Here is a 60948-nt window from a genome sequence, read left to right on the forward strand (position 1 = left end):
AATATGCAGTGCCTAGAATTAGTCACAATATTTTAGATCAAGGATGTCAAACTCCAAGCCCGTGGACCAGAGGCGTCATGCATTGGCCATGCCCACACCAGGTTTAGTGAAGGGGAAAAAGTCCCGATAAGTCCCAACATAAATTTGACACCCCTGTTCTAGATGAAATCTCATCAAGGCAGAATAGAAACAAACAATGAATTCTCTTAATCTTGCCATTCTTAAATTTCTGTTGAAACACATGTAGATTTGCTTTTTTGTTCTTTCTTATATGCAGCTGCATCAAACTGTTGTCTCATGTTTAGCCTGTGATCTACCAAGACACCTAGAATTTCCTTCATGTACTTCTGACAACTACGTATTGTCAGAATAACATTACCCTCCCAATCCTATACTCATGCCTTTGATTTCTCCTACCATAACACAGGACTTTGCAGTTGTCCTTGTCAAAATTCATCTTGCTGGTCCCTAATCCATTTTTCCAGCTTGTGGAGATCATCCTGAATCTTGACGCTCGCCAGTAAAGCATTTGCTACTTTTGTATTATATGTAAATTCAGTGACAATATTTTCAAACCTCTTGTTTTCTAGTACCTTATCCAAGTTATTTATAAATATGCTGAAGTTCTCAAGGACCCATAGGATCCATTGCTCGACACTTCTATTCAACTTGACATGGAGTCCTTGAAGTATAGTCGTGGGTTACAATTGTTCATCAGCTTGATTAATTTTCTGAATGTATTTAATCTGTTCTGGAGACTTAAACTTGTCCACGGTCACTGATTGCTCCTCAATTATCTTTTCTGGGCTGTTCCTCCTATTTGTGTCAATTGTTATTTTAGTTCACTTTTAGGACAAAGACTGGAACAAAATAGAAAATGAGTAGGTCTGTTACCTGTTATTGTTCAACCATATTTCTCAAATGTCCCTTTTTCTTTTTTTTCCTCTTCTTTTATTCTTCCTTCTTCCTTCCTGAGATAGAACAGGTGGTCCTCCTTTAATAACCACTCATTCAGCCACCGTTCAAATTTGCATAGGCACTAAACTAATATTTAAACAATCAGGCCTCCAGATCAGGGGTGGGATACAAATTTTTAACAACCGGTTCTGTGGGCGTGGCTTAGGTGATGGGCATGGCTTGGTGGTCATGTGACTGGGTGGACATAGCTTGGTGGTCATGTTATTGGCTGGGTGTGGCCAACTCAATATCACTCACATCGAGGCACGCATCTCCTTGCCTGGCCTCTCATGACTGTGGGGATGCTGCAACAGTCGTAAGTGTAAAAAATGGTCATAAGTCACTTTTTTCAGTGCCATTATAACTTTGAATGGTCACTCCACACAAGCAAAGTACCAGCAAAGGAGTGGGAAAAAAACTCCAGAGAAGTTCCCATGAGACAGGAGTCTAGTCCTGCCAAGAATGTAATAAGGGTTAACGGACAGGCAGTTTCTGTAAGCAACACCAGAATGTTTCCTTCCTGCCTTCCTTACAGGATTAGGCCATTAATTTCTTCTAATAACTGGTTCCCTGAACTGCTTAGAATGTTAATAACCGATTCTAATGAATAGGTGCGAACTGGTAGAATCCCAACCCTGCTCCAGATTCTAGTGGTTGCAGCAACCCCATAGTTACTTGTTCGCAATCTGGATACTCAGTGGCAAGATTATAATTGCATTGTAACAGCATCCCACGGTCATATGATCACCATTTCAACCTTTACTTGACCAAAAAGTAAAGTCAAATGGCAATCATGTGATATCCTCATTTAATAACCTCCTGCGATTCACTTAATGATGGCAGCCGGGAAGTGACAGAAATGTCCCAATTACCATCATTAACCAAGGACATGCTCTTTTTCTTTACCTCTCTTGTAAGCTTAGTTCTTTATGACTTTGTTCCAGAAAATATTACCTACCTGCCAGTATGTTGAGTGTCTACCTATCTGCTATTCACATCTCTTTTAAATTTTAGCACAGTGGAAACCTCCACACAAAAGCTGCAGGTTTCTAGGCTGCTACACAGAAGGGCAAAACCTTTGTCCAACTGGGATACCTTGAAATTTCAAGGTATCCTGTTGGGGGAGGCATTAAATTGGAGGGGGCATTAAATTCTGCCAAGTTGTTGTGGGGGGCATTAAATTTAGCCAAGGCTGTTCTGAACTTGGGAACCATTATTTGTACAAAATGTAGTTAAACCAATAAGAGAGGATGCAAGTCTAAATGTGTGTTTCAGTTTTGAACACGTCAGCCTCATGGAGTAAAAACCATGTTAGGAATATGTCATGGGACTTGAAATATGTTCCATCAGAATTCGCACTGCACCCTCTCTAAAGAGATTTATAAAAACTCTGTAACAAAGTACAGTAGTACACCCGCTTCTTTTCCTGAGGGAAGGGACTGTCTTATTACAACTGTTATCCATTTTTGTAAATTGCTGTGGAAATACTTCTTGGCTGAAGAGTAGGGCAAACAACTGTCAAATAAATAGAGATTTATCAAACTGTGTAGTTTGATGAGATCTTACTTGCTTAGTCTTTAGCAGACAAAGCAGCCAGTCATGTTTATATGTTATATCTGAGGCAGTTTAAGACACTTAACCTTTCAGGATCAAAGTGCCCGAGTCCCAGCAAACAAGATTGCCAAGTTTAAAACCTTTGATTCTGCCAAGGTGGTGGGTAGGAAGCCCAAACGTTGGAAGAATGAAGCAGCAGCAGCAGGAAAGACATCAGAAGAAGCCATTCAGCAAGATCAACACCTTCAAATAGTCCCATCCTGAGCAGACATAAAGACCACAGAAAGGAATGCTGATAAAGGAGCCATTCTCCAAATGCCACGAGGACTCCTGTTGGCATCTCCGAGCCTTTTGTTCTTTCTGTGCCAGGTATGCAGGCTGTTAAAAGCCGATTGCTAGCGGGGGACTTGGTAGGGGCTGCCTTGGAAGTAATGAGAAGTTCCATTGACAGTGTCCCAGCCTTTGAACTGAGTGAATCTCGGTCTGGAGTTCCTCTTCAGCTGCAGGGGCTGTGTGTGACTGGACCATTCTCTCGGATGCCACTTCTCCACTGGGCAAGCATTTCCCTGTTGTCAATGGAGACGATACATGTAAGCTCACGCTTTTGAAGTTTTTTTTTTTCTTCTGGAAATAGGCAAGGAGGATCATTGGATGCTGAACAGTTCCCAGATAGTTAGGTACAAAATAGGAGATGCTTTCAGAAAGAAAGAAAGAAATATTTTCTGAAAAAATGTAATATATTCGCAAGAAACATCACAGGTGTAATATGATGTCTCATAAAGGATCAATGACATAAAAAAAAGTTTTGCATTATTAATAAAAAAACTCTGTGCCATTCAGATATTTACAAATTTTCTGGATGAAATAGTTCAAGTTTCATCTATGTGATTACTTGTTGTTTCAGGACATAAGAATGGTTATCTTGGAGGTCATTATGTTTAATCTATAGCTTGTCTTTGCCAACTAGAAAACAAGAGAAATGTTTTTTTAAACTAAGCATTTTCTGTTAATCAGTTTAACTTTCTCTCTATAAGACCATCAGATATTGTGAAGCAAAGTGCAATACAAGAAGCCACAGAAATCTCCCTAGAGTTTGCATTTTGTTGTTGTGTGTCAAATGACTCCTTTCTCGATCATCATATTCAATTTTGACTAGAGACCTGCAAAGAAGCACAAAATGGAAATAGAATGATAGAGTTGGAAGGGACCTTGGAGGTCTTCTAGTCTAACCCCCTGCTCAACCAGACAAATGGTTGTCCAATCTCTTCTTAGATACTTCCAGTGTTGGAGCATTCACAACTTCTGGAGGCAAGTCGTTCCACTGATTGATTTTTGAACCGTCAGGAAATTTCTCCTTAGCTCTAAGTTGTTTCCTTACTTGATTAGTTTCCGCCCATTGCTTCTTGTCCTGCCTTCAGGTGCTTTGGAGAATAGTTTGACTCCCTCTTCTTTGTGGCAGCCCCTGAGATATTGGAATACTGCTATCATATCACCCCTAGTCCTTCTGTTCATTAAACTAGACATACCCAATTCCAGCACCATTCTTTATGTATTTTAGTCTCCAGTCCCCTAATCATCTTTATTGCTCTTCTCTGCACTCTTTCAAGAGCAAACCATAGATACAAACTCAAGGTTAACCACACCAAACTTGATTGCAGAAAATACAAGTTCAGCAACAGAGTGGTCAATGTCTGGAATACTCTACCTGACTCTGTGGTTTCTTCTCCAAACCCCCAAAACTTTACCTTAGACTGTCTACTATTGACCTCACCCCTTTCCTAAGAGGTCTGTAGGGGGCGTGCATAAGCGCACCAATGCGCCTACCATCTGTCCTAATGTTTCTTTTATTTTTCTTATATGTACCCATTTCATGTATTCATAACTATGTATATACTTATACCTATTATCTTGTAAGCGATTGACAAATCAAAATAAATAAAATAAATAAAATTAAAAAATAGTGGCAACCAGTGATGATTTGGATTAAATTTCTGGAAGATGCTCCATGCACTTTGATGACAAGTAAGCATCATCAAGGTTTTTTTTGTTTTTGTTTTTTTTGATGGTGAAGTCAATAGCAGCCTTAGGGAACCACTTTTCTTCCTGAGCCAGGACTATCTCTGTTCATTAAACAGTGGAAACATTTTTCTGGATGGATTGGGAGCAAATGTGGAGTAGCACCCCTGGGCCCCTTTTCTTTTTGCCACCCCAGGCCTTTCCAAGCCTCTCATCCAACAAGGGCCAGGATTGACCCCTACCTGGAGTTTAGGATGTTACGCTGCTTGCCTGGACTTTTAGATGCCTCACCCTCTGGAGTGACAGGCATGCCTTTGTGGAAGGCAAGATTAGAGCGAGCCCACGGCTGACCGACAGGCCAAGGCAGCCTTAGCCCAGGTGACAGGAGCAGTGAGGCCGGTGCTCTGCTGAAAAACAAGGCAGAGGAGAGAGAAAAGTGACAGGCTTGGAAGCGGGCCAGGGGAAGGAGGGAGAGGAAAAGGCTGCTGCACAAAGGGCCAGCCTGTCTTCACACCTGCTTGGACATACAGGGAGCATGGAGACCGAGAGGCGTATGGTGGGGGACGGACACTGACAGATAGAAGCAGGGGGAAAATAATTCTCACTGAAAGAAGCATGTCATTTGGGAGATAGCTCCGCGAGACACTTCAAATAAAGGGAAGCAGCCGTGGTGACAGGGTACATTCTTTGCCTCAAATGTGCCGCAGGGCTGGGAGTGCCAGAAACATTAGAAGAGGGAGAGAGAGAAAAGGCTATTTGAGTCGCATCAAAGGCAACCACCACTGACACAAAGTTCTTTGCAGTGATCGCCAACCTGAAAGCCAGCACAGAAGGGGAGGCTTTGTTCTTTGATTGTGCAGCCACTTGACTTGCTCCTTTCCAGCGCTGGGCTGTTGTAAGTAGGTTGGGAGCCTGCCATTTATCTTTTCATTAGGGGGACCAGAACTTCAGCAGAGGTGAGCCAGGCTCTGAATGGAACGCCGCCAAAGCCAAGCCAGAATCTGGGCCTTGTGCAGAGATCCAAAAAGGAAGAACTTCAACTCTTCCCTACCATTGTTTCTCGGGCAGAAAATCTGGACTAGGTGTGAATCCTATGGAGTTAGGGGTGACTTGCTGTTGTCCTCTGGATTTGTTAGAACCACAGTTCCCTGAATTGCCAGATAGCTCAGCTGTTGATGAGACTGCAAATTTGGGGCATTGTAATCCTAACAGTTCTAGAGAACTCCAAGTTGGAAAACTTATCCCACAGTGAGCCCAAAGAAGTTGCATCCCGATCCACCAAAGAAGGATGTTGAAGACCAGCACTAACCACAGCAACGGCAAGACAAACACTACCCCAAATGTTTCCATGTTCTGTCCCCGACGTCTAACAACAATCTGTGTCAGAGGCAATTGCAACCTTCTTGATGCCTCTGAGATACCTGTTTCTGCAAGGGAGGCTTTACAGTGAGGGAGGGTCATTATACTGAGCCTTCAGTAATATCACAGTTGCCTGTCTGAAAAAGTTTTTTTGTTCTTCCTCCAGTCATCGGACCATTTTCGTCCAATTTTATTCTAAATTCCCCTGGATATATTTCTGTCAGGCGCAAGGAGCCAAGACATGATGAATTGCTCAAAGAAGCTACTTTATTGCTATTTACCTATAGATAGAAATCTTGCCAGACTAAAGTACACTCTGCATAACTATCAGATAAGTACTGTAATGATTTGGGGAGGGTTATTCCTTCTGGGCCTCCTTCTGCATACTAATGACTCAAGACTGATTTGCCTCTTCACTCCTGCCTGCAACTCAGTGCCAGATTAAGTGGTGGTATTTTACCGGTTTGGCCCGGTGCTGGCGAGCCAGTAGCAGCAATGAGCAATGGAGATTGAACCGATTCTCTCCGCCACTCTGCTGTTGGGCCTGCCCGCCTGCCCGCTGCACTCCCATACTCACCTTTATCCGCTGAATTTGAAGTGCAGCTGCTTTGCGAGGCACAGAACACTGCCCCGCAGCAGCAGCTGAAGCAACCGGGATCATGCAGGCTTTCAGGAGTTGAATTAGAACACCTCTGAGCCTGCATAAAAGCCTCTGCACCTGCGCAAAGTGCACGTTTGGTGTGCGCGTGCACACAAAGTGTGAACACACATGCAAAGTGTGCTCACCAAGCCACACACCCCGAACCAGTGGCAAAAATATTTGAATCCCACCACTGGCCAGATCCCACTACAATTTCCAATGATTGTCCAAGTTATGAAATTTGCCTACATACCACTGTAAAATAGTCCTCAATTTACAATAATTTGTTTAGCAAACATGCAAAGTTATAACAGTATTGAAAAAAGTGACTTACAAGTTACTGGTCCTGACATTTTGAACCATTGCATCATTTCCACGCTCATGTGATCAAAATTTGGGCCCATGTATTTACAATGGCTGCAATGTCCCAGGGTCGTGTGACTGCCATTTGTGATCATCCCAGCCATCTTCCAACAAGCAAAGTCAAAGTGGGAAGCTGGATTCACTTAAACAACCACAATGATTCATTCAACAACTGCAGTATCCACTTCACCGAAGCCATGTAATGTTTGTCTAGCATAGGCTGGATGGCCTCTTGTTAAGATTCTCTCCACAAATCTTGAGGCCTTACTTAGCATATTATAAATAAGAACAGTAACAACAATAATGCAAAGCAACACATGCTGAGAATCTTTTAAAGTAAAATGAAGTGGTGTTGGAGCTCAGCACTACTCTCCTGCTCTACCACCTCACTCAAGAAATGATCTTTCTAAGTCTTCCCTACCTGTCAACACAATTGTGCCTCAGGTTGGACAAGATAGTAAGGTTCAGATGTTTTCTTAAGTTTTCGTGGGTACTTACATGTATACTATTCAGCTTTGTTCGGGTATTTTCCCATGTCATTATAGTTGTGCTTTTAAAGTTGTAGCAATGTTTCGGCAGAATCTCATCTGCCATCGTCAGGCTTCTGTATTGTGTTCGCTTGTGAGTCAGACTTTCACAGCCGTTTCTGTTTTATATTTGGGGCTAGCCTACTGCTGTGCCAGAATGGTTTTTTCTTCATCCTGATTGTTGGGGGTCTTGGTCTGTGTTTATTGGTCTTGGAGTTTGCTGTGTTCTGCTTGATTGGTGTTTCTTATATCTTCTGTCTATTTTGTGCCTTTTTTTGTCTTGATTGGCTGGCAACATTGTGTTCCTGTATTGGAGGCTTTTAGTGCAGCTTGGCTCCAAGTAAATGGACAGCTATCATTTATTAGGAAGCTAGGTTTCATCTGGGTGCCTGGTTGGGGTGTGTTTGAGCTGGAGGTATCAGGGGGGATCTGTTTGTGCCCAGGTGTTTGTCTGGCTTGTGGTGTGGAGAATTTTTTGTTTGTGAGTGCAGGCTTCCAAATGATTGACAGTCTGGTGGAATCATATCTTCTATTCATGCTTTCAGGTCTTTTTTCAATCTCTATGGCTTCCCTGATAATTCTGTGGCTGGGGTTTTTTATAGTGGCTAGGGTTTTGGTGCCACTGAAGTCGATGCTATGACCTGTTGCTTCCATGTGTTGGACTAGTGAGGAAGTGTGTTCCAGCTTTTTTACTGCATTTTTGTGTTCATCTAGGCGGGTACTTATTCTTCTATTGGTCTGTCCAATGTATGTGGCAGGGCATGATGCACAGGGGACTTCATATATGCCTTGGTTTTCCAGGTCAATTTTATCTTTGGGGTTTCTTAGGATAGCTGATATTTTTCTGTCTGTTTTGAAGGCAGTCTTGATGTGATGCCTGTGTAGCATCTTGCTGATTTTGTCTGTAGTACCTCTTATGTAGGGCAGGACAGCTGTTCCATAGGTCTGTTCATCTTCTGGGTCTCCATTATGTCTCAGCGTGTTTTTGTGGATCAAGCCAGTGATTTTGCTTTTGTGGAAGCCGTTAGCTGTCAGTACTTTAGCCAGGGTGCATAGTTCAGTCTTTACGTGTGTCTTGTCTGCCAGGTGTTTGGTTCTGGTGATTAGTGTTTTGGCCACGGAGTTTATTTGTGCTGGGTGGTGGTGGGATTGGGTGTTGAGGTAGCGGTTGGTGTGTGTTTTCTTCTGGTATATGGTGTGTCCTAGTGTTCCATCTGTTTTTTTGTAGATTAGTACATCTAGGAATGGTAGTTGTTTGTTTCCGTTTCCATGGTGAACTTGATTTTGGGGTGTGTGCTGTTAAGGTGTGTTAGGAAATTGTTTAGGTTTTCTTTTCCATGGGCCAAATCACAAATGTGTCATTGAAGTATCTTAACCATAGTTTGGGTTTGTGGGTGGCATTAGCTAGGGCTAGCCCCAAATTTAAAACTGAAACGGCTGTGAAAGTCTGACTCACAGACGAACACAATACAGAAGCCTGATAATGGCAGATGAGATTCTGCCGAAACATTGCTACAACTTTAAAAGCACAACTATAATGACGTGGGAAAATACCCGAACAAAGCTGAATAGTATACATGTAAGTACCCACAAAAACTTAAGAAAATATATATATATATATATATATATATATATATATATATATATATATATATATATAGTTTTCTTAAGTTTTCATGGGTACAATACACACACACACACACACACACACACACATATTATTAAGTTAAGGACTCAAGTGAATGTTGGAATATATATTTTACTTGGTGGAAAAATAGAGCCACAGGGCAGCTTCAAAATGTATAAAATCTATTAGGCTTTATTATCTAATCAACTTGGAGAGACATCAGCTGACCAGCAATGACTGGGAAAAGAGGCAATACAGGTAGGATAGTGATCACTATTAGTGACAACAAATTTCATTCCAATATAGTTTCCTCCTAGCTAAAGGATGGGAAATTAGCACTTGAACTCTGAAGCGACAAGGCTTACTACTCACAAGTTTTCAACCTGAGAAAAATCAAGATAATTTAGTCACATGCGCCCTCAAGTGGTACATCAGAGGCTCTATGTGAAGTAAATTCTGCAAAGGACATTCTGAAAGCATCCATTTTAGCAGCATTACTGCATTTCCAATTCTACTTGGTAGATTTTTCTCAATTCATTTTTTTAATCAACTCCCATTTGTTTTCCTTCTTGTCACTGATGTGTTCCTTTTTCCCCACTGAAGCGGTGGACCTACTTATTAAGATACTGACAAGCTCTTCCTAGGTTTCTCGAAAACATTCCCACCTCAACTGCAACCATAAATATGAATTAAAGGTGTAACAAATAAAGCCTCCAATCTTGAACAATTATTTTCATACACTTTTACAACAGGTCTTTACCTTGCTGTTTATGAAAAGAGTCTATGCTGGGTCAGATCTGTAGGTAGCTTAGGGAGGGGAGGTTTTTTGCCTGCAGTATTAAAATAGTCTCTCTAACCACCAATACCTACATGCTTCTATAATCAAAGCTATGTGTAAAAAAAAAAAAGCTTCCAGGGCCTATACAACTTCCAGTAACCTGACACGAATGGTTTAGTTTTCTTAACATAGCAGGTTATCTCTTCCATCTCAGTAGTGCTAGTACTAGGAGTAATAATCGTATTTTGCTCCAGTTCTCCACTCCAGAGGATATCTATTTTCATAGGCATTTACTTGGTGAAATGATGGTTAATTATTAACAAGGACCAAGGAGGCAGAAGACTCAATACTGTTAGCTTTGTTTTGATCCTCCAAAACAAGAGTTGATTGGGCCACACTGAGGCAAAAGGGAGCTTGAGCACATTAATTTCATTCAGCCTCCCTCTCTACCTACACACACTCTTCTTTGCCTATAGTCCAATCCAGAGGTGGTATTCAGCCAGTTCTGACCAGTTCTGGAGAACCGGTAGTGGAAATTTTGAGTAGTTTGGAGAACCGGTAAATACCACCTCTGGTTGGTCCTGTCCGCATCTATTCGCTGCGTCCCGAGTCCCAGCTGATCGGCTGGGTCTTCTTTTGTTGCCCTGCACAGGAGAATGGAGCTGGAAATCAGGTTAGTGGGGTGGGCAGAGAATGGGATTTTGCAGTAACCTTCTCCCAGGAGTGGAGAAGGAATAGGGATTTTACCTTTCCTCTGCCACACCCACTAAGCCACGCCCCATCCACCAAGCCACACCATGCCCACCAAGCCACGCCCACAGAATCAATAGTAAAAAAATATTGAATACTATCACAGGTCCAATCCCCCCTTTTCAAAACATTAATGTGATATAATGGTGAAGGTGCTGGGGCAGAAAGACTTGACTTCTGTCTTCAGCTATGAAGCTCTCTGTGGGCCCTTTAGATCAGTCCTTCTCTCGTAGCCCAACCAACCTCACAGGTCTCATACTTGTTAAAGTACATGTTACACATAGTTAAAAGTGCATGACAAATAAAAATAACTAAATCTGGATTTGCTGTTTTTCCTGCCTACTTGGGCATTTTCTTTAGCACAGTTTGGAGAAGGAATCCAGAGCTTAAAGTGAAAAGAATACAGTGTATCAGGAGCTTTTATAAGTGTCTCAAGGATTCAGGGCCTTACTGTTGTTCTCTGCAGACCTTCTTTCCTCATTGGCTTGTCTTCTATGAGTGAGTTGCATGAGGTATGTACTGCAAGCCAACTGAAGACTGGCTTACTCAGTTAATCTGATTTCCTGAGATCCCAAAACACAGTGAACAATACATGAACTATACAGGCTGTATTGAACCTGCTACGTTGCAGTGTGGTTGGACAGTTTGTGATTCCATATATTAGGTTACCACAGTTTGAGGGTTAAAGAACATGCTGGGAATTGAATACTTCTCACTTTCCTTTCCTTTCTCTTCTGGAAGAGAAGCTCCAATGTCTATGTGGCCAAAAAACATTTCAAATCAATGGTGTCCTTATTGTTCTCTCCAAGGACTCGAATAGTCCTTGGAGAGAACAACAACAACAGTAATATAATAATAATAATAATAATAATAATAATAATAATAATAATAATAATAATACATAGTCCCGGGCGAGACAACGCTGAAGAAAAAGAAGAAGAAGAAGAAGAAGAGAAGAAGAGAAGAAGAAGAAGAAGAAGAAGAAGAAGAAGAAGAAGAAGAAGAAGAAGAAGAAGAAGAATAGAAAAAATAGACATAGTCAATCCTTAAGGAATTAACATGGAGGCAGTTCAGCAAAATCATGCAGTGGTGACATTCTCTCCCTCCCTCTCCCTTACTAATGCGTTGCTTAGTGCAAACATAAACAATCTTTCAGTTTCATTACTTTGAAATCTGCTGACTTAGAATCTCAGAAGATGCCTAAATCAAGATGGTTCCAAAGGAAGCTTTTATAGAGCAGCTACCCTGCTTTGTAATAAGGAAGGGGTGTTGTCCAAGCATCACATCTCATTTTTAAACTCTCCTTCCCATATCAACCACTTCCAAAAAAGAGTGGGAGGAGAATGAAGACAACAAAAAATATTATCTATTTAGGATGAAGAAAGTGGAGTCCCTGCTTTCTGCCTTCTAATTGATAAAAACTGATCAATCCTTATTGCAGCATTACAGTAATAGAGAGTTCAGAATTTATATATGCTACAACAGTGATGGCAAAATATTTGGGGTTGGCATGTCAAAAATTGATGACCTATAAGGTCCCTTACAACTCTGATTATCTGTTATCTGTTATCTGTTATCTACTCTCTCCCTCAGAGATGGAATTCCATTTTTTTTACTACGGGTTCTGTGGGCATGACCTTGATGGGCGTGCAGGGGAAAGATACTGTAAAATCTCCAGTCAGAGGTGGTATTTGGCGGTTCTCCGAACTACTCAAAATTTCTGCTATCGGTTCTCCAGGACTGGTCAGAACCTTCTGAATACCCACCTCTGCTCTCCCCCGCATCTCTCCCTCTCTCTCTCTCACACACATACCAATACACATACAGCACAGACAATAGAAGCCGCTCCAGACCTCCTCTCCTCTGGGTCGTCCTCTTCAGACTTTCTGGAAGTGGAGCAAGAGGGCCTTGTTCTTGTGCGGCCTTTGAAGCCTCAGAAAATTGCTTAACAATGCTGAAGTGATTTTTGGATGCCTCTGAGACTGTGGGAGAACAAGGCCTTCTTATGCAACTTCCAGAGGATCCAGAGGCCTGGCATGTCATCAAAAATGGCACCGTGTGATAGGTTTGCCATCACTGTCCGATAAAATAGCATGTGATGGCAAGTTTTTCTAGTTTGTTTCTTTATATCAAGGTAATGTTTATAAAAGTTATAAAATTTATATAGTTGCTCATCTTATGCATTATGTAATTTATCTCATTATCATTTTAATGTTTAAACACCAAGCTTTTGCTTCTTTTGAAATGAGTGACCATATGTGTGCGTGTGTGTGTGTGTGTGTGTGTGTGATTAATAAAATAATAATGATTAATAAATAAAATAAATACCTAACTTTGGGCAGGGTATAAAAACCTCAATCCATTAAACTAACAGAAAGAAAAAAAATCAAATAAATAACCAAGGCATCCCAGATTAATTCCATAAGGAACACAAAAGATTGGAGGGGTGCCAGGTTTTAGCAGCCTTGCATATTGTCAGGAAGATCAAGTCCACCCAAATGCTGAAGAGGAATGAGGCTGATCCCTTAGAGCAGGTGCTGGGACAGACAGTCTAGTCTTCTGGGATCTGGAAAAATATGAACCTGGAGACATACATAAATCCATTCAAGCCATTGACTGGCAAGAACTTTTTAGGAGTTTAGACAGATGTCTTATCCAGCCAAACTTGGAGATGGTGGGAACTGAGTCCAAGATCTCATCCCATTCCTAAGAGGTCTGTAAGGGGCATGCATAAGTGCACTATCGTGCCTACCGTCCCTGTCCTATTGTCCCCATTTATTCGTACCCATTTCCTGTATTCTTACTCATGTTTATACTTATACCTATTATCTTGTAAGCAATTGGCAAATCAAATCAAATCAAATCAATCAATCAATAAATAAGATCTTCTTTGTGCTCCACCATGGATTCATGTTCCTTTCCAGATCTGAGCAAAAAAGAAAGACAAAGGTGGGAGGAAAATCCCTTTTTTGAATGGAGATACTCCTAATATTGAATACTAAATGCAATATCTGGAACAGTCCCAGCTTACAGATGTCTGAAGAATCATTCTTAAAGGACCAAATATCTGGATCAAACGTTACAGCTCAGATGTAACATTGATCCCAAGCCCACTTTTGGTTGGAAGGCTATGCTCCTCTGCTGGTATGCAACCACCCAGTTCTAGGCAGGCTTAGAGGCTTCCCCTTGGCAGTGAACATTATTAATATTTTCAGCAAAACATAATGTTTAAACATTTTCAACAGCATAAATATTTCCCTTTTCAACAAATACAGAGGCAAAGAACACTTGTGAGCAGAAACGGGCACAATCTGGTTCTCCCCACAAAGCCTTTTATTTATTTTTCTCCAGCCAAATTCTGAGACCAGAAATAAACTTGGAATTGGAACTAGACTATGTAAGCCAAATAGCTTGAGGGTAAGAATTGCAAGGGAAATTGGGTGAAGAAAACACCCTGATAAAGTTGGACAGTTTTTGTGCACTTCTAAAAATCTAACCAAGTAATTTATCTCCAGTTGGTCAAATAGCAATAGCAATAGCAATAGCACTTAGACTTATATATACTGCTTTACGACCCTCTCTAAGCAGTTTTACAGAGTCAGCCTATTGCCCCCAACAATCTGGGTCCTCATTTTACCCACCTTGGAAGGGAGGCTAAGTCAACCTTGAGCCTGGTGGGGTTTGAACTGGTGGGAAGTTCAGCTGCATTGACTACTCATCATGCTGGCAGAGACTCATGGGAACTGTAATCAAAAATACCTGGATAAGACAAATTTGCTTATTCTTGCACTAGAATCATCAAAGACTCATTTTCCTGTTACAGTTGAAAATACACCTCCCTGGTCATCTTTCCTTTTATACAAATAACACCTGGTGTAGGATTTTTTCCTGGGCAAAACCACACAGATATCAAAAAAAGGAGGAAAGGTGGCATTTGACCAACCAAACACACTACCATAGTGGACTTCAATCCGCCCATTCACCCCCATGTAAGGTCTCCAGAGTGAAAATAGAGATGCCCAGGAGGCTTGAGAACATGACAAGGAGAAGACAAAGCCTTTCATCTCATCCCCAGAGATGCTCTGATGAGCTCAGGAAGATATCAAAGGAAAGGTCTTTCCTCTCGAGCTCTGAGGATTAGTTGGTTACTGCCTTTTATGGTAAGTTTCCAGATCCTAAAAAGAGGAATATTTGGTAGGATTAAGTAACTCCCCACCTCCTTGGTTTCCTGTTCAGGTTTATCTGATGAAGACAAACCTCAAAGAAGAGGACCTGCAATGATGATAGACAAGTAAGAGTTGTCCTTGGCAACCTATGTTTTCCCCAGCCACATTCTTAGGTGTCCTCAGGTAGAACTTTACACCAACTCGCCCAATGCATCCTCCATCTATGAACAGAGTGATGGCCCATGATCAGTTCTGAGCATGCTAGCTACCAAGGAGCCTGCCTGCTATTAAAAGGAGAGCAATTATGCAAACATGGTTACTTCTTACTCAACCTACTAGATCTGCATTTCACTGAAGAAGAGGAAGAATATAGTCCTGCGGTTATGCAGGGAATTGGGGCCCTAAAAATCTGAGTTTAGTTCCTGCTTGCCACTGGGATCCTTAGGAATAGTGTAATTCCATACATGGTAACTTACTAGTCCCATAATGGTCAAAGACGATTATTCCCTGCTGAGCATTTTTGGCATTGCAATCTAGGTTTCAAATTCTGTCTACAATTTAGCCAAATAGGTAGGACGAATATGTAATCTCATTTATTGTATGTCTTAATAAACCAGTGGTTCCTTTGTATTCAGATTAGAGAGTCCCCAAAAGTGATAGCATGTTTTTTTGGGGGGAAAGCCCATTATTATTCCTTGAGAATACCTATTTTAAGTCACAAAATACAATATGAACTGTATAAAGTTTTGTTGAAAAGATAAACCAAGCATGTCAAGGACTTTTTCACCTACCCTTTGGCCAACCACAGCCTACCTTGTACAATCATATCTGAAATTATCAAGCAAATATCCAGATTAGGAAAGGAATCAAAATGGAACAACCAAGTTGTTCCAAATCTCAGATGGGAGTGTGTCAGGGAACAGCAGGGTAAACATCAAAAAAGAATCCTGTTTCATTGTCAGACATTCCAATCTAAAAGGGAAGTCAGTGCACTAAGCCACATGTTGAAATAATGTGAGGAGGGTGCAGAAAATGGCTGCAGACCAAACATCCCCTTCCCTTTGAGCCATCTTTGGATAGAAAAGGTTTAGAAAGTCACTATGCTGCTTCTGACAATCTTACCTTGTTCTCCATCTTCACTGAGGAAGAATAGATGGCTTGAATGAATACAGGCTGAATTCCCCATGTATTTAAGACAGCTCTACTATAATGGATGCATAGCAGGTCTTGTAGATTCAATCTTAAGTATACATATCCTAAAAAAAAAACAACCTCAAGTGTCTAACATAGTAGCTTTCACTTGGTTGTTGTAACCAATATGTGATAATTTTTCCTAATATCACATCACAAGGTTTAGTTCAGTGAGCACAATGAAGACCTGTAGTTCCTTTTGGAAAAAGAGGACTGTGCAGATTACTTTAATATGTATTAAATACATAATATGTAAGGCATTCCTTATTGTCTTCCAGTTAAGCTGAAATATATTGAGAATTCCTTGGCACAGAAGTAATATATGTAAAATAAGGGTGCAATAATGATTTATAACCAAACAATAAAATAAAACAGTATGTTAGTCAAAAGGAATGGCTGAAATTCATATCAGTTCCTTCATAAACTGTCCTATCTCTCTAGATTTATTTACACATTTTTTAAAAAGCAGAGCAAACATTACAATAAAGTGTATGATTTTCAGTGGATTTCTAAACGTATCCAGTATTTCAGAACATATTTTCTGTTAAAGTATGCCTAAAGTAAAGTATATAAAGTAAATGTGTATTTTAAAATACACATTTTATGTATCTTTGGGTAGATTTTCTGAGCAGGGAACTGCATCACGTAATTCAGAGAAACATGCTTTCAGAAATCTGTCCCAAGAGTGCTTTTTCAGGAGGCAACTAGACTTTCTTATTTTTTTTCTTTTGAAGGTGTTTTGCTTCTCATCCAAGAAGCTTCTTCAGCTCTGACAAGATAGTGAAGAGCTGAAGAAACTTCTTGGATGACAAGCAAAATGTCTTAAAAAGAAACAAAAAACCAAGAAAGTCCAGTTGCCTCCTGAAAGAGCACCCTTGGGACAGGGTGACTGAGAATCTCTAAAGACTCTCATGCTTTCAGAAAGCTTCATGTGTTTCAATCCACTCATCAGCCTGGAAGGGAAAGTGCAGGTGTGTTGACTCTATTCACATAGGTGAATAAAGCCCATGAACAGTTCTCATGGCCAGTGGCCCTATCTCAATTAGATCTCAGTCAAGGTAAACGTGTTGCAATTCATATCACCATGGAAGGTCTCCTTTGCTGCGTTGTTAGTGAATTCCACTGCACTGTGAGAATGGTTGGTGTCTGCTACTTAACAAGCCAGATATTGGTACCTGTACGCTGACATTATGAGCTAGATTTTGGACCGGTGGAAAAACAGGAAGCCCCCAGGAAGAGGGATATGTGGTTTAGAGACAGTGTTGATGTCCTTTATCCACACTTACACAGCACATCTGCAATTGGAACTGGGGGTGGGGGGGAATCACATCTTTTAAAAAACCTGGACAGGACCTCTTTCCAAGTAACTGTTAGCCCCAGAAGGGGCAGAAGAAGAAAAGAGTATCCATAGACTGTAACCAGGTGATTTGGTAAGGGTGATCAGAGTGTGTAGTGTTTTCATTTCTGAAATCCACTTGGCAGGCAGTGAATGCCTTTGAGAATTCGTTATATGCCAGTGATCAGGGCCCAGCCCTCCCCCCACTCTTAGGAGGCACAGTTTGTGAAATACACTGAGCTTGCGGTTGACCAGAGTCTGAGGCCGGAATTCATGCTCTGTTCTGTATCCTGATGTGGTAAGAAGCTCAGGCCCATATGGGAGAGGGTGGGGTAGGGGAATAACCAAGGTTGTGAGAGTCAGCAGAGGCTGAAAGGCCTCCACTAAACAACCTGGAAGTCTTCTGCCCAGAGACTGTGCTGAAGGGCCCCAAAGAACCGGAAAGCTCAACCTGACCCTAACGGAATTGTGATAAAAAGGAACGTGACTTGAACCCAGGAGATGAATGTCCAAATTGACAAGAAGAGAGAGGAAGGGAAAATGTCGTCAAGTGATGGAAACAAGGAAGTGATGAGAATCCAAAACATATTTAGAAGTTACTGCTGCTGACCCTTCAATGGGCATCACAAGGTCTCTCTTCTTGAGTTCTGAAAAAAGAAACCCAGGAAAAGATATATGAAGTGTTTCAGCAGAATTTTGCTCTTCTTGGCCTTCATCATTGCATTCATGCATGTTTTTATCAACTTCACATGCCACATCACATTTCATCTATAATCCCATCATCAATGGTAGAACCTAGGCTTCATTTCAGTTATGTCTTGCGTTCATTCTTGGAGAAGTTGCTTTTCAAAATAATTTACGACAGGTGTTCTAAGTTTTATAACCTGCTAAAAAGATGAATGAATTTGGGTAACCTGGCGCATCCATAGCAATGGACCTGGCTTAAAAATGGCAGATGCAACCAGGTGATCAAAGCTCCGCCTCTTTCCAACATGGGTCTCATGCGTGGCATGCACTCAAAAAGAGGTGGATGTTCAATTGTCTGGTTGTGCCTGATATTATGAAGCAAGTGACCATTACTGCAGGAGCTGTAGGGTGATTTTTTCATGAATAAAATCAATGATTTAATTAGATACAGGATTGGGAAATAATTAAATATAGCAGATTTTTCATAATTAAATTTTACTCTGTATTTCAGTGAGTTCTCATATATTTCACGATTGCAACAATTGTACAGGGATTACACAGGCAAAACAGGAAAGAATTGCTAATGCTTGATCAGTCTGATCCTGGTTGGTCATGAGTCATGACCCACAGTTTGAGAACTCCTGATCGATAAAGTACATGGTAAAGCAGCACCTCTGGATGCAAGATTTGTTTAAGGATGGTGTTACTTTGATTGTATGGAATAATCACTGTTAAAGCTCTTCATGGTTTCTAGTTTATTAGTCTCTTTAGGATTGCTGGTTTACTAATTTAAGAGTGAATCCATGCTGATTGATTCTGCAGAAAATCAATCCAAAATAACTAGATACACGTGGAAATTGGGATGATGAGCACTACAAGAAGGTATATTTGTGCATTTTGAGCCAAACAAACTCAGATATTCTGTTAAAATGAATACCATGCCACGACCTTTAAAAAAGTAGAGGTTTGAATATGTCTGATAACACATGTATCTACCATAAGTTGATGCACAGAACAGCAGAATAACTTAGCTTTCCTCTTGAAATAAAGCCATAGAGCAGCATCCCATACACAGGAACTGAAACCTAAAAGCCCCAAATTGGTAGTTTCTCAAACTTTCATGAAAATACTATAGATTGTTTCCAATTCTAGATCTCAAGCAGGGTTTTATGCCAATTGCCAACTTTCTCTTCTGCTGGATGAAATTCTTTCTGGTTTTCCTGGTGTTTTGGCACATGACCATTAATGAATAGCAACTTAATTGAGGATCCAAAAAGCATAAAAAGTAAAACACAACTCAGTAGTAGCAGCAGTGGTCAAAGAAAAAAAAATATTATGCAGTATAAAGCAGGTTCAACTTTTTTAGGTGCCTCTTCTGAAATTTTGCTAGATGATACACTGAGCCCTGCAAGATTAGGCAGTTTCATGAGTTGAACTCGGCTGGAGTACCTTTATGGACATGTCCGTATTGTTTTTAAGGCAAAAGCATGGAACCATTTTGCCACTGTTAGGTTCTAGTATATATACTTGACTGTCTAACCCACAGCTGAGATTCTCATCTGACTTTGCTTAGTTTCCAGCCCAGAAAAGATCAGCCAGGTAGGCTCACTTGATAAAATATATTTACTTAGCAGAGAAACTATGGGCTCATCTTCACATCTCTCTAAAGGCAGTACTAACATGCCCTCATAACCCTTTTTTTCTACCATGTTTTTGCGATGTTTCCATCTCATCTCCAGCCTATAGCCGTTCATAGCTGTTATAGATCTAAATGGTGTTATTTTTCTTCCTCTTCCTGTTGGAGCTGGGATCTCAGCTGTAGTTGGGATCCACTGGGTTTTTACACTGCTACAGGCATCCTTTCAGTTCCTGGGAACTGCCAACACAGCCATTTTGGCTTAGGGAACAAGAACCTCTGGGCTTCTACAGAGACACCTGCCTGTGAAATGCCTCTCTGACACGTTCCAAAGTGCTTGCCAAGATTTATAATCATGAATTTAACAGTCTTTTGAAAGAGCTCTAATTCTGCTTTTTAAACCCTGGTTTAATGCTTTCTTCAGCACTACCCTTGCATTCAGCAGAAGCCAGAAAACAGACCTGCCATGCATGTTGTTGGCTTTCTGTTTTTGTTGCCAATAAGAGAATTCACATGGCCATCCTTTTAATTGTTGTTGTTATTGGGAAAGCACACATTTTTCCCTATTCCATTCTGGCTAAGGAGGCATGAGGTAGGTGGTGGTTACTATTGTCATTCAGGCCTGAGAATTACATGTTCTTGTTCCCTAGTGGCCATTTATTACATACTTGCAAGTGTTGCCAGCTGTGAGGTCAGTCATGGACTCCTTGGTCAGTCACCATTGGCATGGCTATATCTGGTCAAGGATGATCAAATATTCCATACTCCTGCACCATCCTTCCATGCCCTTTATGGGTAGTTTCCGACTTACAACCGTTCATTTAGTGGCCATTGGAACTGGAAAAAAAGGTGACTTATGACTGTTTTTCACACTTTTGACAGTTGCAACATTCCCATGATCACATTATTAAAATTGGCAACTGATTCATATTTATGATGGCATCCTTGTCAGGCTCGCGATGGAATCTATGAGCCCAACACTGAGGCGGGGTGTCCTGACGCTCGCTAGCCGCCTCTCTCTTCATTTCTGTGATGGTGCTCATATACCACCAAGGAGCAATTTGGGCAATTTGAAAAGTGACTAATTGTGCTATCCCAAGCACCATCTATGGAGATTCTCAGTCATCCAGGTCATGGTTGTCCCAAAGGTGCTTTTTCAAGTGGCGAGTGGACTTTTTGGTTTTTCTTTGAAGACATTTCGCTTCTCATTCAAGAAGCTTCTGCTGAAGAAGCTTCTTGGATGAGAAGCAAAGCATCTTCAAAGAAAAACCAGAAAGTCCACTTGCCACTTGAAAAAGCACCTTTGGGGTATCCCAAGCACCCAAAATTCCTTTGTAGCCTTGCTTCTCCCTGCTCAGGAAGAGTGATTGGTGGTTATTCTCCTGCCAATAGGCAACTTTGATGGGGAAAGACAAAACAAAACCAAGGAAATCACCAATCCTATAAAGCCTTAGTAAGACCACACCTAGAGTACTGCATCCAGTTTTGGTCGCCACGCTATAAAAAAGATGTTGAGGCTCTAGAAAAAGTGCAGAGAAGAGCAACTAGGATGATTAGGTCACTGGAGACTAAAACATACGAAGAACAGTTACAGGAACTGGGCTTGGCTAGTCTGGTGAAGAGAAGGACCAGGAGAGACATGATAGCAGTCTTCCAATATTTGAGGGGCTGCCAGAGAGAGGAAGGGGTCAAGCTATTTTCCAAAGCACCTGAAGGCCAGATGAGGAATAATGGAAGGAAACTGAACAAGGAGAGATTCAACCTGGAAATAAGAAAAAAAAAATGCTGACAGTGAGAGCAATCAACCAATGGAACAGCTTGCCTTCAGAAGTTGTGAGAGCTTCATCACTGGAAGCTATCAAGAAGGGACTAGACTGCCACCTGTCAGAAATGGTGGGTGGATTAGATGATCTGCTTGGGTGGATTAGATGACCTACAAGGTCCCTTCCAACTCTGTTAATCTGTTAAAATATCTTTCTTTAATATCAGCAAAGATAGTGTTAATCTCCAGTTCTGGTCCTATGGCAGCTGCTGATCAGCTACCAGGGCAGCAGAATTTATACCTGTATGTTTTTCTGCCATCTCAGGGCCTAGAGGGTAGCCTTTTAATGCAGCTCTCTGATTTTGTCCTATGTCTACTTAGACTGTAAAAAAAAAAAAGGGGGGGGAGAGATTTTCAACTCTTCCAAAACTAAATGAGAAATAAAGAAGACTAATCTCAGATCCCAGACAATACAAAACTCATTTTAAAAGTTCCAATATCCAGATCTAATTGAGTCAGTAGAGTCATTCATTTACTGATGAACATCAGTCCCTTATCTCAGTTGTTTCAATTTTTGAATGATCAGTGTATTTGCATTAATATTTGTTTCTTTTGATGTTCCAGAGGAGCATCCAATGTCCATGTGAGTAGTCCTCATTTAGCAACCAAAACTGGGATGGGCAACTCAGTCATTAAACAAAGCAAAGTGAAACCACAACTGTAATTATGATCTTACTTCAGCTTTCTGCAAAGTTGTAAGTGCAAGGATTAGTTGCAAAGATACTTCTTCATCGCTGTTGTAATGGTAAATGGTGGCTAAACAATGCAGTTGCTAAATAAGGACTGGTTTATAATATTATTCAGCATCAACAGGCAATCTTTAGCATATGGTGTTTTTTTTTAAAGAAAAAAGAAAGAAAGCATGCACGAGTTCCTTTTCATCCCTTCACATTTTTTTCTGACAGGTTCTTGCTTGTGTTGTTCAGACCCAAAGCAGACAACAGACAGGAGTTCTTGTGCCTGCCTGGTCTAAGACATTCATTAGTCTCCACTGGGAAAAGTGCCTGACTTCTTATTTCCTGTCTCAGCATTCATATGGAAACAGATTTTTTTCAGAGCTCGTGATAATATGACACAGCCATTGTTGTCCGGTGTTACCCATACTTGTTTATTTTCTGCTACCTTTTCTGACCCAATAGATTTTGCTTATTGTGATGCCTCTGTAAAAAAAAGAAAGAAAAGAAATGAAAAACAAACCTTGCAGTCTTGGGGGCCAAGACACCATTTGAAAATCTTTCTTTCTCAGATTTCAGCATCTTAAGGACTGCTGTGGACGTAAAGTCTTGTACAGAATAGGAGTAGCTAACTAGAAACAAAAAAGAATAGTGCCTTACGGAAGGATTTCTATTCTTTGCAAAGGCCATCTAAACATGCCTCTTCTTCTTTTTTAAACCTCCTTCTTCAGGAGGCCACTCGAAAAAGTTTCACAACCTGTAATTCTCCATGTCTAAAATATTCTAGCTGATAAATATCTGATACTATTGCTGTGGGCCTCATGTTGGCTCTTTGTTACTGTTAGAGCTGCTGATAATAGAATGAGGTTAATGCAACTAAGGCACTCCAAGGCTAGTCATGGATAGCTTGATGCCCTTGAGACGCTTATTGACAGCACACAAAAGCAACACCAGCCTTTTGTTGGATATGTTCAGCATCCACTATACGGCCTCTTAATATGGAAGTTTCACATGATGGTCTGACCTCATAACCAATGACCATCAATGGGTTTTAGTCTCCTTGGTCCTCTAGGCCTAAGCTATGGAAGGAGCCAGACAGAATTCTGCAGAAACTCCTACCATCTGATTGACACTTTCCAATCAGTTCAACCTTGAGCTACAAATTCTCTTTTTTATTGGTACCTTCCAAAGTGTTTGCCATGTCCTCTTTGTCTTACTCTTTTACATCTCCACATCCCGCAAACAGCAAGTTCTACACTTAATAGTGCGGTGCCTTCTCTATGCATAGGGAAGGCCTTCAGCCAGTATTTATTCTGTATTAAATGGCCCCAATTAATATCAATAAGGTGCATGAAAGATTTGGCTCTGAACTTACACTAATACTAATACAGTTCAATAAAACAGAGAGCTCCGCAGTTTGACTTTCTGTCTTAGAGGAGCACCTAGTGGCTGCCAGCATTCACTACAAATCCTAATGTTCAAATTACAAATGGTACAATTGAAACAGGATCTCAGTGCAACAATTCAGAAAGTAGATGGATATGAGATATGGGATATGGGATATGAGATGATCCAACTTATTGTTACAAAGCATGCAGAACAAATGGGTGTCCATTGCAGCTGATTCTAAACCAATGTAATTATGATTAGTATGGCACATGCCAGAAAGCAATGTAACAGGATTTATTTGCTTGTTTCAAAAAAAAAAATTATCCCGCTTTATTATTTTTATAAATAACTCAATGTGATAAACATGCCTAATACTCCTTTATCCTCCTATTTTCCCCAGAAGAACAATCCTTCAAGGAGAGTGGGGCTGAGAGTGACTGGCCCAAAGTCACCAGCTGGCTTTTCATGCCTGAAGCAGGACTAGAACTCACCATCTCCTGGTTTCTAGCCTGGTGCCTTAACGACTAGACCAAGGCTATCAAACTACCGGCATCTGGGCCAGATGCATCATGTGCTGGCCATGCCCACATCCAGTTTAGCAAAGGGGAAAAAATGTCCCGATATGTCATGTGATGCCATCGTGATAACGTGAGTTTGACACCCCTGCACTAGGACCTGACTGACTCTCTTCTAACATCTTCATGTCTACATTTTGTTTTTCTTCTGTCCTTCTGCCAATAGCTTTGGTACCCAACTCTGTTGATCTCCAGTTTCTCACTCTAATCTTCAGAATGGCCAAGAAAATAACTGCTGTTCACTCTGTGCCAGCGCTGGGCCTTCAGCGCTGATTCATCAATATCCTAGCCCTGAGTTTTAGCTGCAAAAGCAACTCCCTTCCTTTTTAGTATGCTTTGTCTTATCTTCATATAGCAATATAATATATTCCAGCTGATTAATTCCCCTGTTGGAATTTTGTAAATAATTCCCAGTGTTGCTTGAATATTTTTAGTTGTTGTATGCATGCATGCACACTAAATACCATACACAATTTCTCATTTTTTTGTAAAATTGGGTAAATTGGCTTTATACTCTGTTCTCAGGATGCAGGCTAACTTGAGATCCCTATCTGGAGAGTTGGTATGATTAAAGTTGTTGCAAGTTTCCGTCATTTCAGCCTTCCTTTATTGTTAACAAAGATTATTACATTCTTCATGATAAGAACAGCATATCTAAGGTGATGTGCTAAAAGCTTTTAAAGGTTCATGTTGGAGCATGAGATTTTTTTTTTTTAATGGAAACTGGGTTATGCTAAGTGTATAAGAATGAACACTATTAAACGCTATTAAAATCATGTGCCCACATTTTAAATGTGGATATTGTTTCAAAGGCTAATGGTCACCTGAGATTCTCAAGCTTAGCAGATGAAGCAGCAAATATTTCACAGAAAGAATTCTCTCTTGGAATGTGTTTTCTTGAAGAAAATTAATGGGGATACATCTGTAGTTGTGAAGTAATTTGGGTCTGTTTCTGTTTCAAATCCCACTGAAGAAAGCCCAGGCACTACCATATTATTTGCTGAAATAAAATTAGATGAGCATATTTAGTCTAGTTATACCTCACAATAAATGACTGGCATGAAGTAATTGCAGGGAAGATGATGGAGTTCATGTTTTAAAAAAAGAATGGTCTATTTTCAAATAACTTTTGTTCTTCACTGTTCATATGTCATTGCATATTCTTATAAAAAATCTGAAGAGTACCCGAGTGATGAGTTTATTAAAATAGGTTTGGCAGAATTACACATAACAACTGATAACTACTCCTGTGAGCAATTTGGTGGCCTTGAAAATATCAGAGTATATATTTATTGATAAAACATTACACAGTCTCCACATAGCTTACAACTTTGCAGCATCAAACATCATCAATTGAAGACAATTTTCTCATCAGTTTTTATTTCAGTCTTATTGTCTGTGTATACGTGAGACCACAATTCAGGTAATCCTTGACTTACAATGGCAATCAGGACCAGAATTTCCTTTGCTAAGCAATGCAGTCATAAAATGTGACTACATTACTTAGTGATGGCAGTCCCTGAAATCCCAAGTGCCATCATTAATTGAATCCCATGGTTGTTAAGTGAGGCAACTTCCTGGCAGCTTCCCATAACCAAAGTCAGTGGGAAAGTCAGCAGGAAGTTGCAAGTACCATGCCCACAGGCAAGTAAATTGCTGTAATAGGTGGGGGAGAGAGTGAATGAGTACATGGGTATGCAAGAAGACATGGGTCAAGGAGGATGCATGGAAGTTCATAAGTTTCCAGCGCATTGTGAGTGCAGAGGGGTCTAGGAAGAGTGAACAAGTGGGGGAGACTTACCCTAGCAACTTGCAATCCTCCCTGCTGGCTTCCCCATTGACTTTCTGGAGAAGCTGGCAGGAAAGGCTGCAAATGGCAATCACATGATCACAGGGTATCAGTTGTAAGTGTGAATGGATGGCCAATCCTCTATATAATGATGGCAGTGCTGAGATGGCCAGAACTCCAAGGACCAGCTGTAATCATCCTTTGTTCAGCACCACCATAAGCTGGAACAGTCATTGACTGAATGCTTGTATTTTGAGGACTACCAGCAGAGCAGAGCAAACTAGCTAGTTAAAAAGATCCAAGAAGGAAAATAATTTCACTTCTGAAACTCCGCAGTACCTGTTACTGAGCGTTCTTTCCTGTTTATAATACACATAAAACAACTGTGTTCTCTTCGCTGATGATGTAAAGCTATTCAACACCACAGACAATACTGCTATCCTTCAAAAAGACCTCGACTGTATATCAGAATGGTCAAACAAATGGCAACTTCAAATCTCAACAAATAAATGCTCTGTGTTACATATTGGCAAAAAAAATCAGAAAATAAAATACAAGCTAATTAATCAAGACCTTGTTGATGATCCAAACTTTGTCAAGGATCTTGGAGTACTCATCTCAAATGACCTAAGTGCTAGAGCAAACTGTAACTACATAGCCAAAAAGGCATTAAGAGTTGTTAATTTAATCTTACGTAGCTTTTTCTCTGGAAATATTACACTAATAACTAGAGCATACAAAACATTTGCTAGACCTATATTTGAATACAGCTCATCAGTCTGGAACCCACATTACGTATCTGATATTAACACAGTTGAGAAAGTCCAGAAATATTTCACAAGAAGAGTTCTCCACTTCTCCACTCGTTGCAGAATACCTTATGCCACCAGACTCGAAATTCTAGATCTAGAAAACCTAGAACTACGCCACCTTCAGTCCGATCTAAGTATAGTATATAAAATCATACATTGCAATGACTTACCTGTCAATGAATACTTCAGCTTCAGTCATAACAATACAAGAGCAAACAATAGATACAAACTCAAGGTTAATCGCACGAAACTTGATAGCAGGAAATACAACTTCAGCAACAGAGTGATCAATGTCTGGAATACTCTACCTGACTCTGTGGTTTCTTCCCCAACCCCCAAAAACTTTAACCTTAGACTGTCTACTATTGACCTCATCCTTTCCTAAGAGGCCTGTAGGGGGCGTGCATAAGCGCACCAACATGCCTACCGTCCCTGTCCTATTGTTTCTTTTATTTCTTTTTTTTCTTATATGTATCCATGTATTCATAACTATGTTTTACTTATACCTATTATCTTGTAAGCAATTGACAAATAAATAGAATAAACAAATAAAATAAATAAAACCAATACCAAAAACAGAGATATTTAAAATAGGGTAAACAATTTGTTTTTAACAGTTTGCAAAGGTGTTTTAAATAACGGAGATAGAGGCTAGACTACTTGACTCATCAGCATGCTGTGCTTCCCAAAGAACCAGGATGACCCCCCAAAAGGCTCAAATCTAAGCAACAATCAAATTAGTTTGCAGAAACCACAGGCAAGTTTCTTCAGATAATCTCAGATTTCAAAGAAAGTTTCTGTATTAAACATAAGGGCACTGAGCATTCCCATGTAGAATATGTTACAATAACTAATCCCATGTAGAATATATTAAATAACCAAGATGGGAAGTTAATACTACAGATTTAAATTGGGAGGCAGTTGTCATAGCAACCACATCTGATGAAAGACTGATTTTGCCATTACTTCAGTCTGGGAAACCAAAGAGAGACATTATGAATTCTGATGGATCAGATAAAAAATGGAGTTAAGACAATTAGGCAGTTTCTAGCAGAAGTCCACAAACAGGAGATTAATGTTCTTACTCCCAAACATTAAAAGACACAGTGGAAGTAATCTAGTGTCATTGTGGTGACTAATTCATATATAAACTAAAATATATACATACAATACTTTTATTATAATTCAACAAATAAAAACAAACTTGATTCTTAACTCTCAAAACTTCTAAAGTTACTTAATCTAAATTGGGTAACTAATTGCTCTTAAATGTCACAGAAGTTCTAGGATAAGAACCAAGAGAAGAATCAGAATCAAACATTTAATGTCCCTTTATAGCAACTGAGCAATGTTAATTGAAGAAAACAATCAGATGAAGACTGGATATGAGACTCAATTTCAGAAACTGGAATCAAGATGTTGTTCATTACTGAACTTTTAGCGAGGAAAGAAGGGATGCTTCTTCTATGGGTTGCCTGTAAAATGCATTTGTGGAAATTTGAGAACCATAAATTTAAAACGTAAAGGTTTATGTTCACAGAATAGTACTTATCATGTTAGATTTATTTCAAGTTATATGTGTAAAATAAAAGTCAATCAATCTTCCACTGTGATTGACTGTTTTAGAGAAGCAGATAATAAGCTTTTTTTAACATTCATCCTTGGAAGCATAGTTTCAATTTAATCTACTTTCTTGAGTCTTATTGTCTTGTTGTTAAAAGACACATTAAATTAGTCTACTTCAGGTTTAGTTCCAATTATGAACATACAATAACAATGCACTCTACTATCCACATAGGATCATTTCAAATTCTGATGGCCTCCATGTTTCTCTTTAGTACCATATACGTTGAGGACTTGTGTACATAACATTTCTAAAAACCTGACAGGTTGGTGACTTGTATTTACCAACTGTAAATATTCCCATGAAGTACTGTAAGATAGCTTTCCCAATGTGATCAATCTACATTCCAGAATTATAGATCAGGGAAAACTAAAATTGATTCTGCAGATGCTTTAAGATTCATCTATAAGATAACTATTTCTCAAACGCTTTACATGATAGTCATTTTGGAATTCCCAGACAGTCCCCCTATTGAAAAACAAACAAAGCCATCTCTAATATGAAATTGTTCCTATTGCTGAAAATTAACCTGGGAAGCTGTTTTCTCACTACGTCTATCCATAACTATAATACAACTTAGCTTCATATACTGTAGAACTTTGATCCTGCATATCAAACCCAGTCTAAAATAAAGGAGAATGTACCCTAAGAGAAGACAGTTGAAGAAATTATATCACAAATATATCCTTATAAGCCCTATGCAGAAATATAGATTTAGAAATAATTACTTTTACAAATATATATATTTTATTTATTCCCATGTCTTTTAAGGAAGGAAACTCTAGGCATAAAAAATGCAAATCATTAAAAATATCCAGATAAAGGTGCCTATAAACAGCCAGTCTCCCCATATAACCTATATACACAGGCCAAAAATCCAAAAAGATAAACATCTGGTCCCAGCATCTGAGAGAAAAACCATGTCTTCACAGCTTTCCAAAAGGCCGATAAATTGGGGGCATCCAAATCTCAGGGAAGAGACTTATAAAGGACAGTTATCACAACAGAGAAAGCAGGCTTCCTAGCTTGTCTTGGACCTTGGAAACTGCTATAACTTGAATTAGATGTTTGGTCCATGTTTGGTCATTGTTGTAGACATAGTATCTCTAGCAGAGAAGTCTTTTATAGCTCTATCGGGAGATGCTACAGATAGACTCTGGGATTTTGGTATGCAAAGCATATGATTTTAATTTTTTATCTAGAAGTCTATTTCCACAGTGAGAAGAGTTGTTGCAAGTATCAGGTAAGCCAACTCATTTATCTCTCATTTTCGTTCTAAGGACAGCCTTGTTGCATTTTTCTTAATGGTCTTTCTCTATCCATTCCCATACCAACTTATTTCATCATATTTTATGTATCATTCTGATTAGGGAATCACAAAGGCTAACACAGCAATGATTGTGAGTCATATTATGGAGACTCCCATGTGAATGATTTAATCTAAAATCACTTGCACGTCAATTTATTTTAATTTTATCTTGTTTTTTATTTTATTGTTTAGTCTCCATTTTCATAATTTTATTTCTACTTTCAGAAAGAGAAAGTGAGGAAATACATTTAATAAATACCGGTATATGTAGTTAGTTGTGTCTAGATTTTTTTCCTGTTTTCACCAATATATTGAATCAGTCTATACATCTGCATACAATTCTAAATGTGCAACATAGTTTGATTGTGAGATTCCTAATACACACAAGTCACCTAAGTTTTCATAGGTTCACTAAGATAAAATTAATATAATGCTCATGTTATTAAACCTGAATATTATTATTATATTAGGAATAATTTATCTTCTAATTGAATAAAGTGCTAGAGAGCTTTTTATCACTTAACATATTAAAAAAACTGCACTTTCTCCATAGCTAAGTTCCTCATTTATAGGACAAATTACTGGGATAGCTCATTCAATATCCAATGGTATATTTTTTGTTGTTGTCTCTATAGCAGTTTACAATCTAAAAATTATAGTTGATGTTTTGGGAAGACTGACTTTTTCAAATAACTGATATTAAGGCATAAGTATTCTACTTAAATCAATAAAAGGCACCAGATTAGAAACCAGGAGACTGTGAATTCTAGTTATACCTTGGGCAAAAAATCAATCGCGTGACCTTGGGTTAGTCATTCTCCCTCAGCCCTAGGCAATGGCAAACCACTTCCGAAATGTTGTCAAGAAAACTGAAGGGCCGTGTCCAGGGAGTTGGCAGAAGTCAACTCTGATACAAAAGCACACCCACCCACACAAAATGCCTGTCTTCAAACTCCATAGATAATAAACATTTAGCCACTGTACATGCACTGAGTCAATTACAATATATATCACTCCGTTCTTTTTCCTAATGGCCATATAGCCATAGAAATTGTTCCCATCATCCTTACAATGCCAGCTTCCATGATGATCTTTGGATTTTCTAGAATGTCCTAAAAAGGGGAAGCCATTCTTAGACCTTTCCTCCCCTTTTTCTTGTTTACATGTTTTATTCATTCTCGTAAATACACAAGCAAGAGAAGAACACATAGCAGAGTCCAAATTAGCACTCTCAAGCAAGATTCAGATGCCAACTTAATGTTAATATTACTCCTTGACATTCTCTTCCAGTGGATAAAAGGGAAAAACAAGCATGGAAAGATAAATTCCTGGTTGTATCGTTTTTTTATGATTATAACTTTGTTCTTTCAAAGTTTCCCTTGTATAAATAGCAGTATGTGAGTGAAAGCCTCCTGCAGGACTATCTGTGTATAACATATACAGAAACTGATTCTGAGTATATGGAGGAGAATTGGCAGCCTCCTCACACAGTCCCATTGCTAGAAATCTCAGATTAAGAGGGAAGGCTCTGGATAGGGAGGTGTTTGTTGTTCTAGCTGTCTGAAGGGCTTTCCTGGGACTCCAATGGTTTATTCAAAGAGAAGCTACAAGATGGCCTCAGCGTTTCCTTGGTGGTTGTCTTCTTCTGCTGTCCCTGGTAGGCAGGCCAGTGCATTTGCCTCTCTCTGCACAGACAGAGGCAGAGATCCAGAGAGCCTTCACATCAGAGCCATGATAAGGTTTCCTGTCTGACGTCCTGAGAGAAGCAGTGGGTCCCCAACCGCTTCTAACTCTTAGGCTTCCGGCTGGGGCTCCAGCCTGAACCCCCCTGTGCTATCAGCTCCACACCAGATGCTTTTCAGGATACTGTGGTAAAACTGTGCAGGGCATGAGCAGCAATTTGGGGTTTTCTCCGATGTCAGCCTGGAAGACAAATTGGATGTGGGGTGGCAGTGGTGAAAACAGAGACTGAGGAAAGATGCCCTGCCTTGTCATTGCCTATTATTCACTGTTGTTTTTCTCTTGGGCGTGCAGAAGAAGAAGCAATGAGTCCCCCAACTGGTGTTATGGTAAGGGTTGAAATTTGGGAGACTTCTGATCAACCTGGTTATAAAAAAAAGCTAGAAAGTTTCCCAACATGGCAAAGTTACAATGGAGCATTGATGTGTCCCCCTAGTGGTAGAGCATGAACCACTACACCTTATGGATCATTTCTCTGGGAAACTGGCATGAAAGAAAAACTTTTAGCACGGCAAAGCAAGCAAAAAAGATGCATCTGCATGAATGTTTCTGTATATATTGAGCCTCCAATAAAATAACTAAAGGAGATTACATTAAAGAACTGACATACTAGAAAACACGTTGCTCCTTCTGGGATGTCTATGGAGATTCTTAGTCATCCAGGTCATGGCTGTCCTAAAGGTGCTTTTTCAAGAGGCAACTGGACTTTCTCGGGTGGGGAGGGTTTGAAGACCTTTTGCTTCTCATCCAAGAAGCTTCTTCAGCTCTGACTGAATGATGGGCAATGGAAGGATTTATATGCCTTGCAGACAGCTGGTCATTTGCATTCTTTTAGTGAGTCGTTAAGATCACCTGGAGGTTTTATCTGTTTCATTAGGGTCACCTGAGTGGTGTAAATGGGTGTGGGTCCCAGAAAAAAATCCTTCTGGGATCTTTTCAATCGCCTTCTACAACAGCCTGAAATTCATCGTTTCCACATGTTGTTTTCTTATATAAAGACAACAACAATCAAATCCATTATTTCCAACACATGAGAAATCAGTACCATGGTTCTAACTGACCCCTTAACCTCAGAGTCTGTTCTTTAGTGAATGATGGACCATCCTCAGTTACTCCTATTATTTCATTGCCATTCGGATCAATGGTGGGATTCAATTTTTTTACTACCGTTTCTGTGGGCGTGGCTTGGTGGGTGTGGCAGGGGAAGGATACTGTAAACTCTCCAGTCAGAGGTGGTATTTGCCGGTTCTCTGAACTACTCAAAATGTCCACTACCAGTTCTCCAGAACTGGTCAGAACCTGCTGAATACCACCTCTGATCCAGATTTACTCTAAGGAAGGTTTCTGTTTCTAGTTGCCTCTTGCAATGCAGCACCATTGAGTTACAAAGGCAGACTCAAGGGAATCAGACAGCTTAGATATCTCAGCTCATCCCATTAATCATCTTTCCTTGTCATGTAATTATCCGGTCTTTAGTACAGTAATTTACGTGGGTCTGATGATTAACATTTCTTGGATATCTATGCTCACAAATCAAAAGAAGGGGGAAAAAACACTGAATGTTTTCAATTCTTTTTTAGATGACAAGACATGTCTGATCACATCCATACATAAGAGAGGTAGACAATTTGGGGGGGGGGGGGTAGCTAAATGTGTTTGTTTCAGGTTATAGGATTTGGGGTAGTGGTATCATAACATCATCTGAGGGATGTAAAAAGAAAAACAGCCTATTTTTTTTCTCTCAGAGCAAGTGAAGATTATGTATAAAGCCTACTGGACTCTTAATCCAAATATTTTTATTTTTTTGCAAAAGCACCCAGAAAATTGCTGGGTTAAAATTCAGAGCAGTTCTGGTGGCCACAAAAAGGGAAAGGAAAATTAGACTGTATGTTTCAAAACAAAACTGAAGCATGTGTTTTTGCCCAAGTGGGTGTGGACAAACTACAACAAATGATCTCTTAACATCAAAGATGCATGAAACATATTGTACTTTTCCTGACACTTTTCCGAAAGACAAGAGGCCACTTAGGCAAGTGATGAACTCTTTTCCCTTCCTTTTGTTTCAGCAGATAAAATCCTACAAATCACAAAACAGTAAATGAGCCCAAGAGCAGATGACTGGCAACTTGGCTGGACAAGCAAATCACATATTTGCAAAGAGACATTGCCTGCAAAATTGCACTGGGCAATACTTACCCTTAATGCCAGTCAAATAGTCATCAAAAGGATGCAGACTTTTGAATTTTTGAAAACTCTTCATTAGGCATATAATGCAAAAGAGAGAGAGAGAGAGAGAGATAACAAGAGAAAAACAAAATCAAGAAGAGTAAAAATTAGTCCATGTATTATGACTGCAAAATCTGTATTTTAGATCTTGCCACAAGATAGAAAGAATACGGTCTTAATAAACTAATAAAAATAACATTTTTTACTTATTGTGGACTTGTGACAAAGCAAAGAAATATTGGAGCAGGATCCACATCTTAATATAGAAGATTCTTAAAGTGAATATAAAGATAAAACCAAAGGTTTTTCTTTGGGGCTTAATTAGCAGAGAAGTTTAAAAATAATTTGAAACTTTGATGTTATGTATGCTGATATTATGTATACTCCAGGGGTGGGATTCTATCGGTTTCGACCAGTTCTGCCAAACCCCTTGATCTGAAAATCAGCTGGCAGTGAACGGGTTCGTTGTGACTATCATGTGGCTCCTCCCATCCCCTGCACTTTATTTGCCAATATCGTCTCAGCTGATTAGCGTGGCACAGAGGATTACCGCTTCTCAGCTGTGTTACTCTCGTGCTGTACGTGATCACCGAACTGGTTGTTAAACCTGGAGAATCCCACTCCTCTATGTACCAAAATTGAAGGATATTTTGGAATATCTACAATGGAAGAATGGAGTTAGCAGAGGTGGCTAAATTGACTGTTTTGATTAAAGAAAAGAATACAATTAATTTTGTTTCTGTTTGGAAACTGCTTCTGGACTTTGTGCTTGAGATGGAAAAAAAATGAAACTTTGATTTTGGGTTTTGCTGATTAGATAGATTTGTTGTTACAGAAATGGCTAGCATTCAGTATATTATAGTGTAAAAGAAAAAAGTTGAGGTTGTATGTTATTACCTTGTTCTGCTGTATCAGTCAGAAGTCAATGCTTTTCTTATTTTTTTCTTTAATCTTACACTTTTTCCTCTTTCCATTCTCCCTGTTTTCCCCATTATTCCCTTTTTCTTTGTATTACTGTATTTTATATTTTGATAAACTGATACAAATGTAACTAAAGTAACATCTTTAAATATACTTGTTTTGAAGCAACTACCTTTGTTTTCATGCAACTGCCTCAAATACACATGCGTGCACATTAATGCAGAGAAACGTTCCTAAATTATTGAACAGAGGATGAAACAACCCACATTCATTACTGCAAGTAATGCTCCAATCCTAGTGAATCACATCGTTTCACTCCAGCTGAAATCTGTGGTGGATTTCTTTTACGTTCTGATTGCTAGATGCTGCAAGTATTTGGCTTAGTGAATCATCAGCTGTATAGAACGAGCTCTTACTACAATGCTGAGTGACATCATTTCTCTCTCCAGAGCAGTATTATAAATTCTAAACCGGTATTTTTCAAACTTGGCAACTTTAAGGTCTGTGGATTTATTCTGGGAGTTGAATTCACACATCTTAAAATTGCTAAATTTGAAAAATATTGCTTGAAACTGATCATCATCATCAGCTTCTAAGAATTACTACAGGAATTATAGGCGAGGTATCATGTCCTACAGCTGAACTGGCTTTCCATTTGATTGGATTGGATTGGATTGGATCAGAATGGAATGGAATGGAATGGAATGGAATAGAATAGAATAGAATAGAATAGAATAGAATAGAATAGAATAGAATAGAATCAGAGGTGGTATTCAGCAGGTTCTGACCAGTTCTGGAGAACCGGTAACCGAAATTTTGAGTAGTTCGAAGAACCGCCAAATACCACCTCTGACTGGAGATTTTACAGTATCCTTCCCCTGCCACGCCCACCAACAAGCCATGCCCACAGAACTGGTAGTAAAAAAATTTGAATCCCACCACAGAATAGAATGGAATGGAATGGAATGGAATAGAACAGAACAGAACAGAACAGAACAGAACAGGAAGAGAAGAGAAGAGAAGAGAAGAGAAGAGAAGAGAAGAGAAGAGAAGAGAAGAGAAGAGAAGAGTTGGAAGGGACCTTGGAAGTCTTTTAGTCCAACCCCTGCTTAGGCAGGAAACCCTATACCATTTCAGACAAATGGTTGTCCAATGTCTTCTTAAAAGCTTCCAGTGTTGGAGCATCCACAACTTCTGAAGGCAAGTTGTTCCACTGATTAATTGTTCCGTCAGGAAATTTCTCCTTAGTTCTTGGCTTCTTCTCTCCTTGATTATATATACTACCAGTCATATTGTTTAATCCTAGACAGCTTTCAGATGGACTTTATAGACATTTTTGCCCAGCCAGGACAGTATCTAGCAGCCCTAGGCTGAACCTGGAGGTTGGATCTATTTAATACATGAATTAAACTGAAGACCACCAGCAAGTGCCAAAGCTATAAGCTAAGCTAGGAAGTCAAAGTTACCTGGAAAAAGGCAATGGCAATTTCCTTGATGCTGCCAAAAAACCTATAGAGACGCATTGATGCAATTAACAGGACTTACATTCAATTCAAAGGAATCTATCCGATTTTCCTTGGAATCAATCAGTGTCTTAATGTTTTTATTGGGCTTTGGTGCTTTTCTGTAGCATTGTATGGTTGTTTTAAAATGTTTGGTACTCTGTTGCTGAAATGGGTATTTGTCCAACGTGGTGTGGACTATTGTGGGCATCCACAGAAAGGGCGAGGTGAGGCACATGTTGGAACTTAAGTTGCAAAATGGTAAGGCAAATGTTCCTCCATTTTCATTTGTGTTTTAACGTGGCATACACATTCTCTGAAAGAGAATGCTGAGAGGAAAAACTGTGTGAAGTTTCTGTGGGAAATCCCCAAACCACTGTCCATCACAGCTTTCTCCCACTTACACAACCCAGTCAAAGTCTCTTTGTAATTATATATAATTATGTCATTTGAGGACCAATTTCAGTTTTATGGACCATTTTGTTCCAGTATTTCCTTTCTGAGTCTCCAGTGTAAAATCAAGCTAAGAGGTGCCTATAAATTAGAGTTCAAGTAACTTTAATTCCACTTTGCCTAAGTTAACTCAACAGAAAGAATGGTAAATCTGTTCAGTTTCTTGAAGAATGGTTGGATAAATACTGCCCAAGATAGACATTTAATGCTATCTTTTTCTAAAAATGGCAGTTTGGGTGCAAATTAACTATCTTGTGGATTTTATTGTTCCTTTTGCTTCAGTAACTTCAAGTAGCATAGAAAGAAAGGAAGAGCCAACCACCAGTTATAAAGGACAGCACTGGGAAGCCAGCAAGCAGTCTTATTGGAAGACTCTCTAAGGAGCATGACTTGAAAACAGAAAGAGTTTGGAAGGCTTTGGGATATTCCAGAGACAGAAGAGAGAATGCTGAGAAATGCATTGGAAAAACTCTATGGTTGTGAAGGAATCCAGTTGTCTTGGAACTGAAGGAGTTATAAGAAGTAGCAGAACTTTGGTCTTGTGCCTTGCTTAATGCATTGTGTGGGTGACCACATCCTTCACATCAGGATCACTGGCATAGGTCACACAGCTTCTTTGACTCGGTGTCCATGCTCATGTTTGAGTGATTTTCTTGTGCATTAAATACTAAAAGAAATTATAGACTGTAGTGGAAAGTAGGGTAGAAGGATCTCATACCTCTCCTCCCAAGACTTCCAGATCTTTGCATGCTGGCCCAACCCCTTGCATTGGGACAGTGGCCACAACATATCTTCAAGAGGCCACTTCATATGGACTCCACTCCCTCACTTCAAGTGGTGGGAGGGAGATAGAGCTCTCAGAACCTGTGTTGATCTTTTTTTGGCAATTAAAAGGGCAAAAAGTAAACAATAACAATATATCCCTGATATAACCCTCATATAACATAGAAGTGTATGAGGAGAGGTTTTAGCCCTTCTGCCCTTTCATAAACAAAGTGAACAAAAGACAATGTAATGCTCTAAGTAGACTTGAAAATGTTGCTGCAATGCACAAGCATACGAGGCAGGAGAGGATGTAGACTCTCAGAAGTTTATAAATAATATCTTCCTATCTAGCCAAAAGGAGGGAATGAAAGGCTAAAATGGCATGGCCAATTATTCTCTTAGTTATGGAGAAGAATTTTAGACCTGACTTAATGTCACACAAGAAAAAAAAATCCAATCTAACCCTTGTAAGAACAAATTTACATGGAGCTGAAATAGGCTGATTTTGGGGTTAATCTTCACATTTTCTATTTTTGAAATACTTTGGTTAAGAGAACATAAGAACAGCAGCTTCTCTTCCATATGTATTTCATATAAATCCCGCTTTACAATAAAATTCAGATAATTTTGAACAAGCCAAGAATATCTGCACTTCGATTGAAACTTATTTACATATCCTTGGCACATATTATTTAATACAATATCCACGAAGAATTGGGAACACAAGAATTGGGAATTCTTACATAAGGGAAGAAAACAGAAGTAGAAGAAAATAACATTAAGAGTTCAGTGCCAAAATCTAAAAATTTTCAGATATCCAAATAAGAAATTTAAAACCAGAAGTAAAACAAAATTTAAAACCAGAAGTAAAACATCCGTATGTCTTTATTTAAGTTTTGTTTTCTCAAAGAAACCAACTGTCCGAGAAAAAAGCACAGGCTTATAAGCAAATTGATCTTATCTTATTGTCCTGATGCTATAAATTCGAGAGGCTCAGAAAATTCAGATGTAAAAAAATCGCAATCTGTGCAACAAGTATTACAAAAACCCTTTTCAATTATTTATCCATAGTTACATTCCCAAATTACAAACGGAAGAGAAAAAGATTTGACATCAAACCTTTGGAAAAAATAATTGTATTTATTGTCTTCTGAGATATCCAGTGTCCGAAGAGGACCTGTGTGCATGTTTCTCTACTGGCGATTAGGGGACTTTACAACAGACTCGGAAGTCATAATAATTAACACTTGGAACTTTATGCGAGGACAAAAGTTGTGTTGAGCCAACGTAGTATCCAACCTCCTCCACATAGCAATGCAAACATGCCCCAAAATAACAAACCTCAAATTCCAAATTCAGGTTTACAAGGAAAAAAAAAAGCCTCCCCAACCCCATGTTAAACACCAGCCATACTTATTTGCTGCTCTCTTACTTTCTAAATTAGTATGGCTCAGTATACCCATACAATTGCCTTGCATTCTTCCCTCACATTACCCCAATTTTTAAATCCTAACTTATAGTGCATCGAGAATGTTGTCAATTTTGCTGATCAACTCTTGACGCCGGCTGGAATGGATTTTATCATTCTCTATGTACGTATCCTTCTTAAGTTTGCCAACAACCAGACGCTCGGCCTCCAAAGATGATTTTACAACCAGCTCCTTGACTTGACTATCCAGCTTCTGTATTTCGCTGACCTTGAAAGAGTTTGGGACAGAATATTAGGAATGCAGCAACAGTCACAACTTTAAAAGCAATACTACTTTAAAAAAATAGAAACATATTTTTTATAAAAACATGTTTTCCCAATTATTATGTGTAATGCTATTTAAGGTTTCCTTTTTTGGTCAGTAGCAAATTCAAATGACAGAAAACACACTGGCCTAAATTCTCCCAAACTTCACCTTCCCATTGTCAACTGCAGTGAGCCAACACTTTGTCCTTTTCTGTTGAAAAGTGCTTGTAGGACTGACTTTACTTACTCACACTTTGACCAAAAAGTGGATTATGGCACAAACTATCATTACAGATCTTTTCATTAAAAGTATGAAATCTTAACAAGTATTTATTTACATGCATAGTTGATGGGGAAATTATATGTTTATTCAAATAGACACTAGGGTCATTACCACTTTTTGAAGCTGTTGCATTTCACTTCATGACTTAACTATTTTAATTCCCTATAACTGTATGTGTAGCTTATAGAAAATCTTTCATTTCTAGCACTGATGCTGCTGAAGAAATTATAACCAAAAAGTATGATACAGCAAGAGGTGACTTGGATATTGCTCAGGTGGCATTATAACACTGCTAGTCATACATTTCCTTTAAGAGCCGTGGTGGCGCAGTGGTTAGAATGCAGTACTACAGGCTAATTCTGTTCACCGCCTCAAGGTTGACTCAGCCTTCCACCTTTCCAAGGTGGGTAAAATGAGGACCCAGATTGTTGAGGGCAATATACTGACTCTGTAAATTGCTTAGAGAGGGCTGCAAAGCACTATGTAGTAGTCTAAGTCGAGGGTGTCAAACTCGCGTTGTCACGTAATATATTAGAACTTTTTTCCCCTTCGCTAAACTGGGCATGGCCAGCACGTGATGCATTCAGCCCACAGGCCACAAGTTTGACAGCTCTGTTCTAAGTGCTATTGCTATTAACTGAAGGAAGACTTGCTGGAATTAAGTGATATAGTCAAGTCAAAGTGTCTTAGTCAGTTAAAGATATTAGTTAAAATACAGATGGTCTTAGATTTACAACCATTCATTTAGTGATTGTTAGAAGTTATGATGGTGCTGAAAGAAGTGACTCAACTGTTTCTCATGCTTACAAAAGTCACACTGTCCCAGTAGTCATGTGACCAAAATTTGGATACTTGGCAATTGGTATGTATACACAACGGTTGCAGTATCCCAGGGTCATGTGAGAGCCACCTGCTACCCTCCCAGCCAGCTTCTAACAAATTTCTTTTGAAACTTGGCTCGAAGCTCATGAATTAATTAGGGCATCCATCGGAATCCTAACACAATGTCAATGAGAGAAGACAGCTGTTCTTAATGACATTAATTTACTTAACTTAACCAGGGCGATATCACCTCCCAGGGGGCGATTTCATTTTTTAGGGGAGCGATGGAATGAAAAGGGGCAACACGGATGCGAAGGAACGGAAGGGGGGTGATGGAGCGAGAAGTTTTGGGGACACTTTGAGACTTTTTTTGTACAGTGAACTGCTGTTGTATAAAAACATCTTGCTATTAGTGGATTGAACTGTTTTAAAATGTTCCTCTAGCTAGCTTCAGTACAGAACACCGTACATATTTGAATACGCATTGCTCATCTTCATGCGCGTTGCGCAGCAGCCTCTATCACTCTACCCATTAAATTTGTCGCTCTGATTTTTGTTGCATTCCTTCTATAAAATTTTTCTTTGTGTCTTTTTAATCCTTTTTACAGTGTGCATGAATATATATGTTCCTCAAATCTTAATTTAGTTTCAGTTTTCATCTTGAAATTCTTAGTTCCTACATTGCAGTTTGTTCTTATGCCCTTTTTATATTTCTTTTTGTGTCTTAAAATTCACTTGTAATTAAATCATTAAATGCTACTGTTTTTTTTCGGGCATTTCATTTTCTTACAATTGAATTTTGTTTTCAGTGATCATTGCATTTAAGCGTCTTGAATAAATAAGATAATAATGAAATACATGTATCACGAAGTTTGGGAGTAAAGTAATGGGTTGCATCAGAATTTTTCACACAGTTGAGATATGGGAAAAAGACTGAAAATAAATTATTTGCATCGATATGTCCTGATGACAATTTTAAAGAAAACAAAAAACGTGTTTGCATAAATTGAAGAAATATTTCCCTGTGTTGTGATTGAGAGGTTATGTTGGGGGAGGGGGACGATGATAACTTCCTCAATGGCTCAAGGGGGCGATTCTTTCAAAAAGGTTAAGAACCACTGCATTTAACAACTGCTAAAAAAATGGTCATAAAATCAGGCTTGACTCAAGGCAACACATATGTCAAAATTAGATATTTCAGCTTTTTCTCTAGACTTCAAAAACCTAAAAGATGCATGATTGGATTTCAGTATTAACAGACTCTTACTTTGTCACATAGGTCAGAACCTTCCATCTTCAACTTGGATTGCAATGAGGCTATTTCATTTGTTAAGGCTTTATGTTCAACTTCCAGAGACTTTTTGCCACTATTCAGAGTAGAAATATCACGTGACTGCTTGTACTTATTCACAGCTTCATCAAAAAGGCGGTAAAGACATAGTCTCTTATTCACTCCAGTTAGAACTTGCTCTGTAATGCAAGCAACTTTCATCCTAGCTTCTGCTGCTGGATCCTGCAAGACAACAGTGCTTTACATGGGAAAAATTTTAAGATTCCTATATTGCATTTCACATCTTATGTATTTAAAACAGTTGTATATCTTAAAACCAAACTCTGACCCAACAATATGTACAATTAAAACAAAAAGCTATAAAATTAAAAAAGGAAGAAAATAGAAAAATCTGGTGCTGCAGCTCCATGTCACTGATACTATCTATCGCATTCTCCTCCCATTATGACTTCATATTTCAGCACTTTGTGGGGGCGGGGGGGGGAGCCAGGTTTTGCATGTTCTCTGGAAGGTTAAAGGGAGGGGAAGGAGGGACGACTGTTGAATCTCCGAGAAGGTGCTTGATAGGTGAATGTATTGTTAAAATTGATTCAAAGTTAACAAGGCTAGAGTTGAAAAACATTTTTAATTACCACAACCTGAAGATAAAGAGCTTGTATTAAACTGTCCAGTTTTGTATCTGGGCAGATTTTTGAAAAATGTAATATTAACCTTTACAGCAATATAGATAATTGCTGATTAATTTCATTTGTTTAGACAAATAATTGTCTACATTAAGAAGCATTGAATATTAGCTTTCCATGGAACAGCCTGTGTGCTCATTTTTAGTTTGCGTATAAAAAAGCAGATCAGGTACAACAAAATTAATGCAAAAAAAAAAATCTAATACCCAAATAAAAGGTTATCCTATGAAATAATGACTTCATCTTCTCTCAAAATTATATTGTGATACCTTAGTGATGGAGAAGTCCAACCTCACATACAGAATCACTGTAAAGAACAGGATGTAGAACGCTCCAACTACCAGCAGAGGTTCTTGCAACATCAGGATTTTATTAAAGGTGTAATGTATCTGGAAAAAGACAAGTAGTAAGGAACAAGGAAAATTTATTACACATTTCTCTACCTGATTTACAACCATACTATCTCAGTATTTTTTTAATTAATCATCCACTAATGTTTTTTTGTTATTGCCACGACACATTTAATACTAAATTTACAGCAATTTGGGCTCAAAGAATGAGAAACTCTTTTAATGCTTTACATGAACCAAGTAAAGAATTTGTTTTTACCACAATATCTTGGATATGTTGTTCAACTAGGTTACTCTTATGTGCCACAATGACTGGACGGCCAAATGTATCAAGATAGGTATAGTGAAGTTCATCAGGAGCCCGGCTGATATCATATGGACTGTCCACATGAATATTTCTGCAGACAACAGGATGGAAAAATGTCAGAGATACTCTGGGAAAAAAAATCTAAAGATATGTAACAGTTAGGGCTAGATGATTAACGTATGTCATAGCTTGCATGTACAGTGCATTCAGAAAGTATTCAGACCCTCTTCACTTTTGTCAATTTTTTATGCTGCAGTCTGATTTTACAGTTGTTGAAATTCATTTTTCCCCTCATTAATGTACATTCAGCACCCCCTAATGACAAAGTGAAAACAGAATTTTAGAAATGTCTGTAAATTTATTAAAAAGAAAAAATGAAATATCACATTAGTGTAAGTCTTCAGCTCCTTTGCAAGAACACCCCAATCTTCTTCTTCTTCTTCTTTTTCTTCAGCGTTTGTCTCGCGCTCGGGCGAGGTCCGCTAATGTCCTTGAGTACTGCTTCCACACCTCTCTGTCTGCCACGTGTGTCGGGTCTGCCTTCGCAATCTCTAGATCGGCCTTGATCGTGTCCATCCAGCGTTGTTTAGGTCTACCATGCGGTCTCGCTCCTCCGACAGTCACCTTCATTACAGATTTGATGATGGATTCTTCCTTGGCGCGGCTCACATGGCCGAACCATCGTAGCCGGGACTGCCTCATGACCGTGGGGATGGGCACGACGTTGAACCGCCCACGCACTTCTTCGCTCCTGACGCGATCGAGTAGGGTGAGGCCTACCGACCATCGGAGCATTCGCATCTCCATTATCTGAGTCTGCTTTCGACTTCTTTGGTCGTCGGCCAGCACTCTGCGCCGTATATGGCCACGGGCGCACCACAGAGTTATAGATTTTCGCCTTCAGGCGCATCGGCATCTTCTTGTCACAGAGGACGCCCGTGACGGACTTCCATTTGCCCCACGCTGCATTGATCCTGGCTGCCACCTCAGTTTGTAGTAGGCCTTCTTCCCCAAGAGTAGTTCCCAGGTACTTGAAGGTGGAGGCGCGCGGTAGCTCCTGCCCGTTCACGTGGATGGAGCCTGTCATTTCATTGTCAGTGGTCAGGTATTCGGACTTCTTTAGGTTCAGCCGGAGCCCGAACTGCTCGAGGCGGTCGTGCCACTGTTGGACTCGGTGCTCTAGTTCAGCCTTGCACAGGTTGGCCAGGAACACATCATCGGCGTAGAGCAGCGTCCATGGGGCGGGCGTGTACAGGTCGTGTGTAATTGTGTCCATCACCAGAATGAACAGCAGTGGTGAGAGAGCAGAGCCCTGGTGTACGCCGACGGTAATATTAAACTCCTCTGATATCCCAGCTGCCGCTTTTACGGCTTTTGTGACATCTGTATAGGAGTTGGACCCATTGTACGAGCAGCTCAGGCACGCCGTGGTCTCGCAGTGCGTACCAGATGAGATCACCCCAAGAACACCCCAATCCAGGTGTGTAAATCTTGTCAAGTCTCAAAAAGACTTGAGGCTGTAATTGCTGCCAAAGGTGCTTTAACACAGTACTAAGTGAAAGGCCTGAATACTTATGCCAATGTGATATTTCAATTTTTTCCCCTTTTTAATGAACTTATAGACATTTCTAAAATTTTGTTTTCATTTTGTCATTATGGTGTACTGAGCATAGATTAATGAAAAAAATGGATTTCAACAACAACGAAATTCAATCTTGTCAATTCAAAATTGACAAAAATGAAGGGGGTCTGAATACTTTCTGAATGCGCTGCAAGCACTGCAATTAACTGATTTATTTAAAAATATGTTCCACAAGTATACCCCAGGAACTACATTTTATGAGAGACAAACTAACAGCACAGAGGTTCATGGATTGACAGATCATCAACCATGTTGTACTTACTTGGCACCCTCTGGAAGAATAATCTTTACAGTTAACGAGTCTGTAACTTGCTCATCGAAAACATGGTCAATAAATCTCATCTTCAAAGCATACTGATCACCTTGAAAAGATTAACAAGCACTGTAAACTTTTCCTTTTTTTATAATGGCAGCAGGAAAGATCTAGTTGTATAAAATATCAATGTAACATTTTTACATTAAGACACTAAGCACCACTAGAACTGATTATGTGTACATAGATTCAATGACAAATTGTAAGAGATTCACACAACAATAAAAGATGCCAATTCTGCATTCAGCGTAAGCTATCGAACACACACAAACCTTCCTAAAACATAGTAATTCTGGGTATATTGTGCAAGAGGAAAAATGGATGTCCTGGTTCCCTCTACTAAGGAGGCTCATGTACTAGGTCAAGAAAGATCTTCTCCATGGTGTCTCCCTCCCTGTGGAACATCATTCCTGAGTAAATAAGACTGACCCCCCCATCTTTATACCTTCTTTAAAAGCCTCAAAGACATGACTTTGCCAGTGGGACTGGGTTCCCCAGAGTGGAACCTATCAAGTGTTTTCATTATTGTCACCAGGGGGTAAGGTTTTATTGCTTTTTGTATGTGGCGTTTTACTTCTGCTGGCCTGAATAAGTTGGGTGGCCATGCAAACTTTCTTAATAAATAAACAAAAAAACTGAAGAAATGAAAACTTCAGTAGATGGAACATTAAACTTTGAAAAGACTGCAAGCAATGTTTTCAGTTACTTTTTAGATATTGCTTCCAATATCAGTAAAATAAACTCAAAACCTCTGAAATATATACGCAATACAAAAATCAAGAAAACAACTCATACACTTGAAAATCTCCAGTATGCCTCTATCTTATCATAAATACAGAAATAGAATAGTTTTATACTGGGACTGTTTCATTATATATAAACAATTCCCAGTGGCTAATAATCTGATATGACTGCCTACCAAGATTAAAGAGATATTCATAGCTGGGCAAATTGTAGCCAATTATATAGTGAGTCTTCCAACCACCAAACAAAGGGAAACGAGGGCGAATCTCCATTTCCACTGAGTCATCCAAGACAAGAAGATGACTGGTAGATATGTTGCCAATTTCATCTCTGTAATACACATCTTGAGCAGCAGCAGGAAGGATCGTCTGCAAGACAGTTTTAGTAAGACCGATAAGGACAGAGATATAAAATAAATCTAATCTAATTTATCGCATTTATCAAATATTTATTGGGTACTTCCAGATTAACTAAAACAACTAAAATGCAGCATGTATTTTTCTTCTAAAACACATAACACCAGCAATTCAGATTAAGTAAAAGTAAAATATTGTGAATACAAAAGAACTTTAAAAGCCTGAAGAAAAAAAAATATTTATCAGATGCCAAGAAGCATCAAGTGAGTCTACCCAGGGAGATTCTTCCATGACTGGGGCATCAACACAGAGAAGGTTATAATAGGTTAAGAGCAAGAAAGACTGCCTTATATGTTTTCCCATTTGAGGAATTGGCTGTACCCACTAAATCATACAGCACCTGAACACTTTTCATTGAGGGAATACAGCTCTCCAGGAAGATGAGAAAGACGGAAAGTTTTCTCATTCTTTGTTTATATGATAAATCATAAACTGGACATATAAGCCAAATGTGAACTAGTGTCATCAGTAAAGCACAATACAGCATGATCAAAATGTCAATTCAGTGAAATATTATAGCTTACTTTTTAAAACTTGCAGTTTCCATTTTTTAAAACGAAATTCCATGTATCACATATTAACAATTATCTACAAGGGACACTTACACAATACAGATAAAATATAGCCAAGCTATTTCCATCCGGATATAGTCACATCTGATATTATCAGCCACATACAATAAAAATAATATAAGAGTTTTGCAAATCTTTTGATAGGGATCCTTCAGAATTCACAAGAACGTTTATGAAGGACATCTTTATGACTCATTAAAGTAAATATGTCTCTTCCAAAAATGTTCATTTGCTCTGGAATCTGCTCCTATTCGTCTCAGCACCTTTGTAGTGTACTAACAAAGCTGTTTCACTTCCCTGATATAGTCTTATTTTTAAAAAACAATCCCCCTAAACATTATTAAACATTATGTTCTAAGCATTTTTAAACAAGATTTACTTATAAATAAACAAATCAATGAGCTTACAAAAATATTTCAAACAAATGAACCAGAGAATGAGAGATTCAGATGGATGCCACAAGTGAGCAGCCGAAAAAAATAATAGTAATACTAATAGTTAAGTATCATATTACTTATTAACTACTAGTTAATAAGTAATATGATACTTATTAAAACTTTCTATTTTAGGATATTGCATCATGGAAGAGATAGAACCAGGACTTTAAAAGGAGCTGAAAACAAGAAAACATTCTTGGCAATACTTTATGTTCTCAAAGCAGAGAAGTACTACTTGTTCCAAATGTCCTCCTCTTTCCTCCTTCAATAGTTGGCTTATGGCTACTTTATTGCGACTCATTTTCACAATATGACGATATTGCTTAAAAGAAAGCAATACAACAAGAAATCAAAGAAATTATGAAAAACCTTAAAAGATTTCACGGAAGATATTCCACTATCTGGCTGTCTTTGATAGTCGTATCTGGAGAAGGGTCCTTTGAGTACAGCTCCTGTATGCCTTAAGTCAACTGTTTCTTCAACTGCAATATTACCCCAGTGAGACACTTCAATGACACGTATCATGCTGGTAATCGTCAGGAATGGACTGTTGTTTTCATAATGTATCTTAAGGTTATCCTGAGAAAAAGAAAAATATAATAGAGAAAATGTATATTTATTTCAAGTAGTAGCCATTTCACTTACATGACCAGCTAGTAAAGTCACACTGGTATTTTTTAAACTACATCTTGGATTTAAGGTATATTAAAGTTAGTGATTTCATGAAATGCCAGCTAATTATCTGTGCCACAAAATCTCAAAGGCAGCATAAACTGGATTTTAATTTCTTACATAAATCACAGCCTTTTGTATTCTAAATATTAAAAACCATTCTTAGATGTTCATGAATGCATCATTTCCCCCAATTCTCTACAGCCGAGCCTGAACTTAAAACCTGTCTGCTTGATCTGTTAAGAGCCAGTGAGTTCAGGGATAAAAGTGCATTCTATTCAGCCTGATTTTAGCAAGTAATAGATCTGGATTTGATTATTGATCCATTAGTCTTTTCTTTTTGGGGGGGGGAGGGAGGGAGAAAGAGGAATATATCATGAACATAATTCTCCCCAAAACAGATTTCCTAACCCTAATATAATTCATTCTTGTTCAAGTGGTATGGTATTACATACTATGGGGAATACATTTCTAATACCCACACTGAGAATTACCTGTGGGAGAATGTACTGCTTCTCATATTCAAAGGAACTGTCTTTTTAAAGAAACCTGGCTACTGATTTGGGAATCTATTTACATGGCTGAAAAAATGGGTTATCAGGATTTGTATATGCCAGAGCTGTCAAATTCCCAGCCCATGGGCTGGATGTGTCACGCACTGGCCACGCCTGGTTTAGTGAAGGGGGAAAAAGTCCCAATATGTTACCATGATGATGTGAGTTTGACACCGCTGGTATATGCCATTTTGCTTACATACTTGGGTTTATTCCCATGCAAGCCTTGGGCAGGGGTAGTCCCATTTCTCCGTAACCAGTGTATAAATGCTGTCTAAAGATAGTCCTTGATTTATAATGGGACCAAGACTGGCATTGCTAAACAATGTGGTTGTACAGCACAATATAACCAAAAGAACAGAACATCTGTAGCTCAGGAACCCTAAAGCACACTGTCATTATGACCAAATAGCTTAGTGACAGCAATTCCAATAGTCCCAGTTGCTGCTGTAACCCCAAGACATATAGGCTATTAAGCAAGAAGTGGTGGAAATCCCAGGTAAGGAGCACAAACATACAACGGGAGGCTGGGAGGACTTGGGAAACTCAATGAAGGTAGCAGATGTGCAGTGAGCAGGAGCATCTTACCGGAATGACTTGCAACCTTCCCTGCTGTCTTCCCCACTGGCTTGTAGGGAACTGGCAGGAAAGGTTGCAAATGGTGATATGATTGCAGTTGCCTGTGACATTGTAATCACAAGCCAGGCAAGTGAGCACAATCACATGTCCACTGCAATGGCTGGAACTTCAGGGATGACTGTATGTCCATTTGTTTTCAGCACCATCATAACTTTGAATTGTTGCTAAACAAATGGATGTAAGCAGAGGACTATTTGTATCTGTTTTATGACAGATCAGAAAAGGTTCCAATTTTTACACATGCACCACTAAAAGAGCATCCTATCCTGCACCATCTAGCAAGTCACTTGCAAAGATTTCCTTTTTTTACCCAGGCAGAATTCTTTAATGCTATAGCAACCAGCTAAGTCGTTAAATACAAGACTGTTTTTTTTTTAATTTTATTTTTATTCAATTCATTCTTTGTCACTTTGTCACAAGTAAAAGTTTACCTCACTGTATGGGGGTACATCCTTGAAGGGTCCATATTCAATCATATCCTCTGAGCGGCTGGGATTGCCTAACTTGGTGTAGTTTTCAATGTTTCTTGAGGCCAGTTTCACACGAGTTGTCTGGGTCTTGGTTACATATGGAGAGTAGAAATAATGATTACCTTCAAAAACCACAAACTGCTTCTCTGCCTGAGAGATGTGTGTGGGGTAGGGTTGCAGGACATGTGTGAAAACGGTTTCAATAGATAAACGAATTTTTCCACCTGGAGGCAAAGGAGCCAGCAATTTCACAGTGAAGAATTTGCCACTAAAAAGAGGGGGGGAAAAAGTAGAAAATCAGTCAGACTATTTCTATGTTCCTTGCTTCTAAATAAGCTCACTACTATCAGGAATCTTGATCAGTCATGGGACTGGGCAATTTCTGCTGGTTAGTTCTTATAGTTTTAAAGCAACACATATATTTAAAAACCAATGCAATGTATTCAATGCTAATACAATAATGTGAAATAAAGAACATATTAACCAGACTGCATTTCTGTGAATCACTATGTCTTACAACTTTAGGAAACTTTTTTTGGGGCACATTATCTTTTTCTAAAAATAGTGCAAGCAGTCAAAAGAGAACCAATTATAAAACTGAATCTGAGGTATCAGCCTATTTATACAATCTAATTAAACATCTGACTTTTTTGAGGTCCCACTGAAGATTACATTTTTAAAAGTACTCTTAAAAAGATGAAATAGAAATATCAGCCCTTATTTCCTCATGACAAAACTTACCTTTTACCTTTTACTTTTGTCTCCTTTACCTCCAGGATATTTTCCTCTTCTTCTTCAGCTTTTACCTGTTCAAAAAAATTATATAAAATGTTGATTGGTGTCACCATTGACAGTTCCTAAACAAGGCAATAGAATTCATGTAAGCTATTTGCCAAGAAAGATCAAGTCAGTAGAGATATCAAAAACACATTTTAATTTGAGGCACATGCTAATAATTAAAGATTGTTACTAAAAAACTACTCATAACTCTTAAAACCTAAAACATCACATATCAGAAACTGATAAATATGTATCAAATGTGTTGTATTCCTATTTTAGAATACACAAACATTATGGTTAATAAATAAAATAATTGTAGAAAACAATAAGAATTACATAACTATTTCCCTCAAAAATCCAACTAGGAATTTTTAAAAAATCCTCTTTCTCTAGCAAACTATCTACGGAAAAAGAAAATGTTTCCTTTCCAATTAGAATTTTGCAGAAGTTAGCAACATTGCTAGTGGTTACAAAAATACACTCTCTTTAATTCTTCAAGTTCACTGAGATTTTTACTAAGTAATATTGGTTTATTGCATCTATGCATTCCCTGTCAATAAAGAAAAAGACCCAATTTTAAAACAGTAACAGAAGAGACCTATGGCACAGGTTTTCATTTAAAACTATCCTACTGGAATTTTTGGGAAAGAATAGCTGAGATAGGTCCAAAAATACATTTTTACCTTTAAAATAAATAATAAAAGCCTCTTAAAATTTACTTAAAAAATGGATTTTGCCAACTTCATTTTTACCCTCAAGGCAAAGAGAAAAAGAAAAACTCTCCATGACCAAACAAGGAATAATTTAGTACCCTCTTCCTGGTGTGTTGAATTGCAACATTCAAATTCCCTCATCACATGCCACACAGAGGGAGAGTTACAAAAGTGATTCTCCTCCTAAAAAAAATATTATTCTACCCAAAAGTAGAGCTATGTTATCAGAAATGTCAGTTACAAAATACTGTTTATCCAAGGATTATGCAAAGAATGAAGGGCTACTTTTCGGAGTTTGTTCAATTGTATTTAATAACGCAGGCCAATTTTAGAAATGATCCAGCAGATACAAATTAGCAGAATACCTATTCTACACAACTCCTATAATTATACATTCATATTGAACTCAAGAAATAGAATTGTAAATCACAAACCTATCTTTTTTAATGGACTGAAAATGAAGACTAGTTGCCACAGCCCAGATCTCAGCTCAATCCCACACTGGCATTGATAAATGCCATTATTCAAACAATTATACTATTTTCCTCTAACTGAATTAGCTTAATCTGGACTCCAAATTTAATTTTTAAAATCACACTAACTTGCTCAATAAAATCATTTAAGAGCACTTGCTTCCTAACAGTGGAACCAATGCAAAATATTATTAGTAGTTTTTTCAAGATGAAGCTTCTGTTAAAACTTTTAATTAACATATGATACAGCAACAAAGTGTTTAACAACTTCTATCAAGGATCTCAAGAGAATCCAATCCAACTTTTCCTTCACCAGAGTTAGCCAGGATGCGTAGAGAAAAATTAATGCTACAAACTATTGCCAGCAGCTTCAATATTAAGCTGAAGAGACATGGACAGGCTTTGAAAGCCACACCTCCCTCTGATTTAAACTAGCTGCTCATGGCTCTTGGAAATAGTCTATGCTTACGTGTCAGTACTCACCAGGCTTTTTTACTACAGCAGCACTCTGGAAGAGAATCAACACACAGGAGTAACAGGAAGCAAAGAAAAGGGGTGAATCTGGCCACAGAATGGTATTATTATTTGAACTGGCATGCTGGCAAAAGTCCAAAAGGGCATCTCAAGAGCAATCTTGGATGAAATGTAATCGTATTTCAGTGAAATTATATGTCCACTGTTCAGTATTCTCAATTTACAATTCATCACACCAAAAAGCCTGGAAGATTTTGGAGTTTCTCTATACCCACAACATGGGTGGGTTTTGTCTATATTTCTGCCATAGTGTGTGCCCTGCTCTCTCCAACTGGGTGCTTTTCAAATACAATGCGTTAAAACTTTCACAAAGGCCCACAAAACCAACATAAACTGGGCAAAAGATGATAAAAGGTGTTATCCAACCATTCTGGCTGACATGAGCGTCTGGCTTATAACACGATCGCCGCTCCTTATCTCCCTGTATTCCACCGATTCAGCCAAATCGCCATAACAACCGCCGATTTAAGGACTTAACCGGCGAGACCGCTCCTTTCCACCAAAAATTGGAAGTAGGAAGGGTGGAGAGGAAGCGTAACAGCCAAGTAATGCTGGGGAAGAGAGCGGAGGAACAGAAGAAAACAAGGAAGAGAAACTCAAAGGCACAGATTCGTCTAAAAACGGACAACGTGGAAACGAAAAGCCCGATCACCAAAAAAAGTAAAAAAGTAACAGACTTTGGCTAGGAGGAAGGGCGGCATCCGGGTTCAAGGAGCGCCAGAAGAAGCAGGCCGAGAGCTTGACGGCCCAGAGGTTGGCTCACCTGCGCCCCCAGGTAGGCCAGGTGGCTCTCCAAGCTGGGGTCCAAAGCCAGGAGGAAAGACGTGGCAGACGCCGAGCTCCCGGCGGAGTTGGCCAGGCTTATCTCGGCCGTCACTTTGGCCAGGTGTGTGCTGAGGTCCACGGTCCGCTTTACGTCTTCATTGATCAGCTCGGGAGCTGCCAGGGCCGCTCTGCCCAGGCACAGAAGGAGCAAGAGGTGGACGAGGTCGATCCCCATGGTCGGCCACGCTGAAGAACGAAGCCGCGGAGCAAACCGGATGGACTCTTTCGCGTCGCTTGTTCATTCATCCAAAGGGCACAAGATGGCGCCCCCCACGCCGAGCCACAGACAAGATGGCGACATCCAGCAACGCGCCGCTCTCGAATACGGCACGGCCTACAAAACGCGACGTCCTGACCCGCGCATCGCATTTACGTCACGTGGTTGAGGTACGGGGGCGTGGCGGGTGGACTGATGGCAAATGAAAGATCGACCTGTCAGAGCCGTTTGCACTTGATGCGAGTCTGCGCTTTCAGCTAATGATTTTTGAGATCTCGAAAACTCATCCCATGTGTGAATATATGCAACTGTCGCCAAGGGTTTTTTTTTGGGGGGGGGGGCAGGGGGTAAGGAGGGAATGTAAAAAACAGTGTGTTAATTTATAAGCTCTTTTCTACAATGAAGATCGCAGTTTGCATATAGTATTGTAGTATAAACATGCTTGTGGTACAACTGCGCTTTGATTACCTTTGTGGCATATTCTGCAAAATGGGCCCAAATTTTCCAGTCAGAAGGAACGTTTCTTGTGGCACCTTATGATTTAGCCATACAATATTGCTCAAATGCATTTAGTGAAAGTCTCAGTTAACTAAAGCTACGTTGAGCAGCAGATGCTTGAACAAGTCCTTGAAAATTCAGTTTATTCTATGTTTATTGATTTAGAGACAGTAAGGGAATAGGCTTGATATATTTTATACACTAGAAGGCTTCAATTTGCTGTTCAGTGCAATTATATATGGAAATAAACCACATGTGAGAATGGTATTTATAGCAAATTGGTGATCTGCTGAAAGTATGACTAAGATATGTGCTGTGCTGTCCCTTTGATTATTTAACAATGAAATTATTGTGCATATGGAAGTGTTGGTTGGAGAAATTAATGGACATGACCCAGTTTTAAGTCCTCAAACTAGAAATCAGATGAGTGTGAATTCTAGTCCTCCCTTAGGCACAAAGGGAGCTGGATAATCTTGGGTTAGTCACTTTCTCTCAGCCCTAGAAAGGAAACAATGGAAAACCACTTCTGAAAAACCTTGCCAAGAAAACTGCAGGGATTTATCCAGGCAGTGTCTGTGAATCATAGAACATTGAATGGAAGGAAAATTACACAGACACAGCCATGCTGTTGCCTGAGAACCTAAACGGCTTGCAGCAAATGCAGCAGACTCATTTAACAACTGTGTTACTAACTTAATAACTGCAGTGATTCACTTAACAACTCTGACAAAGATTGTAAAATGGGGCAAGATTCACTTAGCAACTGTCTTCCTTAGAAATGGAAATTTTGGGTTCAATTTGTAGTTGTAAGTGATAATCACATAAATATGAGCCAACAGTATGCAGCAGAGGCCAAAAAAACCCAATGCAATCCTAGGCTGCATTAACAGAGGAATAGAATCAAGATCATGCAAAGTTCTGGTACCATTTTACAAAAACCTAGTAAGACCACACTTGCAATACTGTATCTAGTTCTGATCACCACAATATAAAAAAAAAGATGTTGAGTGATGAGTTGCTGGTCCCAGTGCCGGGATGAGGAGTCAGCTGGTAGCCACCAGTTGATGAGTTGCTGGTCCCAGTGCCGGGATGAGGAGTCAGCTGGTAGCCACCAGTTGATGAGTTGCTGGTCCCACTGCAGGGATGAGGAGTCAGCTGGTAGCCCACGCCTGGACTGACTGCCCAGACGGGCTCCTGCAGAGGCAATGAAGACAAGGACACAAAGGCATGTTCTTGGGGGAGGAAGCCCAGAGCAAACTTTTCCCCTCTCTTTATTGTGCAAGTTTAGGTGGGGTTTAGGGTGTGTGAGGAAACATTCCTTTGGGTACATTTGACCATATAAGGCTATGTATTTGCATATTTGACCATATAAGGAAACTGACCATATAAGGCATACTGACCATATAAGGTAATACCTATGTTGACCAATCATAGCTTTACACGTGTTGTTGGTTGTTTTGTTACCTGCCTCACTATGTTGACCAATCATAGCTTTACACGTGTTACCTGGCAGGTATGGTATCATTGGATCATTGGGTGATATTGCAACATCTCCCTGTTTTTATTTTGTTTTTAGGGCTATTTACTCACTATCCTCACTGTTATGTCCAGTCTAGGTCCTCCGACTCATCCTGTCATAGGTTCATGAGAATTCGTGGTTCCCCTTGGCAGCATCTTTGGTGAACTCGTTATCAGAGTCATCGGAATCTGAGGAGAATTGCAAGAGGGCCTTTTTCTCTATTAGCGCATTAATTTGTTTTTGTTTTGAGTATAAATCCGAATCAATTTGGCCAAATTTTCTTTTAAGGATTTCTAAGAATTTACCTATCACACATGGTCCAATGGTACATGCCAACAAGAGAAGGATAAGTGAACCAGCTATAGCAGATAACAATGTTGTTAACCATGGGGAAAGGTTAAATAGTCCTTGATACCAAGTATGTTGTGAAGCTGGTGTCTAGTTCTTTCATGGAATCTAGGACAACTCCTGAGCTATCAGCATAGAAACAACACTCTTCTTTAAGAGCAGCACATAGTCCCCTTGTTTCAAAAACAAGAGGTCTAGGCCTCTGCGGTTTTGTAAGACCACCTCAGATAAAGAGGTAAGGGAAGTTTGCAAGGCAAGAATGGATTTTTCTAACCCTTCTAAGATCTTCATCTATGGTGGCACTTAACTGGCGAAGATGCTGATCAGAAATAACAAGGCCAGCTATACCTGTGGCTGTCCCAGAAGCCCCAATCCCAGCAGTACAGTTAGCATCAAAGCAGTTACTACTTCTCTTTTTGCCCTAAGGTTACATTGTCTAGGTTCTAGTAAAGAAACAAAATCTTCTGAGTTATATACATCAATTTTGGGAAACAATTGTACCTGAATACAAAATGATTTTTTTGTCGATAATACATAATCATTTCAGCAAAGTCAAAATGTAATTTGGGGAAATAGGAAGAAATCATGGTGTAATTAGTTGTAGAGTTGAGTATTTGTCCATAAGCGTCCTTGATGACCCATGTGATGTTGTGTGGTTTGTGGGCGTTAAGGCTGGTGGATGTCCCATCAGTCCAGCGAAACGAACAGCCAAGCAGGAAGAAGAGGAGTGCTGTCATCTTTTTCGGATGATGGCTCCGCTGGTTGTGGGCGGTGATATGGGCGGACACACCTTGCAGGAACCCAAAGAGTTCTGTCAGGAAGCTGGACCGCTGCGTAGCCTCGACCCCAGGTGATCAATTCAGCAGGTCCTTTCCACGCAGGATCAGGTAACTGTCTATAATAGACTAGTGGTCTCGAAGTGGGAACAGGTGGTTTAGTAAAGTGTCGAGATGCAGCAGACAGGGGAGGGGTGCCAGTGAGATTAAGGAAGTTGAGCGTATACAGACAAACATTCAAAATATTTTGTAATGCTGGGAGGCTAGGGGGCCCTTAAGGCCATTTGACCCCATGTATCGTTGCAATGCCAATTTTAAGGTTTGATGAGCCCTTTCAACAATAGCTTGCCCTGGCTATTGTAGGCAATCCCAAACTTGTGGATAATGGACCAGTGATAGCAGAACTCAGAGAATTGAGAGCTGATATAGGCTGGTGCATTATCTGTTTTTAGATTTTTTGGCAGTCCCAGTACTACGAAGGTCCAAATACAATGATTGATAACGTGCTTTGACGTTTCTCCCTTTGAGGGGTGGCTATGATGAACCCTGAATAGGTGTCAATAGACACGTGAAGGTATTTCAAGGGGCAAAAGGTGAGAATTGAGTGACATCCATTTGCCATGTCTCACAAGCCTCTATGCCCTGGGATTAATCCCTTGAGGAAGCATTTTTGCTTGCAAACTGCAGAGAAATGCCAAATTGTTTAACCAGAGCCTTTTTGTTTTGATGAAAATAACTATGACTTTCCCCTGCTGATAGAGGGGAAGGTTGAGGCATCTTAATTGTCAGTTGCTTGTGCCAGTTCATACCAGACACAAGCACCATGAGTTTTAGAGCCATCAGTTAAAACTGTGATGGCTAGGAGTGTGAGGGAGGTGAAGCCATTCGATGATGTATAGCTTTTTTGTTTTGGGGGCTGTTTGGAAGAGAATAGCTGGTGTGGGCAAGATAGCCAAAGATAGCAGACAGGGATGATGCGATCAAGCCCTTGAGGGCATGGAATAGAGGGGAAAAGGTTGCAATAACAAGAGTGGCTACTATAGTGTTAGCAGGCAATGAGAAAGGTCTATCACCTACTGCTGTAAGAGAGAGGCAATTAAGAGTGGATGAGTCATAAAGAAAGGGGGCAGCGACCACCCCTTCCATGATCAAAGAGGAGTTTGGGATGATAGAAGTTGAAAGCTGAAGAGAAAAAGCTGTTTGTGTGGAGCGGGCAAGTTGGGGAGATGTCAGGAGCATTGAAGCCATCGTTTGCCATTCAGAAAAGAGAATATTATGGTTGTTAGAGATATTCTCCAGCATGGCACGCACATAGGGTGACTTTAGACCGTAGTTGGTGGTGGCAGATTTAAGATCTTTCATAAGATTCCATTCCATGGGGGCATACTGAGCAACTGGATTGCCTCCTGCTGCTGGGGCTTGAAGGATCATGGGGAAGCAAGAAAGATCTTCTGCATTAATCTTCCCATTAGCTAAAGCTTCCTGAAAGGTGTTACGAAGCAAGGGGAGGGGTATTAGAGGGGAAGGAGTCAGGTTTTGTAAAGGAAGATTTTGAGGCTGAAATGCTGTAGGGAGGGGAGGGGAGAAGGGGGGAGAGGAATGCGAGGAATGTAAGGCTTTTGTTGAAGGGGAGGAGGGAGGGGGAGGGGGCGTTTGGAGACAAAGAGTAGGTGGGTGGAGTTTCTGCTGGAAGAGGAGAGGGGGATTAAGGGGGAGGAAGGAGAGGAATGTAAGGCTTTTGTTGAAGGGGAGGAGGGAGGGGGGGAGCGGGGGGTGTTTGAAGACAAAGAGGAGATGGGTAAAGTTTCTGCTGAAAGAGCAGGGGGGAATTAGACAAAGGAGCTGCTGAAAGAGCAGGGGGATTTGAAGAAGGAGGGAGGGAATCTTGTTGATTCAAAGTTGAATCAGGAGAAGGATAAAAATATCAATCGCAGCCATGAGCGCTCTCCAGGTACAGAGAATATGTGGCGCTGCCCGAGGAGGTTGATGGATCCATTTCCCAATTTTCTCCCATGTGGAGCGTTTAAGAGTGCCATCCTCGGAATAGGCTGGGCAATGTTTTTGAAGATAGAGCAGAAAAGAGATTATAGCTTTCCTTGAAAGAGGAAAGACTGTCATGCCATTAGTTCTTTGCAGAGCATTGGCCTTCCTGACTAAAAATGAAGTTCATCCACATGCTTGGACAGAACTTTGGAAAGTGGGAGCCCATACTTACGAATGCGCTTTGCTGTTGCCCAGTGGCGTAGTACAGGAGTCAGGGCGACGCCTCCCTAGAAAAGGAGCACATTGTGAAATCACGTCGGGGTCACCAGTTGATGAGTTGCGGGTCCCAGTGCCGGGATGAATCAGCTGACGACCTGCACCCAGACAGACTGTCTGGGTGGGCTCCTCTTGATGGCAAAGATGACAGACACAAAGGTTTCTTTTGGTGAGAGGAAAAAGAGCCCAGAGCAAACTTTGCCCCTCTCTTTTATTGTGCAGCAGGCAGGGGGGTGGGTTTAGGTTACATGAGGTTAGACAGGAACAGGAAACACTGCCATATATGGTTAATCCTTATGCTATAGCTGACTCAGGATTTTGTACAGGAACAGGAAACATTGCCATATATGGTTAATCCTAAGTGACTCAGGTTTTACACGTAGCTGTTCCTATAGTGTCACCCTATATATGTATTGTATGTGTATTTGAGACTCTGGAAAGTGTGCAGAGAAGGGCAACAAAAATGATTCGTATGCTAGAAGCTAAAACATGAAGAATGGTTAGAGGGATTGGGTATGTCTAGTGAAAAGAAGGATGGGAAAGCATGATAGCAGTGTTCCAATATTTGAGGGGCTTTTATAAGAATAAGGGTCAGACTATTTTCCAAAACACCAAAAGGCAAGACAAGAAACAGTGGATGGAAACTAACCAAGGAGAGAAGCAACCTAGAACTAAGGAGAAATTTCCTAACAATAAGAGCAATCAACCAGTGGAATAGCTTGCTTTCAGAAATTGTGGGTGTCCTATCGCTTGTGGCTTTCAAAGATAGACTGGACAGTTATTTGTCTGAAATGTTATACGGTCTCCTGCTTAATCGGGGTTGGACTAGAAGACTTCCAAAGTCTCTTCCAACTCTGTTATTTATGTTCTATGTATCCTTTTTCCATAAAATAGCAGATTATATTGCTTTAATTATAAATGGGTTTTGTTTCAAAGCTTGCATACAACTAAAGTTATACTGAAATTAAGTTCAAACATGATAAAGAATTTTTGGTTAAAAACAAACCAGTTCTTAAGTTGGAGTTAAGCCTCTTCTGTAGGGAGGGAGGGAGGGAGGAAGGAAGGAAGGAAGGAAGGAATCTGCAATTTGGGAATGCTTGAAGATCAGCTGTCTCTGGACTGTATTATACAATGTACTAGTTGCAACTTAGCCATTTGCACTTGGCAATATGTTTTGGTTACATCCCAGTTTAACTGCTGCAATTAGCTCTTGTGTAGCCTATTCTTGAGATGATATTGAAGGAAATCTGACTCGACTGCAAATTTGTGCATTCATCATATACTACAGCCATATTAAAGGATCTGCACTGCTTGTCAAATGCTTTCCATTTATGATTTCAAATGTTGGATTTAGTCATTAATAATCTAAATATTTTAGGGATTGATTAGCTTAAAGATCACATATCTCAGCACTATATGAACTTTTCCAGATGCTAAGATCAGCAAGGCAGACCATTTAAAAATGCTCTGGCTTTATTAGATACAGTTTTGTTTCTTGGATAAAACAAAAATTGTGATTAGTCTTTATATGGACCTTTTCATTCTGACTTAATTTATAGGGATTTTTAAAAAGTAATAAATCTCCAGGGCCCAGTAACAAAATATTTCAATTTTCATGGAAATGTTCTCTTTTTTTCTCTCTGCACTGATGTACAAATTTCAGGGCTGCACCATTTTTGAAACACACTATGAGCCACTCCTACATACCCGGAAGAAAGCAGCTTGCTCCAGGAAACAACAGAACAGTCTGTTACTGAATTTAATAATTTTCAACATCCCTATTAAGTGTCCACTTTATTTTTAATTCTAGCCCAAGGCTGATATAAAAATACACATTATAAAAATAAAATATTTTACAGTGTATATGAGATTATATCAATTATTTTTAAAAGATAAATTTAGCTCTAAATTGGAAGATTTACTTAAGCAATAAAAGGGTTAGCCAGCTTAGCATTTATTGTTATAAGAAATCTATATAGTGTAGTATAGATTACTGACACCAAGAATCTTGTGATATCTTATAATTAGGAACTTTCAGATAAAGCTTTTACATTAGAATAACTACATACAGTAATTTTTTGACTGAGAACACTAGTAGCTGCCTTTTTGTTGTGGCATTGTAAGGTTACCATATAGATATTTCATTTGGTCAAATGCAGCAGCCCACAAAACTGGCGAGGCCATCAAAAATAAAACCACAACAAAAATTAGTTTAATGCAACAGAAGAATTCTTTATTGCAATTTGCTGGTGTTATAAATAATTGAGGTTCTTTAAAGCTCTATATGGTCTCATGACCACTTATTAGTAGTGGGATTCAAATTTTACTACAGGTTCTATGGGCGTGGCTTGGTGGGCGTGACAGGGAAAGGATACTATAAAATCTCCAGTCAGAGGTGGCATTTACCAGTTCTCTAAACTATTCAAAATTTCTGCTACCAGTTCTCCAGAACTGGTGAGAACCTGCTGAATACCACCTCTGCCACTTATCATTCTAGCCATTGTCTATCCACTGCATGCCCCTTCCGCATGTTTCCAGCCAATATAGTCCTGAGCTATCTTTTGCCAATTGGGCCTGCATAATCCCTTTTATAAAAATAATTGAGAATGTTTTTGTGCGCTATTAGGATTACGGTGAACTGTTATTCTTAATTTATCAAATCTGTTCCGACTCAAAATTAGGAAAGTAAATGGCCTGCCCATTTTGAATTGAGTATTGCCTGAACTGTAGTTATAAGCACATTAACTTTGAAATAAAATTAATGAAAATTGGATAATTTTCTTTCAATATTGTATTGTTTTCTCAACTATATTTATTTTATATATACTGTATACACCACACAGTTCTTCTTTCACTTTCAATTAAAAGCATAAGTTTATATATAACTT

General features: G+C 39.5%; 1 protein-coding gene and 1 long non-coding RNA gene across 2 annotated transcripts; one reads left to right on the forward strand and one right to left on the reverse strand.

The window, feature by feature from the left end:
• The first annotated feature begins 3045 nt into the window (after positions 1–3045).
• Positions 3046–24141, forward strand: LOC148126845 (uncharacterized). Its single transcript, XR_015741403.1, has 3 exons — positions 3046–3101; positions 21974–22104; positions 23873–24141. It is a non-coding gene; the product is annotated as an uncharacterized LOC148126845 (long non-coding RNA).
• Positions 24142–38055: 13914 nt separating this feature from the next.
• Positions 38056–52767, reverse strand: RPN1 (ribophorin I). The gene is made up of 10 exons (XM_026723385.2): positions 52382–52767; positions 49860–49924; positions 49080–49386; positions 47153–47362; positions 45534–45726; positions 44564–44663; positions 42612–42750; positions 42272–42391; positions 41296–41541; positions 38056–38885 (listed from the first exon to the last, which is right to left on the reverse strand). Exons 1-10 carry the CDS (start codon positions 52616–52618, stop codon positions 38703–38705), a joined length of 1800 nt encoding a protein of 599 aa, XP_026579170.1. The 5' UTR covers positions 52619–52767; the 3' UTR covers positions 38056–38702.
• Between the last annotated feature and the right edge of the window lie 8181 nt (positions 52768–60948).

Source organism: Pseudonaja textilis, chromosome 2 (genome assembly GCF_049901715.1).
Source record: "Pseudonaja textilis isolate UNSWEBS1 chromosome 2, rPseTex1.2, whole genome shotgun sequence".
NCBI classification, from domain to species: domain Eukaryota; kingdom Metazoa; phylum Chordata; class Lepidosauria; order Squamata; family Elapidae; genus Pseudonaja; species Pseudonaja textilis.

What these genes read in the sequence shown, in the direction of transcription:
- RPN1 (XM_026723385.2), bottom strand. Translation starts at nt 52,618, where the DNA reads ATGGGGATCGACCTCGTCCACCTCTTGCTCCTTCTGTGCCTGGGCAGA. An exon ending in TGGACTTCTCCATCACTAAG is followed by an intron (nt 41,542 to 42,271) that starts GTATCACAATAT and finishes GTTGTCTTGCAG; the next exon opens with GATCCAGCAGCAGAAGCTAG. An exon ending in GTTCTGACCTATGTGACAAA is followed by an intron (nt 38,886 to 41,295) that starts GTAAGAGTCTGT and finishes AACTCTTTCAAG; the next exon opens with GTCAGCGAAATACAGAAGCT.